Source organism: Coenobita brevimanus, chromosome 26, assembly GCF_032717465.1.
Source record: "Coenobita brevimanus isolate Jiangsu-jjx chromosome 26, ASM3271746v2, whole genome shotgun sequence".
Taxonomy (NCBI): Eukaryota; Metazoa; Arthropoda; class Malacostraca; order Decapoda; family Coenobitidae; genus Coenobita; species Coenobita brevimanus.
In genome coordinates, this window is record NC_136979.1 from 33,040,320 (window position 1) to 33,112,408 (window position 72,089).

At 41.9% G+C, this 72,089-nt stretch overlaps 1 protein-coding gene across 1 annotated transcript; it reads left to right on the plus strand.

The window, feature by feature from the left end:
• The first annotated feature begins 21,656 nt into the window (after positions 1 to 21,656).
• Positions 21,657 to 50,197, plus strand: LOC145393999 (PXMP2/4 family protein 4-like). The gene is made up of 5 exons (XM_080267971.1): positions 21,657 to 21,908; positions 23,286 to 23,417; positions 32,253 to 32,535; positions 48,988 to 49,000; positions 50,020 to 50,197. The coding sequence occupies exons 1-5, from the start codon at positions 21,657 to 21,659 to the stop codon at positions 50,195 to 50,197; spliced, it is 858 nt and encodes a 285-aa protein (XP_080124097.1).
• The last annotated feature ends 21,892 nt before the right edge of the window (positions 50,198 to 72,089 follow it).

Below are 72,089 nucleotides of genomic sequence, written 5' to 3' on the forward strand. Positions count from 1 at the left end.
AGGCGTTTGCACTCCCAGCTGGACACCGGGTAGCCTCGTAGAAGACACGAATAAGGTTGATGCCGGACACCCTCACCGGCACCATCCTCACATGCACACTGAACAAGGGAACACAGTCTTGCATTAACACCTTGACTATGATGACATCTATGTGGAGCTTCAGATGCTAAGTGATTATATTACAGTATTTAACTCTGGAAAGGCCCCTGGTAGTGAAGGGGTTACTGTAAGCAACATTCAACTCCTTCAGTTCAAACAGTCTGCACTAACCTGAATAAAATAAAACTGCATGTGTCCACTTACTGGGGCCCACTTGGCATAACACCACATAGCACATTCTCCCCTGGGGCAGTCCATGGTGGCGTAGAGCTGGTCGTCTTTGCAACGCTCCCGCCCCACCCTCTGGCCCAGGGTCGACACGCAATTCACCACCTGACGCATACGACAGCACCTCTCACCCTTTGCCTGGCACTGCAGTGGTAGGATGTACACCTCAGAATAATTACCCCTACTACATATAAGAATCTGATAGTGATGTATACTCACACATACAAACTGTGTTCACTGGGAAGATACAACAGTTTCAGCCATACCTGGACCATCTTTAAGCACAGCATGAGGCCAAAACTGCTGTATCTGCTCCATAACCATAATTTCCAAATGTAGGTCAAGATATCCTATTTGAACAATTCACAGCGTCATGGAAATCAAGACATCCCTGCAAGTTTAACCACCTTCACCCAATTTCACCTGCCTTAACCTACCCTTTCTTATACCTATCCCTCACCTTAACCTAACCTAGATGAAGCAACCAAACCCATCCTTTTTTAACTTAACCTGATCTAAGATAAACAGTTGACGCACAAAGTAAACTACAGGGAAAAATGAGTAACTATGCAGGATAAATGCAAGAAGTAAACTACAGGGGAGAACGAGTACCGTAACCACATTAACTTCATGACACAGGGATGGCCAATTAACTAACCATGTAACCTCCACTAGGGGGAAAAAAAATACGATGACAATAAAGGCGAGACAAAAACTCATAAGAAAATACAGCAACAAGGATGGCGAGAAAGAAACATACCCAGATGAGTAGACACATGACAAAGTCTGATAAAGATACTGTACAAACGTGAATGGATACACAGAAAGATAGGTACAGAGACAAAGACAAAAGGATAAACAGAAACTGAGACATACACAGATAATAGCAGATCAGTTAAAACTCCATCCATCCATCATCCAATCCTGTCACCCCACAGAGGGGGCGTGGGAACCCGGGGCTAAGCAAGTTGGTCCTGATGTTTAAGATGAGAGTGAACTACTATGATTTATCACTTAAAATATAATGATTACACTAATGACAACACTTCTCAACTGTGTACTGTACTTACGTAAAAGATCAACTGACTCATATGTTAACTACCATACTGCCTACTAATGAACTAATGAAGCAGTATGGTACTACATGTTTTCCCATAAGTGGATTAGATGATGGATGGATGGATGGCAACATGCTGGCAACATTCTATGCCCTGTGCAAGTGGGCAGACTCTCTCTCCCATCTATATGTTACCCTTATAATATCTGTGGCATTAGGGTGAAATGGCAGGAATGCTGTCATTTGTCGCAGAAATTGAAGAAATATGCTTTACAATGAAGACCTCCTGAGTTTTAAGCCAAGATCAGCCTTGGTTTAGTCTATTTATCCATCTATTGCCAGACACCTTAATCCCGTACCAGGTGGCCACAAACAAATCACCTCCACGTTGCCCTGTCCCACGCCATTTCACTGCCTTGCTCCCAGTTCACATCCCCCTCCCTCATATACCTCTCCACTCCATCCCTCCATCTCATCCTTGACCTCCCTCTCCCTCTCTCCCCCTCCACCTCACTCACATACACTCTCCTTGTCAGTTTAGTGCCCACACCATTTGGTTATAACCTTTTCCCACCCAAGGACAGAGTGAGGCACAGGAGAAAAAAAAAAAAACTGACTGAGGAAGACCAAATCAAAAGGATGCCCAATTATATGGGCCACACTCTCACTCACCATTCAAGCCCTCAGAATTTTAACTCCACCTCACAGGCTTAACTTTCCATACTTATGAGCTTTGCATAACATATTATCTTCCATAAATCTAACAACTATCATTGTCACTGGGTAAAAACAAACCCGTCATACACTCCTCTTTACAGAATTCATCCAATAAGCTTGATCCTCTGTCAATTCCATAGCTTCATCAGTCTCCATTTTTCACTTTCTACACACTCACCATGTATATCAACTTCCTTGGCCTACCATGCATCCATCCACCTTCCAACTCGCCCATACACTTCTAACACCCTATTTACACACATTCTTCCCAAACATCCGTATATAACCACACTTCTCCTAACCTTAGTACTGGTATCAAGACTTCCTTACTTCACACCTTTCACAAATCACATTCATCCTTATCCTATCCACTCTCTCCATTCCACACACATTCCTCAATAATCTCATTTTCACCGCTCTTACTCATGACTTTTCATTTTTATGCTACACCAAAGTCTCAAACCCATATGTTAATGTGGGCACTAACATTCCTTCATGCAATCCTCTTGCTGCCACAGATGTTAGTGTAATTACTTCAAACAGTTTACTCAACGAGGAGCGTAGGAGCCCGGGGCTAGGCAAGTTGGTCCTGACATTTAAGATGAGAGTGACCAGTCTCACTCATCCCTGAGTGGCATTACATGAGCAATAAACCCCAACCACCCCTTGGACAGAAACCTTCACCAGTACAATCCAATTGGTGCCATAATTTCCTTATATGGTTACCACCCAGCATAGTAAATGGTTTCCTGGTGTACAGGAAACCATTTGGCATGTCACTCAGTATAGAGTCACCCACAGGCAGAAGAAAGAGGAAAGAATGAAGGAAAGAAAGACAGAAGAAGGAGTGTAAAGTCACCCGTAGGCAGAGGGATGAGGAAAGACTGAAGGAAAGAATGACAGGAAAGGATGGAAGGAAAAAAGGATGGAGGAGAGGAAAAGGCTGACACCCGAGAGCAACACTACATTGAGTGAGTGGATGGTGAGCGCCCCTACCTTTGACAGAGTCCCTAGACAGGTGGTGAAGTGGGCAATGAGAAAGCTTGGCTTGGAGGAGTGGCTGGTTAGGGTGGTCATGGCTATGTATGTGGGTGCTCGCACCCAGGTAAGAGTGAATGGAGATTTGAGTGATGAGTTTTCCGTGAACGTTGGTGTGCATCAGGGGTCAGTTTTGAGTCCCATGTTGTTTATCATGGTACTTGAAGCCCTCTCACATGACTTCAGAAATGGACTCCCGTGGGAGATGTTATATGCTGATAATTTGGTGTTGCTTGCAGAGAATGAAAGGGAGGCAGAGGAAAGATTTAGGAAGTGGAGAGATGGTATGGGGCACAAGGGTTTAAGGGTAACTGCAGATAAAACAAAAGTGATGATATCTAGGGTTGGTGGCGGTACTGTCAAAGATGAGGGAAAGCAGCCATGTGCAGTTTGCCACAAGGGCGTGGGAAGTAATTCCATCTTGTGTGGTGTTTGTGATAAATGGGTGCACAAGAGATGTAGTGGTATCAGAGGTAGACTGCGAGATAATGCTGATTATATGTGTATGGCGTGTCAGGGAGAGCAGATGGAGATTGTCAGGCGTGAAAGTATTGAACTTGCTGGTGAATCTCTTGAGTGTGTGGAAGAGTTTTTTTATTTGGGAGACACGTTGTGTGCTGAAGGTGGGGCTGAAGCAGCTCTGTGGCTAGGGTGAGAAGTGGTTGGAAGAAGTTCAGGGAGCTCTTGCCTCTCCTGACATTGAGAGGACTCTCCCTACGTGCCAAGGGGTCTTTGTATGCAGCATGTGTTAGGAGTGTAATGCTGTAAGAAGTGAGAACTGGGCAGTAAAGGAGGAAGATATTCATAGGTTCAGACGTACAGTAATTACAATGATTAGGTGGGTGTGTAGTGTGTCCCTGCGTGCAAGGTCTGGGGGGGCTGGGTTTATGATGGAAGAGTTGAGAGGTAGGATGGGAATAGAGTGTATTGGTATTGTGATGAGGAGAGGTAGATTGAGATGGTTTGGGCATGTGGAGAGGATGGGGGATGATAACTGGGTGAGGACGGTGAGATGTGTTAATACTGGTGGTGGGGTTATGAGGGGTAGACCGAGAACGACATGGGACGAGGTCATTAAGTGCAACCTCAGGGTTAAGGGACTGAACAGGGAGGCTGCAACAGATCGTGCAGCATGGAAAGCCGCCATTAGGTGACCAACGCCGACGCATGCAAGCATGTTGGAGCCTTTAAAAATGAAACGAAACAAAACGATATAAATATATACAGAATATATATATATATATATATATAAATATATATATATATATATATATACAGCATATATAAATATATATATATATATATATACAGAATATATATATATATATATATATATATATATATATATATATATACACAGAATATATATATATATATATATATATATATATATACAGAATATATATATATATATATATATATATATATATATATATATATATATATATATATAGAATATATATATATATATATATATATATATATATATATATATATACATTATATATATATATATATATATATATATATAGTATATCTATCTATCTATCTATTGCCAGATGCCTCAATCCCGTTTGGGGTGACCACAAACAAATTGCCTCCACGTCATCCTGTCCCCTGCCATTTCACTGCCCTGCTCCCAACTCACACCCTCCTCTCTCATATACCTCTCCACCCCATCCCTCCATCTCATCCTCGGCCTCCCCCTCCCTCTTCCCCCCTCCACCTCACTCACATACACACTCTTCGTCAGTCTCTCACCCTCCATCCTCTCCACATGGCCAAACCACCTCAGTGTGTTCCTCATAACGCTTCCTATCACATCCACATCCACACCACAACGCTCCTTTATATCCTCATTCGTCAGCCTGTCTCTCCATGTGACTTCACAGGCTCCTCTTAAATAACTCATTTCCACTGCTCTCACTCTTGACTTGTGTCCTTCCAACAACGTCCAAGCTTCACTTCCATACGTTAGAGTTGGTATCACAATACTGTCATGTAGTAACTTTTTCACTTCCATGCTCACTTCCCTGTTTCTTATCATTGCTTTCAAAGAACCAGCAACCTTTCTTCCCTGCTGTACCCTTTCAAGCACTTCACCCTCCAAACCTCCATCCTTACTCATCACACTACCCAAGTACTTAAACGTACTTACATTTTCCAGTTCCTCACCATCCAACCTCGCTGTACATTCACTGACTTCACCTCTCTCAAAGACCATCACTTTACTTTTCCCTACATTCACCTTTAGATTCCGTTTCTTACACACTCTCCCAAACTCATCCACCAAACCTTGCAGCTCCCCTTCGTCTTCACTCAACAACACAGTATCATCTGCAAACAGTACAGGGAGTTTCCAAACACTATCCTCTCTCACCAGGGCCACTCCAACATCCACTACCCTACCTTATACCTCTTTTATTACCCCATCCATGTACAGATTGAACAACCATGGGGACATGACACATCTCTGTTTTAACCCAACCTTCAAAGAGAAAAATTCACTCAGTTCACCATCCACACGCACTGCAGCCTTAGCACCATCATACATACTCTTCACAGCATTCAACAACTTCCCATCTACTCTATATATTCTTAATACTTTCCACAATCCTTGTCTATCCACCCTGTCATATGCTTTCTCCAAATCCATGAAAGCCGCATACAACTTCTTTCCCTTCTCTAGAAACTTTTCCACTAAAGATCTAAGAATGAATATCTGATCTACACAACCTCTTCCCTTCCTAAAGCCTCCCTGTTCTTCTCCAACTAATTCCTCTGTTCCTTCTCTAACTCTGTCAATAAGTATCCTACCATACACTTTTCTTATTATACTAAGAAGACAAATGCCCCTATGATTACCACACACTTCTTTTTCCCCTTTTCCTTTGTACAAGGGAATAATTATACCTGACTTCCAATCCTCCAGGACTCTACCTTCCTCCCAGGCCAATCTGCACATCTTCCACATCCATTCTACTACTATCTCTCCCCCATGCTTCAGCATTTCACCACACACTCCATCAATTCCTGGGGCTTTCCCCAATCTAACTTTCTTCATTGCTTCCACAACTTCTATCCTACTGACTCTCCCAGGTATTCCCCAGCCATTTATACTTGCATTACTTCCATCCTCTATGTTCAACAATTCCTCAAAGTGTTCTCTCCATCTGCTCACTACTTCTCCCTTCTCCACTATAGTAGGACTCGCGTAAATTTGCGGCTGTGGTGTGGCCCGCACCTGTGTACAATGGTGCCACGTTTCCCCAACTTGCAATGTGAAACGGAAGCTATTTATGTACAAGGCATCACAAATACAATAAATTCAGATGAATAAAACTTACACTTGTATATATTGATGGATGAATCAACAGTAATCTTATTATGCATAAAATATTTATACAGTAACACAGAAACATGGCATACATATTGTACAGTGTTGCTAATGGAAATTGTAGTCACTTTTAATGGTTTTTAGCGTAGTTTTAGGGTGGGTAATAATATCACAGTTATGGATATAAGATTATGAGCCTGAAAAAAGAAGAAATATGCTAATATCCACAGTAAAAGAAATAATTCATATAATTCTTGTGAGTGGCAACACTGACACACTAAGGTAAAGTACGTACCCCTCCATAGACCCAAGCATAGCTTGTACAGGTGTTGCTAGGGAAAAATGCTCACATTTACTGGCTTTTACCGTAATTTTAAGGGCGAGGAATAATCACATTTATAATCATAAGCTAATATGTAGGACAAAATACTGTAGTAGGCATATGCCAATACCGAAGTAAAAAAAAAAAAAAAAAAAAAAAAAAAACATTCACTCGCGAGCGGCAACACTTCCACACCCAGTCAGTGGCCTTGACCTCAAGGGTGGTGTGGAAATGATGTCAAATTTACAATACTGTATATACAATATGATGTAAAAGAAAATATTCAAAATCTCTCTTGCAATGAGAGAGAGAGGCAGGCAGGAGAGGGGCAAGGTTAAATGAATTGTCATCATGACGGGGGGTGGTGGTGGTGGAGGCATTGTCAGGCTGAGAGAGAGAGATGGAGGAAGGGGAAAGAGAATGAATGAATGAAAATCAATCATGGTACTGCAATAACGGGTCATCTGTTGCCGTATACAAAAAATGATAAATATCACTAAATATAACAAAACCAAATTAACAAACGAAAGCACAATTATAAATAACTTATAAAAGAATCAAAAGTACTCAGGGTGGCTCACATCTCCCGCCAGGAGAGAGAGAGAGAGAGAGAGAGAGAGATTACGGTATAGAAAACGTGGCAACACTGTACACAGGTGCGGGCCACACCACAGGCGCAAATTTACGCGAGTCCTACTATAGTAATCTACCATTTTTATCTTTCCCTCCCCTGCTAACTTCACTTCCACCCTGTCTTATATATATATATATATATATATATATATATATATATATATATATATATATATGTAATATATATAATATATATATATATATATATATATATATATATATATATGTAATATATATAATATATATATATATATATATATATATATAATATATATATAATATATATATAATATATATAATATATATATATATATATATATCTATCTATCTATTGCCAGACGCCTCAATCCCGTTTGGGGTGGCCACAAACAAATCGCCTCCAAGTCGCCCTGTCCCCCGCCATTTCACTGCCCTGCTCCCAACTCACACCCCCCTCTCTCATATACCTCTCCACCCCATCCCTCCATCTCATCCTCGGCCTCCCCCTCCCTCTTCCCCCCTCCACCTCACTCATATACACTCTCTTCGTCAGTCTTTCACCCTCCATCCTCTCCACATGGCCAAACCACCTCAGTGTGTTCCTCATAACGCTTCCTATCACATCCACATCCACACCACAACGCTCCTTTATATCCTCATTCGTCAGAATGTCTCTCCATGTGACTCCACAGGCTCCTCTTAAATAACTCATTTCCACTGCTCTCACTCTTGACTTGTGTCCTTCCAACAATGTCCAAGCTTCACTTCCGTACGTTAGAGTTGGTATCACAATACTGTCATGTAGTAACTTTTTCACTTCCATGCTCACTTCCCTGTTTCTTATCAATGCTTTCAAAGAACCAGCAACCTTTCTTCCCTGCTGTACCCTTTCAAGCACTTCACCTTCCAAACCTCCATCCTTACTCATCACACTACCCAAGTACTGTACTTAAACGTACTCACATTTTCCAATTCCTCACCATCCAACCTCGCTGTACATTCACTGACTTCACCTCTCTCAAAGACCATCACTTTACTCTTCCCTACATTCACCTTTAGATTCCGTTTCTTACACACTCTCCCAAACTCATCCACCAAGCCTTGCAGCTCCCCTTCATCTTGACTCAACAACAAAGTATCATCTGCAAACAACAGCACAGAAAGTTTCCAAACACTATCCTCTCTCACCAGGGCAACTCCAACATCCACTACCCTACCTTGTACCTCTTTTATTCCCCATCCATGTAAAGATTGAACAACCACGGAGACATGACACATCCCTGTTTCAACCCAACTTTCAAAGAGAAAAATTCACTTAGTTCACCATCCACAAGCACTGCAGCCTTCGCACCATCGTACATACTCTTCACAGCATTCAACAACTTCCCATCTACTCCATATATTCTTAACACTTTCCACAATCCTTGTCTATCCACCCTGTCATATGCTTTCTCCAAATCCATGAAAGCCGCATACAACTTCTTTCCCTTCTCTATAAACTTTTCCACTAAAGATCTAAGAATGAATATCTGATCTACACAACCTCTTCCCTTCCTAAAGCCTCCCTCTTCTTCTCCAACTAATTTCTCTGTTCTTTCTCTAACTCTGTCAATAAGTATCCTACCGTACACTTTTCCTATTATACTAAGAAGACAAATGCCCCTATGATTACCACACACTTCTTTTTCTCCTTTTCCTTTGTACAAGGGAATAATTATACCTGACTTCCAATCCTCCGGGACTCTACCTTCCTCCCAGGCCAATCTGCACATCTTCCACATCCATTCTACTACTATCTCTCCCCCATGCTTCAGCATTTCACCACACACTCCATCAATTCCTGGGGCTTTCCCCAATTTAACTTTCTATTGCTTCCACAACTTCTATCCTACTGATTTCTTCCTGTTTTCTCACCTCCCTCCTTCTCCCAGCCATTCCCCAGCCACTTATACTCGCATTACTTCCATCCTCTATGTTCAACAATTCCTTAAAGTGTTCTATCCATCTGCTCACTTTTTCTCCCTTCTCCACTAGTAATCTACCATTTTTATCTTTCACTCCCCTGCTAACTTCACTTCCACCCTGTCTTACTCTTTTCACCTCTTTCCAGAACATTTTCTTACAGTCCCTCCACTTTACACTCAAATTCCTTCCAAATTCTTCATCCACTCTCTTCTTACTCTCTCTTACTAATCTTTTCACCTCTGGAATTGTCTGTATTTCCTACTTCCTATGATCTCCAGTCTTTCAAACGCAGTGTGTCCAGGCATCTCGAAATGAATGGATCTTGAATTTAGCTCTTTTGCATTTTTTTTTTTTTTCTTGGAAAGAATGCTTTGTGGGCTCAGCCTTTGGTTCCTTCTTCCTTGCATAAAGAAAAAAAAAAAAAAACTTTCCAGCACACCGTCCAATCCAGTAACACACATTTCTGTTTAAACTCAAGTTGGAGGTTAGATATTGCCATTTTTATTGCTTTCACCACAAGAGATATCCATTACGCTAAGGCCAATCCATTCTTCTGTTCTAACATACACTCAACCCTCAGCTATCACTCCCAATTGGTCCTGCTATGGCTGCGCTATAGCCGAAACCGTGATAGCCGAATTGAAGAACTTATGGAAATACTTCTAATTGGTGCCATGACCTCAATATTTACTCCTAAAAAGATACCCATTTTGTACCACATATTAACATATAATAGTCCAAAAATGAGCATGTTTTATGATGTGATCATCTATCTACTACTACCTACTGCCAGACGCTTCAATCCCGTTTGGGGTGGCCACAAACAAATCGCCTCCAAGTCGCCCTGTCCCCCGCCATTTCACTGCCCTGCTCCCAACTCACACCCCCCTCTCTCATATACCTCTCCACCCCATCCCTCCATCTCATCCTCGGCCTCCCCCTCCCTCTTCCCCCCTCCACCTCACTCACATACACTCTCTTTGTCAGTCTTTCACCCTCCATCCTCTCCACATGGCCAAACCACCTCAGTGTGTTCCTCATAATGCTTCCTATCACATCCACATCAACACCACAACGCTCCTTTATATCCTCATTCGTCAGACTGTCTCTCCATGTGACTCCACAGACTCCTCTTAAATAACTCATTTCCACTGCTCTCGCTCTTGACTTGTGTCCTTCCAACAACGTCCAAGCTTCACTTCTGTACATTAGAGTTGGTATCACAATACTGTCATGTAGTAACTTTTTCACTTCCATGCTCACTTCCCTGTTTCTTATCACTGCTTTCAAAGAACCAGCAACCTTTCTTCCCTGCTGTACCCTTTCAAGCACTTCACCCTCCAAACCTCCATCCTTACTCATCACACTACCCAAGTACTTAAACGTACTCACATTTTCCAATTCCTCACCATCCAACCTCGCTGTACATTCACTGACTTCACCTCTCTCAAAGACCATCACTTTACTTTTCCCTACATTCACCTTTAGATTCCATTTCTTACACACTCTCCCAAACTCATCCACCAAGCCTTGCAGCTCCCCTTTGTCCTCACTCAAAAACACAGTATCATCTGCAAACAACAGTACAGGGAGTTTCCAAACACTATCCTCTCTCACCAGGGCCACTCCAACATCCACTACCCTACCTTGTACCTCTTTTATTACCCCATCCATGTACAGATTGAACAACCATGGAGACATGACACATCCCTGTTTCAACCCAACTTTCAAAGAGAAAAATTCACTGCAGCCTTCGCACCATCGTACATACTCTTCACAGCATTCAACAACTTCCCATCTACTCCATATATTCTTAACACTTTCCACAATCCTTGTCTATCCACCCTGTCATATGCTTTCTCCAAATCCATGAAAGCCGCATACAACTTCTTTCCCTTCTCTAGAAACTTTTCCACTAAAGATCTAAGAATGAATATCTGATCTACACAACCTCTTCCCTTCCTAAAGCCTCCCTGTTCTTCTCCAACTAATTTCTCTGTTCTTTCTCTAACTCTGTCAATAAGTATCCAACCATACACTTTTCCTATTATACCAAGAAGACAAATGCCCCTATGATTACCACACACTTCTTTTTCCCCTTTTCCTTTGTACAAGAGAATAATTATACCTGACTTCCAATCCTCCGGGACTCTACCTTCCTCCCAGGCCAATCTGCACATCTTCCACATCCATTCTACTACTATCTCTCCCCCATGCTTCAGCATTTCACCACACACTCCATCAATTCCTGGGGCTTTCCCCGATTTAACTTTCTTCATTGCTTCCACAACTTCTATCCCACTGATTTCTTCCTGTCTCCTCACCTCCCTCCTTCTCCCAGCCATTCCCCAGCCACTTATACTCGCATTACTTCCATCCTCTACGTTCAACAAATCCTTAAAGTGTTCTCTCCATCTGCTCACTTTTTCTCCCTTCTCCACTAGTAATCTACCATTTTTATCTTTCACTCCCCTGCTAACTTCACTTCCACCCTGTCTTAATCTTTTCACCTCTTTCCAAATTTTATCCAACCAACATATAGTCAGCTGCCTAGGCTCATCATTGTCCTTACCAAAATATTTGACAAACCCATTACCTGCTTCCAAGAAAACTATTGGCCTATGAAGCCTCTTCTCAGCTACCTAGTCACAAACAGACACTTATCAAAAACCGCCTTAAACTCATACTCCTGACATGATCTAACCAGTAATACAACCATAATCTTTTTTTTTTTTCAATGTGTAGATGGGAAGTGGGAGATAAAAATCTGGAGATAATTGTGTTGGGGTATGTTCACCTTATTCAATCTGCTTCAGACAATTATGGAAGTTTGATTTTCCTTAATAGTAAAACAATGGCTGTAAATTTACTGGCGCTGCCAAGCCTAATAAGTACGTAAAATGAAGCAATAACCTATTATCAGGCTTTTACTCAACAAACTTTTGATATGTGTTAGATCTTACGAATATCAAAACTTAACCAGTCCATGATTCCAATTGTTTCCTACCATCAACAACATAACTTTCTGACCACATTACCGTACAAACATGATGGTCACAAATGTGTTGTCTCCAGCATTATTATTAAGCTTGCTACCACTACACCCTAATATCAATGAGTTCTGTCTACTTTCCCATACACTGTCACTGAGAGTACCTTGCTCCTAGGGTTCTCAACAAGCACCCCAAGTTTGTAAACTTAAAGCTTTCCTTATATAATGCCCTTCATCTTTCCAGTGGTTAACAGCTGCTTTATGTACCTAGTGCCTGTTGCCATTAAAGACGACAACGCTGTGACCTGGCTCATGTATTCCTCTACAAGAGTGGACACAACAGTCGCAGACTCTTGTGTCTCTGCAAACAACGGAAAAGTTCCCATCTGGAGGGAAGAACTACTGCTTAGATCGAAAATATCTGATTCTCCAATATCTGCCATCATTTGCCATGCTGCTTTGCATCACAGCTGACCGGGGTGTTAGTTTACATTCGTCAGTACGGCTCGAGTACTGTTTTTGCGGGGCCACTTTGGCTTAAGCCAAAAGGCGAAGCCGGGCTTGAGCCTCAGGCCTCACAAAAACGCGCCTTAACATCAGGGAGTGCCGTTAAAAAGGCTATACTCCCGAACATTACCTGAACCTGAACCTAAGGCAGACAGGAACAGGTTAGGGGAAGGGGAATCCGGCCCATACCTGCACCAACCATAGGACTGGGGCCTACACTGGCACTGACCTTACCACTGGGCACACAAATCCACAGTACTGTAGTACGGTGTTTGGCTGAGGGGTGACGATAACAGGGGTGCACACATCAACAAGCTGAAAAGACCGGGCTTTGAAGGGGTGGCGGCACTTGAACCATAACAAGCTTGCCTTTGACAAGAGACAGTCACCTTGCGTGTGCCTGGCGCTTTTTCGATGGCATAATCATTATACCGGGAAATTTATTGTAAATCGAATTTGGGGGTGGAACTTTTCTATTATCGTTGTGGCGCATTATCGTAAACCAAATCATCTTAAACGAGTAATGACTGTAAACTTCAGATTTATTCATTCAAGTAACAATAGCTGTTACTTTTTATTCTAGTTACATCTGGACGATTTTACTCACTTCAGCCCCTAAGCGATAGCTGATGTTTTACACATTTTGCTATGTTTTTACTCGTCACAGGAAAACTTCCCGTCATCCACTTCCCTCACTCAATTAGGGGATTAGACATAGTCTCCATTTGACTCTTTATTTTGGTAACAGTTTTTCATTTATAATCACGTTACAGAACAGCTTTCTCTACTGAAGTGTTAAATATTGATTAACAATAATTCTTCTTCTTCTTCTTTGGTTGAAGGTTAGAGAAGCAATGAAGCTTTAAGAACTACTGCTGTTGGAGCCTGTGGCAGTGTGGAACGGGATATATATATATATATATATATATATATATATATATATATATTCTCTCCCGCCCATTTTGTCCACGAGTGTCCGCGCGTGCGTATGCGTAGATGATGGGGAAAGGGTGCATTGGGACATCGTAACATGGTGTTTATTTTGACGGGAACATCTGTTCCCAGCTGACTTGACGGACTATCGTCAGTATTGGGGGACTTTAATACTGTAAGTAGACTTTAAGATGTGCTTATGTAACTGTCATTATGGTGAAAGTATTTATAGGACAGTTGAAATGAAATTTAGTTTAGCTTGCCGGAATGTTAGGATAGCCTCATCAGTAACCTCAAAAAGGGCAGTATGCTGCTTCTCAAAATACGGCAGAGAATAGCGTCTGGGACGCTCTGTTTGGTAAATGTAAGTTACGCTTAATTTAAGCATCAGACAAGCCTTACCAGTTCAGTTTTTAATCCTCCAGTTTGTTTTCTATATTTTTCTGACTCTTCAGGGTGGTAAATTACTTTTTCCTGCTGAAAAATTTTCCCCATCATTATTATCACATTCCTTAAGCTGTACCTACAGTTTTCAGTTGTAGTGGAAGAAACTTATATACTCAGTGTACTCAAAGGTTGATTTCATTTCTCAGGTTCTTAAGTGGAGGTTATATACTCAGTGTACTCAAAGGTTGATTTCATTTCTCAGGTTCTTAAGTGGAGGTTAGGTTAGGATAAATTGTTAGGTACAGTAGCTGCAGTTAAGCTAGGTTAGGTTAGTTAAACACTTAGGTTAGGACAGTTTTCTGCCCTTATGCAGACGAATGAAATGAGGTGTCACACTGGGACAGATGAAAGCAACGGGGAAAGAGATTTAACAAGAAATGTTTATTTAACACCCCAGATATAATCAGAAAAACATAACAGACTATCAGGAAGAAGAAGAACGATTTGGTAAGGTGCTTCTACTGCTTAAAGTAATGTGTATGCTTATCTCTCGTTCTACACCTGCTGTGTCTCTGCAGGCCGAAAGTGGTGTTCCTCCCCTTCCTCTCACCAGGATGAAACATATCAGCAGATGCTTCAGGGCCATTCAGCAGTCACCCCTTCACCACCTACTGCCAGCTTTCCATGCCACATGGGGGTTTGATCCTTTGAACCCAACTTGGTCAATCAAATGCAGATGGCCCTTATTAATCCAAGCTCTCCAAGCGTATCGTATACTGTCGCTTCAGCCTTCTCCCCATCAGTACACTGGCATCAGTATCTCCTTTCCCTCTTTGGTGGGACCTCTCAGCCATGGTCTCTTTTCAGCTCATGGAGTCCTTCAGTAAGTCCCGGGATGGACATCGTGCCCCACAAGTCATTCTGGAGCTGGCATCCACCACTTATGCAAACCATCTGGAAGTCTATACGGATGGCTGCAACTCCTTAGCCTCCACCACATCAGAAGGCAGCAGTATATATAGCTGATTTACCCATCTGTCAAACTTGGCATTTGGACCCTCGCCATGATATTGTAGGTGCAGAGCTCTTTGCTCTCCATAAGGCCCTGGAATACCTCAACACCCACTTCCAGCCTCAGAAGGCGATATTCTACAGTGACTGTTCAGCAGCTCTTCACCTCATCATTACTACACAAATGCAATCAGCAAGACATCTGATCCTTGACATCCAAGCCTTTCTTCAGTGCCTTCTCTGCAGGGGCTGGGAGGTCCATATTCATTGAATTCCCAACAATGTTGACGTCTGAGACAATGAGACTGCAGATGCCGCAGCTTGAATGGCCCTCCCTTCCTCCTCCACCGAACCTCTGCCTCTCTCGGAAGCAACACGTCATCATTTCCTGGTTGTCACCTGCAGAGCAACCTGGGATGCTAATGTGGAGGTTCATCTCCCTACCACAACATTGGGATCCCATTGCTTAAACACATCAGACCATCCTCAGGCCTGAACATCTTCCCATGTCCTGAATGCGACACACATTAGATTGTGCATCGGACACTGTGCCCTTCTTTCTCATCTCCACTGCCTCAGACTCATCTTAGACCCTTATTGCCAGTGGTGCAGATACCAAGAGGAGACCATGACTAACTTCACATTGCACTGTCCTTATTTCTGCTCCATCAGCACCATCTTAAGAGACCATCTAGTTGCCATAGGAGTCACTGACTTCTCCCTCCCAGTACTCCTAGTTGGGGTTGGCCTGAGCCATCTGCTGCAACATCAAGTCCTTTGCTGCATGTGTGTCTTCGTCAGAAGATCCAGACTACTGCACTGTCACTAGTCGGAAGTTCTCTTCATGAGCCTCTGGGAGGATTTCTCCTTGCTTCCAGCTGGTGATAGCCCTTCAGCCAACACCAACACCAAGACACTGATGCTGCCACCCATTTAGTGGTAGAATGAAGGACCTCTTGGCATTTCAGTCCCTGCTTTGTAATGACTCTTCTCATGACACTCCACCATCCTTAACATACTCTTGCATCTTAAAGGTCCCATACACAATCATGGTGATTGTGCAATCATTGCCTTTGGCAATACAGAAGTAACAGGATTATGCAGTCTTCAGGAAGAGAGAGGTGAAAAGATTAGTAAGAGAGAGTAAGAAGAGAGTGGATGAGGAATTTGGAAGGAATTTGAGTGTAAAGTGGAGGGACTGTAAGAAAATGTTCTGGAGAGAAGTGAAAAGAGTAAGACAGGGTGGAAGTGAAGTTAGCAGGGGAGTGAAAGATAAAAATGGTAGATTACTAGTGGAGAAGGGAGAAAAAGTGGCAGATGGAGAGAACACTTTAAGGAATTGTTGAATGTAGAGGATGGAAGTAATGCAAGTATAAGTGGCTGGGGAATGGCTGGGAGAAGGAGGGAGGTGAGAAGACAGGAAGAAATCAGTAGGATAGAAGTTGTGGAAGCAATGAAGAAAGTTAAATCGGGGAAAGCCCCAGGAATTGATGGAGTGTGTGGTGAAATGCTGAAGCATGGGGGAGAGATAGTAGTAGAATGGATGTGAAAGATGTGCAGATTGGCCTGGGAGGAAGGTAGAGTCCCGGAGGATTGGAAGTTAGGTATAATTATTCCCTTGTACAAAGGAAAAGGGGAAAAAGAAGTGTGTGGTAATCATAGGGGCATTTGTCTTCTTAGTATAATAGGAAAAGTGTATGGTAGGGTACTTTTAGACAGAGTTAGAGAAAGAACAGAGAAATTAGTCGGAGAAGAACAGGGAGGCTTTAGGAAGGGAAGAGGTTGTGTAGATCAGATATTCATTCTTAGATCTTTAGTGGAAAAGTTTCTAGAGAAGGGAAAGAAGTTGTATGCGGCTTTCATGGATTTGGAGAAAGCATATGACAGGGTGGATAGACAAGGATTGTGGAAAGTGTTAAGAATATATGGAGTAGATGGGAAGTTGTTGAATGCTGTGAAGAGTATGTATGATGGTGCGAAGGCTGCAGTGCGTGTGGATGGTGAACTAAGTGAATTTTTCTCTTTGAAAGTTGGTTTGAAACAGGAATGTGTCATGTCTCCATGGTTGTTCAATCTGTACATGGATGGGGTAATAAAAGAGGTACAAGGTAGGGTAGTGGATGTTGGAGTGGCCATGGTGAGAGAGGATAGTGTTTGGACACTCCCTGTACTGTTGTTTGCAGATGATACTGTGTTGTTGAGTGAAGACGAAGGGGAGCTGCAAGGCCTGGTGGATGAGTTTGAGAGAGTGTGTAAGAAACGGAACCTAAAGGTGAATGTAGGGAAGAATAAAATGATGGTCTTTGAGAGAGGTGAAGTTAGTGAATGTACAGCGAGGTTGGATGGTGAGGAATTGGAAAATGTGAGTACGTTTAAGTATTTGGGTAGTGTGATGAGTAAGGATGGAGGTTTGGAGGGTGAAGTGCTTGAAAGGGTACAGCAGGGAAGAAAGGTTGCTGGTTCCTTGAAAGCAGTGATAAGAAACAGGGAAGTGAGCATGGAAGTGAAAAAGTTACTACATGACAGTATTGTGATACCAACTCTAACGTACGGAAGTGAAGCTTGGACATTGTTGGAAGGACACAAGTCAAGAGTGAGAGCAGTGGAAATGAGTTATTTAAGAGGAGCCTGTGGAGTCACATGGAGAGACAGGCTGACAAATGAGGATATAAAGGAGCGTTGTGGTGTGGATGTGGATGTGATAGGAAGCGTTATGAGGAACACACTGAGGTGGTTTGGCCATGTGGAGAGGATGGAGGGTGAAAGACTGACAAAGAGAGTGTATGTGAGTGAGGTGGAGGGGGGAAGAGGGAGGGGGAGGCCGAGGATGAGATGGAGGGATGGGGTGGAGAGGTATATGAGAGAGGGGGGTGTGAGTTGGGAGCAGGGCAGTGAAATGGCGGGGGACAGGGTGACTTGGAGGCGATTTGTTTGTGGCCACCCCAAACGGGATTGAGGCGTCTGGCAATAGATAGATAGATAGTTACAGTGTGTGGCGCACCTCATGAAGATGAGTACTGAGGCTACATATCCCACAATCATCCAACATAATAGTGTTAAAGGCATGTCCTGGTAATGGCTTCATCTGGATAATGGACTTCTCCCATTGCCCCCATTTGCACATAACCTAACTTTGAAAGACAGTGTAAAAGGCCACTACAGTACATTGTACAACACTTGATCCTGTTGTTTTAACACTACTTTTTCTGGTCAAGCAGATCTATAAACCACAGCTAAGCAATTACCATGTCAAACAGACCCATCAGCCACAGACAAGCAGTTGCCACTGCAGGGCCATACACTGCAGTGATATGAAAACATGAAAAAACAGTTACACTAGAAAAATGCAGTGGGCACACAGAGCATAATAGTAAAATGAAATAAAATCGTGGTAAAATATAATAAAATCATGATACAGTACCGTAGACTAGAATAAAATCAACATCAACACTCACGATTTGACCATTCCGCATCAGCCTTACCCAGGATCTCCGCTTCTTAAGAGTCAACACTACCTTCTTCCTTTCTCCTGGTGAAGGGGCCATCACCACACACCCTAGGAAGAGGCATGCAAGGAACAGCAAGGCCTGAAGCAGGTAGGTAACAACCACAAAAACCACCGTGTGCACCGCCATAACAACAGTTTGAGAGAAGCTGATTACAACATTGTCGCTGGGTGGAAACTGGGAACGACTGAGAGAGTCTCTAGCAAACGCTGGGTGAACTACCCAGCCAGACAAGGCGGTGCCATGAGGCTATTCCTGTCTGGCCAGGTGCAAAAATGTTCGTGCAGCCATAATTCCCACCTGGATGCATGCATTTTGTCTAGATATTTTGAAAAATGTATGAATAATGGTTTCGAACAACCAGATCACAGTGTCGGGGTAATGGCTTGTCTGGGTAATGGCTGTCCGGATAATCGAGAGATTACCATATAGCAATAATTTTTGCTCTAGTGCAGTGGCATAGTCAGAGAGGTGGCCAAAATGGCACTGACCACCCCTGAAATATGCCTTGGCCACCCCAAATTTCCAGATATTCCTAGGCCACCCCAAATTTTCAAATATTCCTTGGCCACCCCAAATTTCCAGATATTCCTAGGCCACCCCAAATTTTCAAATATTCCTAGGCCACCCTAACTTTACAAATAGTCCTTGGCCACCCCATATTTCTGAGGGATATATCCCCAGTAGTGATGCAACACCAGTACACTACAGTATATACAGTAATACTTGTAATAACCGGATGCCCAATTCCCGAACACCCCAATTTCTGGACATTTTGGGCCTGGGCCTTCGGAACCCCAAACTGGCCAAAAAATGGGGGGGGGGGGAATTTTCCCACTGTAATTTGAAATTGATGTGTGGCGCCAAACAACTGTGTTTATGCATGGCCTCTTCACCCCGTCCTTCCTCCTCCCTCCCCAGTTACCGCCTAACCACCATCATGAGTAGATGCTCATTGCAGTGGATGCCACACGTGCTTGTTTTTGTGTATAAACAGTGAATAAACTGCAATACCCCGCCACTAGTCTGCATGGGAATTTACAGTGTTGTGCAGTGTTAGGAAGTTAGAATTTGGAGTGCAAAGGATTAAGTGTGGAGTGCAAACTGGCAGTTGAAACTGGTGTGGCACAATTAAGAACAGAATGTGCAGTGTCACAGGGTTTTTAAGATTATGTAATATTGAAGGATGATTTCCAATTATACTGAAGAGCAGGGACAATGAATTGTCTTGCTAAAATCAAGCAATGATTACTTTAAGCTGGCTTACTTCGCTCGATTCTCTAAAAACGAGAATTTATAAACTTTCTCAGCAGTACACATCAGAGACTAGTTCCTCACAATTGCTGTTTATTGGTACTGTTAGCCTCTGGAGAAAGTGACTTCACCCCTGACAATAAACAACTAATACTATGAATGATATCAGGTTCTTGCTGATGCGTTAACTCCTAGAAGGCACAACGGATTTTAAGCTTAACACAACAAGACTGGCCCAAGTACCAGTTATGAATAGCAATGCGTTTATGCAAGCTAGGAGCTATAACTAGAATAATCTTAATTATGGAGAAATGAAACACGAGTTTACATTACATTAAGCTCAAAGAAAAAGAACTGTTAAATTTATTGATTACAAAGGAATAAATTTAACGTTACATTTCAAAGTGAATTCAAATAAAGAGATCGCATTCATTCACTCACTCAAAAGCTAAATTCTTAAACCTAGGAAAACAACATGCGGCGCAGCCGGCCGGCATGTGAGGGAACAGCACACTTAACTAAACTCTTTAAGTCTAGGAAAACGAAAAGAAAATACTGGTCAAAGAGTGGACTAATCGGCGACTGGGTGTCGTTACTGAGGAAGAACACTGCACTTGCTGTCTCTTGCCAATCAGCTATGTGGACGGTGGGAACTAGGTGTCGTTGGGGAAGGACACTGCCACACACAACCTACTTCTGTGATGCTCAAATCTTGACTGACTAACTCGTGGGAAAGAAGGGAGCGCTATGGCCGCCTTTCTAATGGCTAGAATGAGTGAAACGCGCCCAAAACAAATCGCTCAGCGGGAGCGCTAATGTCTTGCACGAAGACGATCACTTATGACAGTGAAAAATTTATTTGAAAAGACTCCCGACCGAATGAGCGGTTAACTGAACGATAACTGGGATTCCACTAGAGTTCGTGGTTTCCCACAAAAGCCAATGTCACTAGCCGACTCGTGACATGCAGTGTTAAACAATTATAATTCACAGTGCAAAGAATTAAGTGCAGCACAACACTGGATTACTGTACGTGCTTCAAGAGCATGTTCACCACTGCCAGAGTCTTAGAGGGGCGGCCATAGACGTGCTGTAAATACCCAGTACACTGCTAAATAATCTCCATACTCACTTCTAATTCCTCATTCTCTGATTCTTTTTCATTTATTTCTTGCTTTATGTCCATTATTGGTGTGAATAGGGTCTTAAATAGGTGCTATGCATGTCCAGTAGGGAGTTATTTAGGTGGCTTTCAAAGTTAGGCTGGGTTAGGGTCCATAAATACCAGTTCAGGAGGCAGGGGCCCAATATCTGGACAAAACCAATTCCCGGACATGTCTTTGGCTCTATTACATCGGATATTGGAGAGATTACTTATATATATATATATATATATATATATATAAAATATATATATATACCAGTACTGTATGTACACTGTATGTTATTATGACTAGCTTGCATGATTTAAGGAAAAAAATTCATGCATGCAGTTATGCGTTATTTTATGTAAAAATCCATTTACAGAGTCTTTACTATACATTACAATTATTGTAACTTCTTTTGCAGAAAGGAAGTTGTTGTAAATCAGTAAATTTCACTGCTTATGGAATACAGTATGGCTACATCCTCCTTGTCCTGTAAAAAGTGACAGATTTCAGACAATCTCCTGAAAACAAGTGTCAGACAGCATGTTGAAAGCAGTACGCAGAGTTGGGGAACAATTCCCAGTCCTGCGAGGGATGGCTACATACTCTGTGTTGTGGCCCACGTCCAATCTGGTTCAGCAGTCTTTAGACAAGACACGTGACAAATATGATCTTCTGGAGTCCCTTAGATACTTGGTCCTGGGTACATTTGCCACTGCACCTACTGTTTACGTTTGGGTGCGGCTGGCTGGCAGGATCATTAAGGGAAACCAGCTCAAGCATGCAGTACTGAAGGTGAGTTAAAGTTTAAAACGTGGGTGACTGTGGAACTGGAAGAATATTTTTTCTCATAACTAATTCAGTTAAGTTTGACAAGCATACTTTATTTTTAGTATGGTAGAATTTTTTTTTTTTTTTTTTTTTTTTTTTTTTTTTTTAAATATAAATAAGAGAACATGAAAGTGTTACTTTCAAGTGAGTGTGGCTGATTGAACAGGGTCACATGAAAAAGGTGACGAAGGGATTCCATGCATCCTCATGATTCACCACACTTACTTTGGCATTACAGTAGTTATATTCCAGTGCATAATTGAACAAGTAAATACAGTAAACCTTCACTATTTTGATCTAACTGGGAGAAGCATGGTTAATACACAAGAAAGTTTGATAAATCTGAGGGTGTCCTCCCCCTTCCCCACAGATGGGAATTCAAACACGAGCTGGGCAATACATGACTACAGTATCATGTTCTAGTACTGTAAATGAAAACCATACCATATGTACACTAACTTGGCCCAGAGTTTCACCCTTTTGCAGCTTTTGTTCTATTCTTTATTATCCTTGTCTTAGTCTAGGAGTTTAATCACTTGTAGGAGCTGCCTTGCATGAACCATCTGTCCTACTGCTGTAATCCTCTCTTATTATCTTACCTATGCATCTTGCTCTCATTTTTAATAAATAAAATATTCTTAGTGTCTGTAGCTCCATCTGTGAATAATAAAATAATTCTGTAAACGTACACACAGACAGTGCCAGGATGACACCACCTGGCTACCTCTTAATTTGTGTTACATAACTTATGTAGCAAGTTGCATGCTTTTGGTTCTACTCATATCCACTGATGTACTGTATCTCATTCACCCTTTTAATAGCTAAACAAAATATTCATTGTACCTGTAGCTCCTTTTGTGGGAAAAGAATAAACTACAGTATTTACATAAACGTACATGCAGACATGTGGCCAGACTAATGGTGCCATGCTGTCTCCTTTGTGTTACATGTGTTTCCGGTTCTACTCATATCCATCGACACATCTCACTCTCACTTTTAACGGCTGCCATGCACAGATAATTTCTTGTTTCAGTCCTACTTCAGAAGTCTTGGTTTCTGCTTCCTTTGCCCTTACCTAGCTCCATTTTTTTTTTTTTTTTTTTTTTTTACCTCAACTTATGGTTGTATCATTAAAACTTTCTATCCTTGTCTATATTTTTCTTAGTTTATAGAACTTTTCTCCATGCTTACCACTCCTGTCTCTTGCTATTACAGTACTTCTCTTGTGGTGCACTGTACTTCAATTTGAAGTAATAAATTATTACACCAGTCAGTACTCCTGTAGAGTTTTATAGCACATCTAGATACTGTGCTCATAGTATTTAATAATACTCTCCACAGGCAGGACTAGAGCAGATCTTGTTTGCACCTGTTGGTCAAACCCAGTTCTACTTGGGCATCACACTCCTAGAAGGGAGACCTTGGGATCAGTGTGTGCAGGAGTGGAAAGACAAGCTTATCCCAACATGGAAGGTATTGACTCACTTGCTCTCTGATATTCATTAATTACTGATCTAAGAATTTTGTAATATCATACCATGTAAGACTATCTATCTCTCTATCTATTGCCAGACGCTTCAATCCCGTTCAGGGTGGCCACCACGTCGCCCTGTCCCCCGCCATTTCATTGCCCCACTCCCAACTCACACCCCCCTCTCTCATATACCTCTCCACCCCATCCCTCCATCTCATCCTCGGCCTCCCCCTTCCTCTCCCCCCCTCCACCTCACTCACATAGCCTACACTCTCTTCATCAGTCTTTCACCCTCCATCCTCTCCACATGGCCAAACCACCTCAGTGTATTCCTCCTAACACTTCCAATCACATCCACATGCACACCACAACACTCCTTTACATCCTCATTTGTCAGCCTGTCTCTCGATGTGACTCCACAGGCTCCTCTTAAATAACTCATTTCCACTGCTTTCACTCTTGACTTGTGTCCTTCCAACAACATCCAAGCTTTACTTCATGCGTTAGAGTTGTTATCACAATACTGTCATGTAGTAACTTTTTCACTTCCATGCTCACTTCCCTGTTTCTTATCACTGCTTTCAAGGAACTAGCAACCTTTCTTCCCTGCTGTACCCTTTCAAGCACTTCACCCTCCAAACCTCCATCCTTACTCATCACACTACCCAAGTACTTAAACGTACTCACATTTTCGAATTCCTCACCATCCAACCTCGCTGTACATTCACTGACTTCACCTCTCTCAAAGACCATCACTTTACTCTTCCCTACATTCATCTTTAGATTCCGTTTCTTACACACTCTTCCAAACTCATCCACCAAGCCTTGCAGCTCCCCTTCGTCTTCATTCAACAACACAATATCATCTGCAAACAACAGTACAGGGAGTTTCCAAACACTACCCTCTGTCACCAGGGCCACTCCAACATCCACTACCCTACCTTGTACCTCTTTCAGTACCCCATCCATGTACAGATTGAACAACCATGGAGACATGACACATCCCTGTTTCAACCCAACCTTCAAAGAGAAAAATTCACTCAGTTCACCATCCACACACATTGCAGCCTTAGTACCATCATACATACCCTTCACAGCATTCGACAACTTCCCATCTACTCCATATATTCTTAATACTTCCCACAATCCATGTCAATCGACCCTGTCGTATGCTTTCTCCAAATCCATGAAAGCCGCATACAACTTCTTTCCCTTCTCTAGAAACTTTTCCACTAAAGATCTGAGAATGAATATCTGATCTACACAACCTCTTCCCTTCCTAAAGCCTCCCTCTTCTTCTCCAGCTAATTCCTCTGTTCTTTCTCTAACTCTGTCAATAAGTGTCCTACCATACACTTTTCCTATTATACTAGGAAGACAAATGCCCCTATGATTACCACACACTTCTTTTTCCCCTTTTCCTTTGTACAAGGGAATAATTATACCTGACTTCCAATCCTCCGGGACTCTACCTTCCTCCCAGGCCAATCTGCACATCTTCCACATCCATTCTACTGCTATTTCTCCCCCATGCTTCAGCATTTCACCACACACTCCATGAATTCCTGGGGCTTTCCCCGATTTAACTTTCTTCATTGCTTCCACAACTTCTATCCCACTGATTTCTTCCTGTCTTCTCACCTCCCTCCTTCTCCCAGCCATTCCCCAGCCACTTATACTCGCATTACTTCCATCCTCTATGTTCAACAATTCCTTAAAGTGTTCTCTCCATCTGCTCACTTTTTCTCCCTTCTCCACTAGCAATCTACCATTTTTATCATTCACTCCCCTGCTAACTTCACTTCCACCCTGTCTTACTCTCTTCACCTCTTTCCAGAACATTTTCTTACAGTCCCTCCACTTTACACTCAGATTCCTTCCAAATTCCTCATCCACTCTCTTCTTACTCTCTCTTACTAATCTTTTCACCTCTCTCTTTCTTTCTACATATAACTCTCTCTTCTGCCTCTCAGCTTCTTCCACGCCCCTATTTCTCATCCATTCATTGTACGCTTTCTTCTTTTGTGCCACAGCCGGCCTTTTTCTCCTCTTGTAACATTTCCACTCTCCTTACAAATACTCTTTCTTCCCGTCCTTCCCTTCTTCTATTTCTACATCTTATTTGGATCTTGATTCTGGCCACCACCAAGTAATGGTCAGAAAGTCTACTCCCCATCCTCTATAAGCTCTTGCATTCATTACACATCTTCGCATCCTTTCATCCACACACACATAATCAGTCATTGCCTTCCTTTCATTTAGGTCACCACCCACACTTCTCATCACTTGCCATGTATACCTGTGGATCATTTTGTGCCTGAAGAGGGTATTGGCTATCACCAACCCCCTCCCAGCACAAATGTCCACTAACGCACTGCCATTCTCATCTATCTCAGCAGGCACACCCCACTTACCAACTATTCCATCCACCCTCAAATTCCCTACTTTACCATTCATATTACCGATCCAAAACACTCCCTCATGCCTTCCAAACTTTTCCATGCACACTTCCACATTTGTCCAGAACTCTTCTCTCACTCTGCTTGCACGATCTTGCATTGGCGCATACACACACACAGTCGCCCACATTTGTATTCCAACTTTCAGTCTTATCCACACAATCCTTGACCCAACTGATCCATACTCTTTCATGTTCTTCTTCCATCATTTACTCACAACTATACACACTCTTTCTTTTGCTCTCTCATTCTCACCTACTCCAGCACATATACCCCATCCATACTCCCATTCTCTCACACTCTCACCTCACCATTTAGTTTCGGTTACTCCACATACATCAACTTTCGCACCCTCAAACACCTAGACAATCTCTCTCTCTTTCACCTCATCATTCGCACCTCTTACATTCCATGTTGCGATTACCATGTCCTTTGTCCGGTCCTTGGTCATCATCTTTTGGTCAGTCCTTGTCCGAGGCTTCATGCTCGTCTTTTTGGTTAGTTGTTTTCCGGGGAGAGGCACTAACCCTCCGCCAACCCTTTTAGTCGCCTTGTACGACAAGCAGGGATACTGGGGGAGTATTCTTGAAAAACCTCTGTACCCCCAGGGTAGAGAGATGATAGGTTGAGAACCATTTTACACACTAGGTTCCCCCAAAGCACATATAAACTTAAGAGCAAAAATTTAGGCAGTGAGTGATCCATTGTATTCCTACCCTGTTGCCTTGCTTGAATCTCTCTCTCTCTCTCTCTCTCTCTCATGGATAAAATGATTTAGAGGTTGCTATAGAATAAGAATTATCAGGCTAAAAACAGTGATCTCAAGCAGGAAAGTGTATTTAAGTAACAAAGCGGCAGACAGTTTACCCATGTTATGGTGTGCATCTGCATGGATACCTTTCTGTCATAAAAACAAAGTTACAGAAATAGAGGGAGAAAGAGTTGCATCAAGGAACCAAGAAGTAGATAGGAGTGGTAGGGTACAAGGTCTAATAGAAGGAAACTGGACTTTTTAAATAGTGTACCAACTAGGTGATGTAACATGATTGCGACAGGAGCGCTGTGTAGTGGTGACTTTGAGCCTTAGTCAGACACAAGCCACACCATGCCATGTCACTGTCTTGAAGGTACACACACTTGAGTGAACGTGTATTTAGTGCACTCGGCGCAATTTCTTCTTTCTCTTCTATTGTCTGAAATTGGCAACCTCTTAGGGTGAATTTCTTCTTTGAGTAAAAAAAAAAAAAAAAAAAAAAAAAAAAAGTCCACAGGGGCCAAAATTAGGAGAGTAGGGTAGCTGGGGGATGACACTTTTTTTCCTGCTTTGCCAAAAAGTCATGGATAATGAAAGACATGTGAGCAGGGACATTATCATGGTGCAGCATCCAGATTTTGTTTATCCACACCTTTGGCCTATTATTTCGTTTTACCTCCCTGAGACGTGCAAGTAAAACTCTTTATTCCTGCTGTCAGCTGCTTGGGAACATTGGCGTGCTGCTTGGGATGGCCTTGCAGGGGTAGTGCAAAAACAGCTTATATTACCAAAAGGCAATTGTAGTCAAGTCACCTAATCCTTAGATTTTTTTTTATTTTTTTTTATATATATTTTTTTTACTGTGGGCAAAGGCTTCATGGCCTATTCCCAAATCCCAGTAGTCCTACTATATCTCCACATATCACCACTTCGTCACTAACACCCACCATCCATATTGAATACATGCCAAGGCTGTCTCATACTGGACTGATGTATTGGTATTAGGGGGGGTATTTTTACGACATATTGGAGGGTCATCTGGTAGATCAGAAAAGTCTGCTTTTTATGAAATTCAAATCCTTAAACTGTTCCCTGCCCTAACCGGGATTCAAACCTGGGTCCGTTAGGACTGCGGGCCTCCTCTCTACCAATTTTGTTACCACCACCTAGATGAAAATAGACGTCAGGATGATAATGATTATGATAAATGATATTAGAGTTTTTGAGGTGGAAGGATCGGATATAGCTTTAATTAGAGAGAATTAGTTGAAGTAGAACAGGGAGGTTTTAGAAAAGGAAGTAGTAGTAGTAGTTGTTCCTTAGGCAGTCTGACCGAACAGCCCCGAGTCCCTTAGGAAGGCCATGGCCGAGACCGGGCTATCCCACATAGCTCTCAAAGAGTGTATGTTGTGTTGTTGGCATAGGTGATTGTGTGCAATGTAGTCTTCCATAATGTGCTTAATAGTATGGAGTGCTGTGTTGCATCCTGGACAGGCATCAGCGACGGAGTCATCCAGCCTCTTCTGGTAGCTTAACCCCTACACCGCGGGCTTGTTTACCAATGGCTTGCGTGTCCCGCAGGGTTATTTGGGCTCCGACAGACTCTCAAAAAATATTTGCCAAAAATCAGTTATTAGTCCTAGAATAATAAAATTACATATGCTTATGGCACATACCTTCAGCTTTCTCCTGGAATGATTGTTGAGCCTTCGTCGGTTACCGTAGGACTTGTGGAGACCTCTGAAGTAGGGTAACGAAGTCTCCACTTTACACTTCCCGACAACCCGTAATATGATTACCACAGCCAGATACAAACACTATAAACACTATTCTACAATTTTCAAGTAGTTTGGGATCCATACTCAAAAAAAAAAACACTGTGAAAGCAATGGAAATTACGAGCGCGTCTGAGCGTCGCACTGGCACTAGTTCGCTCTTGGTACTCTGTCATTTATTATTCATAAAACCCCTCACACTTTATATTTCTATTACTATATAACACTTATATATATCTACAGTCTTTATCCATAAGTTTCCTTCAGTAGTATTAGTTTATTGTCACTGTAGGTTTCAATTTCTTTCAGTAAAATACGTAGCATTCACTTTCTCGTCCTGTATACAGTACTGGCATTGAGAGTGAATGTCATTTTCATCTTCACTGTCATAACTCATAGCATTCAGACATGCTAGAGTGAAACTTTCACTTTCATTACTCCTAGGGTATATACTTGTATTCTTATAATACTACTCATTTACATTTCTATTTACGTTCTCTATTTTATTTACGTTATTTACATTTCTATTTTATTTACACTGTGTTATGCACTGTCACTTGAAATAACTTATAAAACTATTTTCCATTGTTCACGTATATTTACATTCATTACTTTCACTTGCTGTTTACACATTATTTACACATTATTTACAATTCCACTTGCACTGTTTTACTCAATAGAAAGATCGTAGTCACTCTTTATCAATTGTCAGCCCTTTACCTCTTTCCACACGAGGTTTAGTAGGGGGTAAAGGTCACAGGGCCCTTTGCATGGGGGTGAAAAAAGGCCTTGAAGTCAGCAAGAAGAAACATACGTACCCTCGCTTCGGAAGATGAGAGCAAACTGATAACGGAGGGCCGGGGTGGAGGCTTGCTTAGGGGTTATTCAGAGTTACCAATATTAGCTCTTGAAACAGCTGTGTCTAGCACTGAAATGATTGGCAGGAAATCTAGACAATACATTATAAATTAGGTAGTTCCAGGTGAATGTAAATAACACTTAGGCTTCTCCCTTCCCTCCTTACATGTATATTTATTACGAAAATAGATTATATGGCATATTTCAAGGGGAAAAAAACAGCGAAAATTAGCAAACGAGTGCACGTGAGGTGTTGTCAGGTGATAATTAGCCAATTCCAGGTGTATGGCACTCTCACTTACCTTATTTCTTTCTTGTATGTATTATTTGGTATAAGAATAGGACATAGGGCTTATTTCAATGGATGAAATCAGTGAAAAATTCCAGAGAAGATTTACTTAGCGTAGCACGGCCGGGCAGGCGAGAGGATAGGGTAATGGAGGGGGGGTAGGGAGGGGAGTCAAGAACGGGGAGAAATGGCTAAATTGTCAACAATGGATGGGAGTACAGATGAGATTAGGAGTGCTGACTAGTGTTGGACATTGGCAGTACTGATAGATGATACAAGCCCCCACTTGGAAGCCCGGGTGAATTCAATATAACACAGAATCACAAAAGCGACGCCCCACGGTATGATCCCTTGCTCCCAAGCATCACGAAAGTGACGCCCCGCGGTTAAGGGGTTAAGAGGGCTGGATGGTGCCCACATCTCAGCCTGGCCAAGTGGACCCTGTCCTCACAAGGAAGATAGGATTCAGAAGGGTGGATGTCAGGAGGCCATGCATGCAGCTGTATGTTGTCTTTAAGCGACTGAATGGAGCGCCGAGTGATCTGAGTGTGGATATGCTTCTGGAAGCTGGTCTGAGGTGGGCGAGGGGGGAGAGATGACAGTATTTGTGTATGGTATTGTGTGCTGGGTGTTGTTTTGATGTCCCTTGGTGTGGGTGGATGTGCTGCCATGTACTGTAATGGATGTTGTGGGTTTGTGGAGGCTGCAGCAAGAAACTGGTTGCCTCTCATGTCTAGGTGATCCTTGACTTTGAGGACTTTGGTTTCTTGATGTAGGTGGTCTGTGGGTGTAGTAGCTGTGCAGCCTGTGATTATTTTAAGGGCCTTGTTCTGTATGGTCTGTAGTGTGTTGTAGTGTGTTTTGGTCAGGTTAAAAGCTGAGGCAGGGCTTGCATAATTCATCACTGAACGTATGTATTGTTTGTATACTGTGGTGGTGGTTTCTTTGTTGTGTCCGAATGTTGTATGGGCAAGTGACCTCAAAGCATTGAGTCTTGGTGTTATTTTATTTTCAATGTTTATGATGTGTTGTTTAAATGACATTGATGTATTGTACTGTATGTTGCACCAAGGATTTCGGGGGGGGGGGGGTAGATCAGATATTCATGCATAGATCTTTAGTGGAAAAGTTTCTTGAGAAGGGACAGAAGTTGTATGTGACCTTCATGGATTTAGAGAAAGCATATGACAGGGTGGAGAGACAAGGATTTTGGAAAATATTAAGAATATATAAAGTAAATGGGAAGTTGTTGAATGCCGTGAAGAGTATATACAAGGGTGTTATGGTTGCAGTGCGTGTGGATAGTGAACAGAGTGAATTTTTCTGTCTGAATGTTGGATTGAAACAGAGATGTGATGTCTCCATGGTTGTTCAGTCTGTTTATGGATTGGGTTATAAAAGAGGTACAAAGTAGGGCAGTGGATGTTGGAGCAGCCTTAATGAGAAAGGACAGCATATGAAAACTTCTTGTACTGCTGTTTGTAGATAATGCTTTATTGTTAAATGAAGGCGATGGTGAACTGCAGTGCTTGGTGAATGGTTTTGGGAGAGTGTGTAAGGAACGGAATCTAAAGGTGAATGTAGGGAAGAGTAAAGATGTGGTCTTCGAGAGAAATAAAGTCATTGAATGTACAGTGAGGTTAGAGGATGAGGAAATGGAAAATGTGAGTGCATTTAAATACTTGGGTAGTGTGATGAGTAAAGATGGAAGTTTGGAGGATGAAAGCTTGAAAGGATACAATAAGGAAGAAAGGTTCCTGGTTCTTTGAAAGCAGTGATAAATAGGAAAGTGAGCATGGAAGTAAAAAAGTCACTGCACGATAGTACTGTGGTACGAATCATAACACATGGAAGTGAAGCATGGATGTTGTTAGAAAGACACAAGTCAAGAGGAGAGCAGTGGAAATGAGCTATTTGAGAGGAGCATGTGAAGTTACATGGAAAGACAGACTGACAAATGAGGAAATGAAGGAGCATTGTGGTGTGGATGTGGATGTGATAGAAAGCATTAGGAAAAATACACTGAGGTGGTAGGAAAAATACACTGAGGTGGTTTGGCCATGTGGAGAGGATGAAGAACGAGAGACTAACGAGGAGAGTATGTGTAAGGTGGAGGGGAGGAGAGGGAGGGGGAGGCCGAGGATGACATAGAGAGATGTAGTTGAGAGGTATATGAGAGAGGGGTGTGTGAGCAGGGGGAAGGGCAGTGAAATTGCGGGGAACAGGGCGACACGGAGGCAATTTGTTTTTGGCCACCTCGTTTAAGGTGTCTGGAAATAGAGATATACTCTGCTAGGAACTCTCCAAAACTGAAAAATGTGCATTCTTCTGGCAGAAGCAGAAATTAACTGCAGAAAGATGTCGCCAGATTCAAGGGGCTAATAGTTCCTTAATATTGCATGCCACTAAACTGAAAAAAGTCTTAGGATAGACCTTCCAAACTGTAAGGATTAGATATAACCTTTAGTATCCTGAGCACTGCAAGACCTCACAAGTTCAATATAATTGTCTGGAGATTTAGATAAACTCTAAACCAGTGTAGAGATATAAAGGCACTGGTTTAGAGGTATAAATTCATGCTGCAAAGTGTGTGTGTCATAATGTTTGTAGGCTATTAGTTCTTAAAGAAAAAAAAAAAGTAGCCCTAATTCATCTTTGTACTGTACCTGTAATTTGCCTAAGTAATCTTAATTTCCCAGGTGGCTGTGTGCTTCTGGCCATTGGTGCAAACAGTCAACTTCGCCTATGTGGCAGAAAGGAACCGTGTGGTAGTTGTTTCCTTTGCCTCATTCCTGTGGACCATCTTCTTATCCTATATGCATCATCTGGACCAAACATCTCTCCCCTCATTCCTTCGCAAGACAGTCAAAGCAAGCAAGGGAGGAATGATTGTAGAAGAGAACTTGGAACAGGAGGAAGGAATAGTAAAAGCTGAGGAAACATCATCCAGTATTATTTTCAACAAGAAATGTGAGTGTAATGGTAATGAAGTTTTATGACAGTGGAAGTAGTAATGCATATTGAACATTGGTAGTAAATAATATATGCAGGTGGGATGAATATAGCTTCCAAACAGTTACAACACAAGGAGGTTACAGAAATAGGTTGTAGAAACTGCATAGTCTCACAGTCTTCTTAATATGATATTAGGAGATAATGAAGCTTATTTGTGCAAACTCAGTCCCTAAGAATGAAACAAGTTATGCAGCCGTTTCCTTAACATGAACTTGGTATTTACTATACAGGTACACCACTGATTTTATAGTACCCTTGGTTCCAGAGTGGTTCCACACAGTGTAGTGGTATTCTGTTTTTATGGTAGTTCTACATTGATTGGCAACCCAAATGATTTCCCGTAAACCAGGAAATCATTTATGGTGCTGGGTGGTAACTTTATAACTACCCAACCTGTGTTCCCTACGTGACAGGAAGTGGGTTGGCGAAGGGTTAGTGCCCCTTCCCGGGAAACAACTACAGTAACTAAAAATACGAATGAGAAGTCTCAGACCAGGACAGACCAACAAGTGACAACTACGGACCAAACAGAGGACATGGTACGGATTGCGACATGGAATGGAAGGAGTGCAAATTATGAGGTGTAAGAGAGAGAGATTGTCCAGATGTTTTAGGGTGCAAAAGTAGATGTACTGTATGTGGATTAACTGAAACTAAATGGAGAGGTGAGTGTAAGAGAATGGGAGTATGGATGGAGTATATGTGTGGGAGTGGGTAAGAATGAGAGGGCAAAAGAAGGAGTGTGTATTATTATGTGCAAGAGATGGAAGGAGAGTATAAGAGAGTATGGATCAGTTGGCCCGAGAATTGTGTGGGTGAGATTGAAAGTTGGACTACAAATGTGAGCAGTTGTGTGTTTGTGTATGTGCCAGTGCAAGATCATGTAAGCAGAGTGAAAGAAGAGTTCTGGACAAATGTGGAAGCATGCATAGAAAAGATTGAAAGGAATGAGAGAGTTGATTGGAAATATGAATGGAAAAGTAGGGAATGTGAAGGTGGATGGAGTAGTGGGTGAATGGTGTGTGCATGCAGAAGTGGATGAGAAAGGCAGTGCTATAGTGGACATTTGTGCCGGGAGGGGGTAACCCTTGCGTAGGTTGCAGCATAACTGTATATGCATACATACATACATAGACATATTATGTATATACATAGCTTTGATAGAAAAATGTTCACCATCTGACTGTTGGGCATTGTTTTGGAAGGAAGTGAGGCATTGCCTCATACACAGGGAGCTGATGCAAATGTTGCATCCCTGGTAAATTTTAATGTATATATGTGCTCCCCCCTAAGAACACTGATAGGTTAACAGTGTCCATAAGTCACCTGTGAGTGAAATTTGATGGAAGGGGTTGCTGCAACACTGGCATCTGTTCTTTTTATTGAAATATGTCATCATTCTCATTTATCTCCCCAATTGGTAGCATGAAAGACCTAACCTAGGAATAGATTATTGTCAGCCTTCATTTCCCATGACCATTAGGATTCATGGGCACTCACTAGAATAAAATTTGCAAAACTTGTGTAACCCACCACTAATCTAACCCCTATGGGTTTGCAGAGCCCCAGCAGAGCTGTAATTTAACGACAGTATTTGATGCCCCGCAAAGCACTTTGCAGTGCTCTACAAACACCATCAGATGCCAGCATCTACTCATTTAAAGCATACATTGGGATGGTTTAACAACAAAGGTACAGTATATTGTTCACATAAGCTATCTATCTATATATTGCCAGACGCCTTAATCCCATAAGGGATGGCCACAGACAAATCGCCTCCATGTTGCCCTGTCCCCTGCCATTTCACTGCCCGGCTCCACCCCCCTCTCTCATATACCTCTCCACTCAATCCCTCCATCTCATCCTTGGCCTCCACCTCACTCACATACACTCTTCTCGTCAATCTCTCACTCTCCATCCTCTCCACATGGCCAAACCACCTCATTATGTTTCTCCTAACGCTTTCTATCACATCCACATCCACACCACATCCTCATTTGTCAGTCTGTCTCTCCATGTGACTCCACATTCTCCTGTCAAATAACTCATTTCCACTGCTCTCATTCTTGACTTTTGTCCCTCCAACAAGGTCCAAGCTTCACTTCCATAAGTTGGAATTGGTATCACAGTACTGTCATGTAGTAACTTTTTAACTTCCATGCTCACTTCCCTGTTTCTTATCACTGCTTTCAGGGAGCCGGCAACCTTTCTTCCTTGTTGTACCCTTTCAAGCACCTCACTCTCCAAACTTCCATCCTTACTCATCACACTACCTAAATACTTAAATGCACTCACATTTGCCATTTTCTCCTCATCCAGCCTCACTGTACATTCACTGACTTTGCCTCTCTCGAAGACCATAACTTTACTCTTCCCAACATTCACCTTTAGATTCCATTTCTTACACACTGTCCCAAACTCGTCCACCAAGTCTTGCAGCTTCTCATCATCTTCAATTAACAACACAGTATCATCAGCAAACAACAGTACAGGGACTTTCCAAACACCACCCTCTCTCATTAGGGTCACTCCAACATCCACTGTCCTACACTTTTATACCCTCATCCATATACAGATTGAACAGCCATGGAGATACCATGACACATCCCTGTTTCAATCCAACCTTCAGGTAGAAAAATTCACTCAGTTCACTATCCACACGCACTGCAGCTTTAGCACCCTCATACATACTCATCACAGCATTCAGCAACTTCCCATCTACTCAATATATTCTTAATACTTTCCACAATCCTTGTCTATCCACTCTATCCTATGATTTCTCCAAATCCATGAAGGCTGCATACAACTTCTTTCCCTTCTCTAGAAACTTTTCCACTAAAGATCTGAGAATGATTATCTGGTCTACACACCCTCTTCCCATCTTAAAACCTCCCTGTTCTTCTCCAACTAATTCCTCTGTTATTTCCCTAACTCTGTCAATAAGTATCCTACTTAGTCATAAAATGTATAGCAGTTGTGTAAGTATTTCCCCCATTGTGGTGGGCCAGAACATCATTGGACATTAATTTATTTATTGATCATCAGTAAACAAAATCACATGTTGAGTAACAATCAGATAGTATACTTTTCATACTGATCATCAGTAGATATAATCATTTGATAGTAACTGACAAATGAATTGTATTTACCACATGTGACTTTAATTCATACTTCTCAGGGACAAGAAGGAAGCAGCAGATCAGTTGATGGATGCTTTCAGTGTGGCATTTTTGTCTCTTAATGAGTTCAGTCCAGTGAGTACAGCAAACTATATTCTAGCTTTCATTCAGCTATATCTTGGGTGTAATTCACTGATGCAGTTATTTTTAGTGCAGCATAACCACTCCAGTTGGATTGAGCCGGTGAAGGTTTATATCCAAGGGGTGGTTGGGGTTTATTGCTCACGTAATGCCACTCAGGGATGAGTGAGGCTGGTCTCTCTCATCTTAAATGTCAGGACCAACTTGCCTAGCCCTGGGCTCCTACACTCCTTATGGGGCAATGTAGGATTGGATGATGAATGATGAAAAACTTACATTCTTATGTGAATATTTGCCTGTCTCAAGAATATATATGCAGCTTTACTGCTATGATTATTATGGGTTGAAGGATGGTTGGCTCAGAATAGACAAAACTTGACTCCGACACCTTAAAAATATCATAATTAAACTTACGATGTATAACTACTGGTATATGTGCATGTGTGTGTAGTCCTCCTGTGGTTTTATTGAGAGTTTTGTCTCAAAAACAACTAAATGTACACTCTTGCCACATTGTGCCAACTTGTGTAGGTAATTGAACTTTCCTGTTATGTATGTTTAATCATATAATGTATTGTATTAGTATATTTATGTTAAATCATGAGCAGCATTCCTTATATTTACTGACTGTCATCTCTTATCATTTTTGTGTTTAGTATGGGTTTTAGAATAAAGACCCTTATTTCCTGGCAGAGGAGAGGTATAGTGCTCAATTAGCTAATAGGTCTATACCTAGTTTGTGGTAGGTGGGGGCGCTCATCATCCACTCTCTCAATGTTGTGCTGCTTTCGGGTGTCTGGCCTTTCCTGTCCTCCCTCCTTTCCTTCCATCCTCTTCTGTCTTTCTTTACTTCTTTCTTTCCTCATCCTTCTGCGTGTGGGTGACTTTACACTCCCTCTTTTGTCTTTCCTTCATTCTTTCCTGTTCCTTCTGCCCATGGGTGACTCTACACTGAGTGACAAGCCGAATGGTTTCCTGTACACCAGGAAACCGTTTACAATGCTGGGTGGTAACCAGATAACCAAATTATGGCGCCTGGTGGTTTAGTGGGTAATTGTGGCACTCCAATCAGATTGAGCCAGTGAAGGTTTATGTCCAAGTGGTCATTGGGGTTATTGCTCACTCATTGCCACTCAGGGATGAGTTAGGCTGGTCACTGTCATCTTAAATGTCAAGACCAACTTACCTAGCCCTGGGCTCCTATGCTCCTCATGGGGCAACGTAGGATTGGGTGATAGATAGATAGTCTGTACCTGGTCTGAAAGGTAGTTCCGGGATAGTATCTGACCAAGCAGAACAAACCTAGCAAAGCACTAAGGTGAAGAACCCAGTTTGGGGAGAGTGTCAGTAAGTGTAAAGGAGGGATTGGTAGGCGAGGAGGGCAGTAGGTAGCACTACACTCCTCCTTTGCCAGCAGATAAGGGGTTTTGTTCAAAAACCTGCCAATTCACTGGTCTCAGGTGTAGTGCTTAATAGCTAAGGATACCTGATTGCTGGAAGAAATTTTATAGCTTTTGTGAGGCAGAGAATATATGATCACTGAAGGTCCCTGGAAGGGGCATCCCCACCTTGGTGGAAGGGAAGGCAACTGTAAATCCTCATACTGCAAATATGGATATGAAGTTGGTTGGCAATAAAGCAGGTAACAACTGGATCCATGCTAAGAGGAGGCTTCAATAGAAATATGAGCAAACAGGAAGCTGTTGAAACAGGCAAGCAGAATAAGCCTGAACTTGTCAGGTGATGGCCAGACTGAAGAGTATTATCTGAAAGGTTGACCAAAACACTGTTAAATGTCATGTTAATATGTAATGCATACAAGTTAAATAGATAACATGAAGCTAGGGCATGTGAGTTGTTTACGTTCAAGTCAGGCCAAGCAGTGACTAGACTAAAAACAAAAAATGCATTACCTGGGCATAGAAATAAATGCTAGGAGTGAAGAGAACAGCCTGTAGCAAGACTGACAAGTACTGTAGTTGCCTGATTAAGTTAAAGAAGTAGTGGGGAAATTTAAATGAGCATTATGAAGCTTTGTTTTGTTTCGTTTTTGAAGGCTCTAGCATGTTTGCATGCTTCAGCCTTGATCGCCTAAATGGTGGCTCTCCATGTTGCTTAATCCCTGGCAGCCTCCCTATTCAGTCCCCTATCCCTGAGATCACACTCTATGGCCTCGCCCCAGGTCTTTTTCAGTCTTCCTCTTGCAACCCCACTCTCCATGTTCTCACTTCTCACTTTCTACACTTAATTGTCATCCCCATCCTATCCACATACCCAGGCCACCTCAGTCCACTCCTCTTCATCACAACACCAGCACACTTCAGTCCCATCCTTTCTTTCAACTCTCCCATTGCAAACCTAGCTCCCCCAGTCCTCACATTCAAGGATGCACTGCACATCCACCTAATAATTGTCGTTTCTGTACACTTGAGCCTACAAATATCCTCTTCCTTTATTGCCAAGGTCTCTACCATGCAGCATTACATTCCTAACACATGCCGCATTCAGAGATTCTTTAGCATGGAGGGAGAGCCCTCTGAATGTCAGGAGAAGCAACAGTAGGATTAAACCTTGTCCAAAGAAAAAGTGTTAAGCAGAGGCATAAATGCATGAAAACAGATCTGCCAAACTTATCCACAGATGTAGTGGTAGGCATACTGTAACATTGTGATGTATGACTGTTCTAAAACCTTACTGAAAAGTAACCTAAGCACTGGACCAAAATGAGGAGCATCGAAACACGTCGAAAACTAAATACAGAATCTGTGCTGATCTCTTTGCTTGCCCTCAGAGGCAGATGCTTTAGAATACAAGAATATTCTAGAGTGTAGTAAAACAGGTCTAAAAACCAATATAAAGCCATAGAAAACACATCCAGAGCCGAAAGTCCAGACCCACAAGGAGGCCAAGGGAAAGAGGAAAATGCTGGGAGATGCAAAAAACAGGCATCATCATATGGCAAGAAAAAACATGTGTACTATGTAGGTGAGTGCAGTATTAGTCACAGCTTACCGGCTAAGAATGATGGTGTTTACAGTGAAACAAAAGTGCATTGCCAGGAGTTGTACATCAACAAGGCCAGCTACAAATGCCAGTAAGGGGCTGGAGTATCAAACCCACTTTAGTGCTTAGCTGGCCATATTTCTTCCAACTTGGTTTGTTCTGCTTGGTCAAATGTTACCTTGGAACTACAGCATGCCTTCATGTTATTAACAAACCTTGATGGACTGGATATCGGATTTAACAGTCACTGCAGTGGCCACTGAACTTCTGTTGGCTATATCGAACAACATCCGTTAAATGGGGAGCAGTGGGTCATAATACATGTGCTTCCTATCTCTTTTACTTCACCCTGGCCTGAAATTGCCCTCTTCCTATTGTGATTGCTGAGTTTTAATAACAGACTATAGTAATACTGTACTTGTCATGAAGAAGTACCATGACAAGGATGTGAAATAAGCTGCAAAAGGGCAAAATTTTGGGCCAGGTTAGTGTAAAATGGGTATAGTTTTCATTTTTAGTACTAGAATATGCAGCTCTGGTCATTTATTTTCAAAAGAACTTGAAATCCCACCTCAGGAGGACCATCGGATATAGTATACTATCAGCTTTATCGGATCAGGCTTCCCCCCAGTTAGTTCATTATTGCGAGGATCCTTTGTAATTACATAACTGGATGAAGCTATTGATATCAAGCAGTTCTTTAAGTGGGTGATAGAGAAACCAAATGGATATCATACATATCTTTCCTTAAATTACCTTCCAGGTGTTCCATTATAATATAGATTTACTACAGTAATTGTATTTTTTAAATACACTAGCTTTTGTGGAATAAAAGACTTCAAATAGTGATTAATTACAATTCAGTCCTTTATTTCCATTGTAAAATGTACTAACCTCATGGTAAATAGGAATGTAGCCCATAGATTGGAGAAAGACTAAGTTTAATTAGTGCTTTTGAAATTTTTACAGAGGAAATTTGGGAAGCTGATAGTGATAACTGTTATTTATATGTGACATTAAAAAGAAAATTGTCCAAGCTACCTGTTGGTGGTACACCAGTGGTGCTGGAGCTGTATGGTTCCTAGTATCAGTGTTAGTTGCCATCAGCAGGTGAAAAGGCCTACACATATGTGCATGGTCAAGGCCCTCAGAAGTGTACATGTGTAGGTACAATATACCATGACTGTACAAGAAATTACAGCTGTAGAACCGTACAAATAGCATCAGTGTACTTATCAGTATGGGGTAAAATGGGGTAATTTCATCGTGAACATGGTTTTTGCTAAATGCAAACTGCCACATGGGGAGTATTTGTTGCATTATCTATACATTCAGCCCTTCGGCTAAAGATCCCTATAATCGTTTTTTGTATTAAAAAAAAAAAAAGGCCCACACCACAGATTTTATTTTAAAAGTGTCTTGCTGCAAAAGTACCCCACCTGACATGGTAAATTTCGCCGCAACCTATTTGTTATAATTGTTATAATGTTTATTGTTATTATTGTTATAATACCACACTACATATCATATGCAATTGGTTATAGCTAGGCTAAGGTAGCCTAGGATACCGTACAGTGGGGCCTATGCTTTGTATTGGGCGAACTCTACGTCGATGGCATCCATCATTGTTTCACCTATTGTTTCACAGTTGGCACAAGTGTATGTCAGGGTACTGTATTGTTCTTTGTGTGTGTGTGTGTGTGTGTGTGTGTGTGTGTGTGTGTGTGTGTGTGAACAATGCAAGCAGCTCTGAACTGCATTTAATGTGAAACATGTAAATAATGAGTAACTAGATTTTTTTTTTTTTTTTTTTTTTTTTTTTTTTTTTAATGCAATAAATGCAGAAAATTTTCAGCAAACAAATTAATTTCTCCAACGCCATTTTTTTTGCACAATGGATCAAAACTTCACATGACCTTGTTAGGTCGGCATTCCTCTAAAACAAAAGCCCAACAGAAGCCGAATCCATACAATAGTTTGAAATGGAATTACTGGCATTGCAGTGAAATTACCCCGTTTTACCCTACTGGAATTGCTAAAGTGAAAATCAACTGAAGAATTAGCTTTGTAATATACAGTACTCAGTGTGCTTTTCCAGTACCAGGTGTGTTTGTGTGTGTGTGTTTATGTGTGTGTAGTATATATATCAACATGATTGCATGAATCGGCCTTGGTCACCTAATGGCAGCTCTCCACGCGGCTTCATTTCTGGCAGCCCCCTTATTCAGTCCCCTGACCCCGAGTCACACTCTATAACCTCATCTCCGGTCTTTTTCGGTCTGCCTTTCGTAACCCCACCTGACTTCCATAACCCCATCCCTGACATTCACACTTCTCACCTTCTGCACCCAGTTGTCATCCTCCATCCTCTCAGCATGCTTAAACCATCTCAAGTTACTCCACTTCGTCACGACAGTAATACACTCTAGTCCCATCCTTCCTCTTAACTCATAATCCTGTCCCCCCTCCCCCCAAGGCCTCACATTCAAGGAAGCACTACCCATCTATCTAATCATTGTCATATCTGTATGTTTGAGCCTATGAATATCCTCTCGCTGTACTGCTTAGGTCTCATTGCCATACAGGATTACATTCCTAACACGTGCCACATACAATGATCCCTTAGCATGGAGGGAGAGCCCTCTCAGTGTTAGGAGAGGCAATAGCTCCCAGAACTTCCTCCAACCACTCCTTACCTTAGCCACAGAGCTAGCTCCAGCCCCACCTCCATCACACAACATGTCCCTCAGATAACAACTCCTCCACACACTCCACGAGACTCTTCAGTAGGATCAGTCCTTTCACACCAGACTTTCTGTACATGCTTACCCTGACACATCACACACATAAAATCAGCATCATCTCGCAGTCATCTCACCACATCTACAGTATTACAGGTCAACACTGATTTTATTCCCAGTGATACTAGAGCAATGTTAGGGTAACTTTGGGGCGCTGATTCCGAGTATGGCATTGGTTTTGCCAGGTTTGCTCTGATTTTTGAGATAATGGATGCCACCTCATTTAAGCATGTAGCTCGCTCAGCCCTAAGAGCCCTGTCATTTTCATTTATATATATTTGTTGCTGAATTGATTTTTAGGTATTTGGTCATCTAACTGATTTTAGATTTCATCCATCCATCCATCCATCATCCAGTCCTACATTGCCCCATGAGGAGCGTAGGAGCCTGGGGCCAGGCAGTTGGTCCTGACATTTAAGATGAGAGTGACCAGCCTTACTCATCCCTGAGTGGCATTACATGAGCAATAAACCCCAACCATCCCTTGGATATAAACCTTCACCGGCTCAATCCGACTGGAGTGCAATAATTACCCACTAAACCACCAGGTGCCAAAATTTGGTTATACAGTTACCACCCAGCGTAGTAAATGGTTTCCTGGTGTACAGGAAACCATTTGGCATGTCACTCACTGTAGTCACCCACAGACAGAAGGAAGAGGAAAGAATGAAGGAAGAAAGATGGAAGAGGGAGTGTAAAGTCACCTGCAGGCAGTAGGACGAGGAGAGACTGAAGGAAAAAAAGCCAGGAAAGGATGGAAGGAAAGAGGGGTGGAGGAGAGAATTTAAAGTAATTAATTTTACATTCATTTTTATCATAAAGTTTCAGAACCTTGTTGAAAAACATAAAAAATGCAAAAACTTAATGGTCAGGCGTAGTCTACCCTCAGATCACATGGAAACTGTCTCGAATCATACAAAAGTAGACACATGAAATACCCAATGGTGTTGTTTTAAGTACAGTAACATAAAGTAAGTTAATTTAGGTGATCACAATTAATGCATAGAAAAACATTGTCTGTATGATTTTCTTTTGTGTCGGCCATCAGGACAATCACGTTAGAGGTTGCAGCAGTAGTCTGTCTTCATGTGTCTGTTCCATCTGCCTTGATACCTTTCTTCCATCACCTATTTATCCTGATGGAATGTATCCCCGTGCTCCTTACTAAAATCACCAAGTTTCTGTGGAAATCTTTGCAAGTGGCTATGGAGAAAGTGCACCCAAATTTTTTAAGTTATTGAGCATCTTTTGAACTAATTCTTCATAGTTGTCTGCTTTGTGGTGGTTACCCAAGCAGCTCTTGACAATTGAGACTTAATTGCACCATGCCAAAGCTTCAGCATCATTCATAAATTTTGTGAAATTCGAATTTTTGAAGAGTTTATAAATCTGGGGACCATTAGATACATGCTGTTAATTTTTCAGTATTCAGTAGTTGATCTATATCGAGCTTAGTATGACCAGTATATGTATTGACCCCCCAATTTCTCTCTCTCTCACACACACACACACACACACACACACACACACACACACACACACCAATGCTTACACGGGTGTTTGAATGTCATCCTTGAGAAAGATGGTGTTTAGCTTGGTTGGCATCATGTTCCTGACGTAGGTAGTGAAACCTCTCTGTCTGATATAGGTGTGGCCGATACATGATCTCCTGAAGCTATCAACAATGAATTGGTCTGTCTATCTATCTCTCCATCTATAGCCCAACTCCCTAATCCCGCAAAGGGTGGCCGCAGACAAAACGCCTCCAAGTCGCTCTGTCACCCACCATTTGACTACCCTCCCCCCAACTCACCCCCCCCTCCCTCATATACCTCTCAACTCCATCCCTCCACCTCATCCTCGGTCTACCTCTCCCTCTCCCTCCCTCCACATCACCTACATACACCCTCTTAGTCAGTCTTTCATTCTCCATTCTCTTCACATGTCCAAACCACCGCAGTGTATTTCTCCTAATCTTCTCAACCACATCCACATCCACCCCACATCGTTCCTTCACTTCTTCATTCGTCAACCTGTCCCTCCACGTTACTCCACATGCTCCTCTCAAGTAACTCATTTCCACTGCTCTCACTCTTGACTTGTTCCCCTCTTGCAAGGTCCATGCCTCGCTTCCATACGTCAGGGTAGGGATCACAATACTATCATGCAGTGGCTTCTTAACTTCCATACTCACCTCCCTATTTCTCCTCACTGCTTTCAGTGTACCAACAACCTTCCTTCCCTGCTGTACCCTTTCACGCACTTCATCCCCCAAAGTTCCATCCTTACTCATCACACTACCCAAGTACCGGTACTTGAATGCACTCACATTCTCCATATCCTCACCATCCAACCTCACTGCACACTCTGTGACTTCATTCTTCTCAAACACCATAACTTTACTTTTGTTTACATTAACTTTCAGATTCCTCCTCCTACACACTGTCCCAAATTCATTCACCAAACCTTGCAACTTCCATTCATCTTCACTCAAAAGTACTGTATCATCCGCAAACAGCAACACCGGAAGCTTCCAAATCTCACCCTCATTCATTAGAGCCACCACCACATCCACTGCCCTACTCTGCACCTCCTTTACAACCCCATCCATGTATATATTAAACAACCATGGAGACATCACACAACCCTGTTTCAGTCCCACATTGAGATCAAAGAACTCACTCAGCTCACCATCCACTCGCACCGTAACCCTAGCTCCCTCGTACATACTCTTCACAGCACTCAACAATTTCCCCTCCACTCCATATATTCTTAATACCTTCCACATACCTTGCCTATCTATTCCGTCATAAGCTTTCTCCAAGTCCATGAAGGCAGCATACACTTTCCTTCCCTTCTCTAGATACTTCTCCACTAAACATCTTAGAACAAATATTTGATCTACACACCCTTTTTCCTTCCTAAATCCCCCTTGTTCTTCTCCAACTAGCTCCTCTGTCATATGCCTAACCCTATCAATGAGTATTCTACCATATATTTTACCAGTCACACTAAGTAGGCAAATACCCCTATGGTTACCACATACTTCTCTCTCTCCTTTTCCTTTGTATAAAGGAACAATTATACTTGATTTCCAGTCCTCTGGAACCCTTCCCTCTTCCCAAGCCAATCTACACAATTTCCATATCCACTTCACAACAATCTAACCCCCATACCTAAGCATTTCACCACACACTTCATCAATTCCTGGAGCCTTTCCCAACTTAATATTCTTCATCGCTTCCACTACTTCCGCCCTACTGATCTCTTCCTCCCTCCTCTCATCTCTTCTCCTCCCAGCTATTCCCCAACCACTTATACTCACACTGCTCTCACTCTCCACATTCAACAAATCCTCAGAGTGCTCCTTCCATCTCCTCAGTTTCTCTCTCTTCTCCACCAACAATCTGTTATTCCTATCTTTCACTCCCCTACTATTTCCCCTTTCACACTGCGTTACTTTCATTACCTTCTTCCAAAACAATTTCTTACTCTCCCTCCATTTCACACTCAGATTCCTCCCAAACTCCTCATCCACTTTCTTTTTACTCTCCTTCACCAGTCTCTTAACCTCCCTTCTCCTGCTCACATATACCTCTCTCTTCTCTCTCTCATCTTCTCCCCTACCTCTGCTCGCTAACCATTCACTATATGCCTTCTTCTTTTGTTCCACAGCTCGTTTCACCTCATCATTCCACCATGTTGTCCCTTGCACACCCTTGCATCTCCTCCTCACTCCACAAACCGCCTCACAGGCTGCGCCTATCTCTTCCGTGAATATCTTACATATGTCTTCCACCCCTTCCATCTGCTCTAGCTCATACCTTCCCAGTCTTTCTTCCACTATGCTCTTATACTCTGCCATTTTCTCACTGTCTTGCAATTTCTCCACTCTTCTCACAGGAGTTGCTTCCTCCTGTCTTCCCCTTCGTCTCCTCAACCACTTTCTTTGCAGCTCTACCTTGGCCATCACTAAGTGATGGTCCGAGACTCCATTCCCCCACCCTCTCCACACTCTTGCATCCAACACTTGTCTTCTCATTCTCTCATCCACACACACGTAGTCTATCATTGCCTTTCGTTCAACAAGTTCACCATCCATCCTCTTCATTACTCTTCATGTATACCGGTGGATCATCTTATGCCGAAAGTAGGTGTTGGCTATTGCCAACCCCTTACAAGCACAGATGTCCACCAAAGCACTTCCATTCCCATCTACGTCAGCTGGCACACCCCACTGACCAACCACTCCATCCACTCGTACATTCCCAACTTTGCCATTCATGTCTCCAATCAACAGCACTCTCTCGCTCCGCTCAAACTTGTCCATACACGCTTCTACACTCGCCCAAAACTCATCTTTCACTCTTGCCACTCGATCCTCTGTCGTGGCATACACACATACAATCGCCCACGCTTGTATACCTACTTTCATCCTCACCCATACAATCCTTGCACCCACTGTTCCATACTCTCTTATATTCTCCTTCCACTTCTTGCTTATCATCAGACATACTCCCTCTCTTGCCCTCTCATTCTCACTGACTCCCGCACATATACCTACACCGTATTCCCATTCTCTCATCCTTTCACCTTTCCATTTAGTTTCAGTCAATCCACATATATCCACTTTTGTATTGTCAAGCACCTGAACAATCTCTCTCTTTTTCACTTCATCATTCACTCCTCTCACATTCCACGTTCCCACCCTAAGAATGTCCTTCTTCCGTTCCTTAGTCGTCAACGTATGGTCCGTCCAGGTCCGAGGCGCTTTGTTCGCTTTTTTAGTTAGTTCTTTTTATGGGGTGGGGCACTAACCCATCACCAACCCTTTTAGTCACCTCGTACGACAAGCAGGGATACTGGGGGAGTATTCTTGAAACCCCCCTACCCCAGGGGGGTAATAACTCAGGGAGGTTAAAAGTTAAAGTTTTGTGTGTGTGTGTGTGTGTGTGTGTCCTTCTTTCCTTTTTCTTCTTTTAGTATTTATGTCTATTGTCAGATGCCTAAATCCCATAAATGGTAGCACTAAACAAATCGCCTCCATATTACACTATCTTCTGTTGACAGGCTACCCTCTTTCCAACTCAGACAACCCTCTCAGGAAACAGTTTGTGTATTCGTAACTAATAAAGATAGCTGTTTGAGTGCTTTAGATCATTACTTCAGTATAATTAGAGGAGGGGGTAACTTTACACTCCCTCCTCTGTCTCTCTTTCCTTCGTTTTTTTTTCTTCCAAAGATAGCTGTTTGGCTTTAGATCATTACTTCAGTATAATTAGAGGAGGGGGTAACTTTACACTCCCTCCTCTGTCTCTCTTTCCTTCGTTTTTTTTTCTTCCATCTGCCTGTGGGTGACTATGCTGAGTGACAAGCCAAATGGTACAGGAAACCATTTACCATGCTGGGTGGTAACCATTTAACCAAATTATGGCACCTGGTGCTTTAGTGGGCAATTAATGCAGTCCGGTGAGTTGGTGGTAGCCAGAAATGTGTAGCATGCCGTCCATTGCGTGTTTGGTTTCCTGGAGACAGACGATATCAATGCTGTTTTCTGGTACAAACTGTTGTAGTTCGATGTACCTGTACTTTATTCCATTGAAGTTTCATGTCAGTATCTTGAGCGAGATGTTTCTAGTCATTGTCATAATCTGTCCTCTGAGTTCAAAGTGCTGCATAAGTTAGGGCCTCGAGCTTTTTCATTGCTTCTATCGCCTTGATGTTTATTATGGCATATTCTGAGCCTTGTTGTTGTAAAGACTTCTTTACCATATTCTCACATCCTTGATTAATAAGTCTCTTGGCCGAGGGAGCCTCTTTGCTGGCCAGAAATGGTACAACTCACTACCTGTTGATAATTACCTATTGATATAGGTATACTGCATCCCAGGTGTGATTACAATAATGGTGCTGGAGGGGGACGCCATCAAGTGGTGGCACAGATATAGCCATGCGGCTCTACTGTTTGGTTATTCAGGCGTCCTTCAGCCACTTCCCTGTCCCCTGAGTGTTGGATAGTGGACTGCAGAAGAAGGATAGCTTAAGCTTTTAGTCCACTGGGTTAACTTTTCGGATGAACCTGTGGTGGCCATTACTATTACTACTACTGCTACTACTACTACTACTACCACCACCACTACTACTACTACCACTACCACCACTACTACTACTACTACTACTACTGCTACTGCAGCGATGGTTCATGTGTGATCAGGTTAATTACATACTAAAACAGTTACAGGAAACAGTTTGTGTATTCGTAACTAATAAAGATAGCTGTTTGAGTGCTTTAGATCATTACTTCAGTATAAATAGAGGAGGGGGTAACTTTACACTCCCTCCTCTGTCTCTCTTTCCTTCGTTTTTTTCTCTTCCATCTGCCTGTGGGTGACTATGCTGAGTGACAAGCCAAATGGTACAGGAAACCATTTACCACGCTGGGTGGCTGCCATATAACCAAATTATGGCACCTGGTGCTTTAGTGGGCAATTAATGCAGTTCGGTGTAGGTTTATATCCAAGGGGTGGTTGGGGTTTATTGCTTATGTAATGCCACTCAGGGATGAGTGAGGCTGGTCACTCTCATCTTAAATGTCAGGACCAACTTGCCTAGCCCCGAGCTTCTATACTCCTCATGGGGCGACATAGGACTGGATATGGATGGATGGAGTGTTGAGTTACTCACTTGTTATGCTCAGATGATTATATTCAGCATAGGAGACGTATGAAGTTTGGGGGTATAGGTGCTATATGTGAGTTTCAATAGGTGTAGATATTGGTCATGTAGAGATGATGGAGCATATGAGACTGACTAGGAGAATGTAAGTGACTGAGGTGGCGGGGAGAAGGAGGAGCGGGAGGCAGTGGATGAGGTAAAGGGATGGGGTGGAGCACGGCCACCGGGAGACACGGTGGCCGTGGGTGAAGACGTATCTGAGAGGGTTGTCTGAGTTGGAAAGAGGGTAGCCTGTCAACAGAAGAGAGTGTAATATGGAGGCGATTTGTTTAGTGCTACCATTTACGGGATTTAGGCGTCTGACAATAGACATAAATACTAAAAGAAGAAAAAGGAAACACACACACACACACACACACAAAACTTTAACTGCATACCAGGAAGCTTTAGCCAGTGGTATGACTTGATTATGAGAAGTATGCAAGGAAAAAGGTAAAGGCAGGGGTAGACGCAATGAGGCTCTTAGCCATGGTGCTCGTCTGCGTAACATAGACCTTTGAGCCTGTGGCGGGATTTCACCCAATATCCTAGGATACAAGGCCACTGCGTCATCCTGGTTGCCACAGTTACCTCCCTGAATTGTTACCCTTGATACTTATTTAACTTACTGACCCATGCAGAGCGGCTAGACATGTGAGTCGAGAGAGACCAGCTGCCCGCACCAGGATTTGAACCCTGGCACTAACGGACTGGGAGCTTCGGAGTTAGTGACGCTGACCACTCAGCCACTGCGGGAAAAGAATGCCAGTCTATATAATGTCTCTGATCAAATACTGTGTGAAATAATGCTTTCCAGAGCAATTGCATCATCGCACTCGCTCTTTCCACAAGCCAGTCGTTCTGATGAGTCATTGTTGATCACCGTATGTCGTGGCGAGCCCTCACAGTTTAACCTGCGTGTCCCTCTTGCCATGCCGTCTCCCTCGTCATGTTTTCATTATCTCTTCCACTCACTACTACCTTTTTCTACAGTTGCACATCCCACTCAACACTATTCCCTATCCCCACTCACACATTTCCTCTTCGCTATTATTTCTACAGATTCTTTGCCTTCCTAAAACTTGCTAAGAACATTGGAATAATGCATATTTGTATACAGTAGCCTACTATTATATTTGTTATGGCAGGCACTAGTAAATCGCAAAGCAAAAATTTATGACAGCTGTTGGCCAGTGTGATCAACATTTGATTTGAGCCCTTCTTCAGGTCAAGTTTATCCCTATCTTCGACCATGCCTCACCCCTTCCTCCTTTACTAATGTGTGTGTGTGAGAGAGAGAGATCTACCTCTGGAGCCATCACATGAACTTGGCCTTGGAAAATTCAAGAGATGAACTCACTGTCAGGGTGAGTTTTGGAGGCCTAAGTTGAGGTCAGAGTGAGTTTTGGAGGCCGATGTCTTGAAAATGTGGCCTCGAGGTTGTGGACAAAGCCAGGCCAAAGCCTCATGCCTGGCCGGGGGTGGTATGTTGTTAGGTGTAAGCGGGTGTAACTGACTGATTCATGGTCATCTTAACCCTAACGTATGAATATGCTCGTTTCTTTATACCAAGAGTAGCCTCTTTTTCGTTAATTTTTTACCCGAAGACTAATTTTCTTTGAATTCCATTCACTCCAGCTTTAGGATTTAAAGGTTATCTGTTATACTTTCAGATACTTACAGACATCCTTCTGGAAGAGGCACACTTTTGGCGATGTGGGCGTGACGTCATCTCTGCATGGCACATGGATTGTCCACGGCGACACTGTCCACCCTGCCCCAGCTGCTTCCGTCACCACCGCCGCCCCTCTCCTACAGCTGACACACCCTCCCTCTACTGGTTCTACATAATGTGCTCCTCCTCCACCCTCCTACCATTCTTATATCACATCAAACTGCTCCCTCCCCTTACCTCTTATCCCCTCTTCATCCCCACCCCCCGCAGCCTTTGGACAACGACAACAGTGTGACCAACTCTACTGTCTAATTTTGTATGTGTTATCTCATCTTAATCCGCCGTTTCCTCCTGCCTCATTGCCTGCACCAGTTAGTTTTTCAGATATTTATTCCATCTCTGTCCCTTTCCCTGTTCCTCACCTCCCTGTCCCTCCTCCTCCCCACTTGGCATAGAACCTGCACCTGTATCCTACAAGGCCTCTCTGTTTTTCCTCTCCCCCTCCCTTTGCTCTTCTACATCTCCGCTCCTGCATCACCTTCCTCCCTCTTCCACCCTTACTCTGCCTGTCTCTCGTAGCGAACACACACATAGGCCCCCTATCATCCTCTCTCCCACTTCCCCACCCACCCATTTCTCACCCCTTGCCTGACATTTCTCCTTGTTTCCATGTCATAATGGTCCTCCAACCCAGGCTCTATATGAAGGATTATCGTGGAACATAGGGAGCCTGCACGACCGCCTGTGTAATCTTTCTCACTAAGCATTGTTTGATTACCCTGCTGTCGTAATAGGCATACGAGGCAGGGAATCTGGAGAGGGAGGGGGCAATCCCTACTCAGGACTAGGAATATGTGTCTTTTTCAGGACAAAAGCTGATTTTCAGGGCAGATGTTTTTGATGATTTACCGGTATCTTAAAAAGAATTATGGTTAAAGGTATTTGAATTGTCACATTATTAACAAGATATTCACATTAACGTGTGGGGGAAAATTGATTTAATTGTTTTCTGTTCTGATACATGTTCATAACCCAGTACTGTATCAGTATTCATGTGAACACTAATCTGAACATGAAATTCGAAGCATATAGATTAATTACACGTGAATTACATATATACATACATAAATATATATATATATATATATATATATATATATATATATATATATATTTATATATATACAGTGCTCGTCAGAAGTATTCAGCGTTGTCCGCCGGGCGCGCAATACTTATGGCCAAAAAGAATCACCCATTTTTGGGGGTAAGAATTGAGCCACAAGTTTGAGCTCCGAGCATGACGTCACGGTAGCCTGGGGCCTTCTGACGCGCTGGTTGGTTCCCGCCTCAGTCGCCCACGGGCTGCCTGAGAGAGAGGAACTCCGCCGAGTGTCCCTCTCAAATTGCGCCATTTTTTACCGAGTGTCCCGCAGTGTTTTGGCCTTCAAAACTTTGTTATGGCACCTACCCGTGAACTATCGAGTGAAATCATATCCCAGATCATTGCTCTAAAGGAGGCAGGCCACCAGACAAAGGAAATTAGTGAATTGGTTGGTGTGGCACGATCGACAGTGCGTCGTTGGTGTGCGCGGTTTCGGGAGGAAAACAGTGGTGAAGTTCCCACAAAGAAACCGAGGTCTGGTAGGCCTAGGAAAACTTCCCCAAGGTCTGTTAATGTTTTAAAACGTGCAGTGGAGTTTAATCCTCGTGTGAGTGCAAGGAAAATTAAGGAGAGCAACCCAGAAGTGTTTGGTGAGGTGTCAGTGAGAACAGTGTCTCGTAGGGTGCATGAGCTTGGTTACACAAGTCACAGGCCTGTGAAAAAGCCTCTTCTCTCTAGCAGCCAGAGAATTTGTAGGCTTGCCTTTGCTAATAAATATCTAAATTGGGGTGAGGAGCAATGGTTGTCAGTGTTGTGGTCTGATGAGGCAACGTTTAGTGTTACCTGTAACAGAGGAGCATGCAAAGGTAGTGACCCACTTGACCCACGGTATGTAGAAAGCACAGTTAAACATCCTGATTCACTCATAGTATGGGGTTGTTTTTCAGGGAAGGGTTTGGGGAAGCTTGTTGTACTTCCCAAGAACCTCAGAGTGAATCAGGATGTTTACCTGGAGCTTCTGTGTGATCATTTACCAGACTCCTTCGAGCTAACAGGTGCACGAGTGTTTCAGCAGGACGGTGCACCTGCTCACAAGGCCAAATCGGTCACCAATTGGCTTCGTGACTGCGAGGTATCATTCATGACAGACTGGCCAGGAAATAGCCCAGACCTCAACCCGATTGAAAACCTCTGGTACCTCGTAAAGAAGAGTCTCCAAGGGAAGGACGTAAGCTCTCTGCCTAAGCTGGAAGCCGCCATTCGTGACTCCTGGGACAAAATACCGCTCCAGCACCTCAGGAGCCTCGCCCTTTCACTTCCAAGACGTCTCAGGTCCGTGAAGAAACGTAAAGGCTACCCTACGAAGCACTAAAGGTAAATAAAATGCATTATTTATATGTTTTTTCAATGTTGAAAGGTTTGTTTCTCAGGAGGGACGCAGGGCGCTCCATACTTCTGACGAGCACTGTATATTGAGAGCAGGGTGGCTCAGCGGTAGAGCGTCGGACTAGGGACCTGGGGGTCAGAGTTCGAGCCACGCTCGGTAGTTGCCATGGCGGAAGGGATAGCGCCCTCCTGTCACATAACAGGACTTTATTATCTAATAAGGTCTAGCTCGGGGGAACATTTCCTCTTTCCCCGTAAGCTATATACTCATGTCTATTTTCTCTTTCCCTGTGATGCATTTATATAGAGTAATCATGTCTCCTCTTTTCCTCTCTTGTAATGTTGGTAGGTTCAATTTTTCTAGTCTTTCTTCATAGCTTAGATCCCTTAACCTAGGTACCCCATCTTGTAGCTGACCTTTGTACCATTTCAATCTTATCTATGTGTTTTTTTGAGATGTGGATTCCAGATCACTGATGCATACTCCAGGGTTGGTCTGATGAATGATCCTATTATCTTTCCCAGCATGTCTTCATTTATATATGTGAATGCTGTTCTCATATTAGCAAGCAGTGTATACGTGTTCCATACCATCTCATTGATGTGGTCATCCAGAGATAGTCTGTTATTGATAATCACTCCTAAGTCATTCTTCCTATTTGATGTATGTAGGGTTGATCTTCCCAGCATATAATCCCAGTCTGGTCTTTTTCCACTTTTACCAAACTTAATTACATGGCATTTGACCATATTGAATTCCATTTGCCATCTGTTGCTCCATTCATGAAGCTTATTTAATTAATCTTTTAGCTGTCTGCAAGAGTCTGTTTGTAATTCTCCTTTGTATATTTGCATCATCAGCAAACATATTTAGATAGCTTCCATTTCCAGTGTTCTGTCAGTGTCATTTATAAATACTAAAAACATAAGTGGTGCCAGCACTGAGCCTTGTGGATCTTCGCTGGTTACTTCTCTTCATGATGAGTAATTTCCCCTTAGTACTGTTCTCATTTCTCTTTTTCTGAGAAAATTTTGCATCCAACAGTACAGATTACCTTGGATTCCTCCTTGATGGTAGTTTCCATGAAATTCTTTGGTGTGGTACTCTGTCATCTGCTTTCTTCAAATCTAAATAGATACTGGGTAGGCTACTCTTTATTCATCCTCCAGTTTTCTGTAGTGTTTCTGCAACTCTGTCATAGTAGGTAAATAGATTAGTAACACAAGCTTTTCCCTTTGTAAAACCGAACTCTCTTTCTGTTATCATATTGTATTTATCCAAATGGTTTACCCAAATTTTTCTATTCAGCATTTTTAGTATCTTGCAACTCTGGTCAGAGATACTGGTCGGAAGTTGAGTGGATTCTGTTAGTTTCCTTCCTTGGACAGGGGAACAATATTTACTTTCTTCCAAAAATCAGGTAGTTTACCTTGACTTCGTGTGTGTGTGTGTGTGTTTATATATATATATATATATATATATATATATATATATATATATATATATTCATTTTGTATGAACATTTAATGGTAATAGTTTGGAGATCAGGATAACTTCGAGCATTTTCAAGGCAAACTCCTTCTGCCCCGCCCCCCCTCCCAGTGATATGCCTTCTGAAATATCAGGAAGCTTTAACTCTCGTTGACACAGATCTCCACCTAGGCTTCGGAGATACCACTGGTATCATACTCCTGGCCAAGGCCTCGTTACGTACATTCATCATTCTATTCCTCTCTCTCGTTGCTACCTTACCTACCTCATCTGGTTCCTCTCTCTTTCACTTACTTCGTCACACTGTTAGTGATGTCCTTTGGTATGTATTGTTTAGCCCGGTCCAACTGGAGATAACCTCACCACTTTACCTACCCACCGCTCCTCACCTAGCTTCTGCCTGGGTGACTTTAATGTCCCTCATCCATCAATTAGTGGTTCCCGTGTTTCTCCAGTTGGTCATCGCCTTCATGACTTGTCACTAAGCATCACCTGTATCTTTTCCCCATTCCTTATCCCAGTCATGTTGATGGTGGCTGTCTCATTCTTGGTTGCAGTGAGGTACAACATGTCAATAAAAACCCAACCAAGCCACCATCAGCAAACCCACAAAGCCCACTAACTACTTCGGTGTCATCAACCTTCAGAGAGGAAGCCCAGCAGCAAAAAACATTAGTCATTAAGACAACAGCAGTGCAGACGGCATGCACACTATCTACTTTCACTGTATTTCATCCCTTCCCACCTTTACTTCTTTTCCCACCTTTCTTTCCCACTTCTTTTGTCTAGGGTTAACTTTAGCTTAGCTTTAGCTCCCATAGCTCGAGCTCCAGCTTCATGCTCTTCTTCTCTGTATCAACCTGTGCTGGTGACATCTACTTCCACTTCGTCCCCAGCGACAGTTCAGCATCTCTCGGTTAAGTCAGGCCAGGCTGCGTCTGCTTGTGATTCATCAACACTGCCAAAACCAAACTGTTCTAACTTTACTCCCTTTCCCTCTTGCAGACTTGCCTGCTTAATCGTCATCCATATGGTTTCTTATTTCGAGGCAATGCAGGACACTGTACACACACACTGGTGTAGTGGTAACGTTCTCGCTTGCCAACTGGTGGACGGGAGTTCACACCTCGCTCAGGATGCGAAAAGTTTCACTGACGAAGTGGGTGGTTACTGTCCCCCTTGAGCAAGGGGATTGGGGGGTTGAAGGTCACAGCCTTGCCCTTAGATTGGACTTATGAGCTCTCAGCTCCCTTCCGGGAGGGTAAAAGCTGACGATCACGACCATCATGTGATCCTGACTGACCCGGTGAATTACACACACACACACACATATATATATGTATATATATATATATTTTTTAAATGCGAGGAAGAAGGAACCAAAGGCCATGAGCCCGCAGTAACAGTTCCCTCCAAGAGAAAAACAAAATACAACAGAGAGCCAAATTCAATATCCGATCATTTTGAGATGCCTGGACACACTACGTTTGAAAGACTGGAGATCATAGGCAGCAGGAAATACAGACAGAGGGAGACAGTTCCAGAGCTGACCTGTTGCATAAATGAAAGACTGGGAGTAACGGTTAACTCTTACATTAGAGAGTTGGACAGAAAAGGGATGAGAGTTTGCTGCCAGACGGGTGCTACGTGCCCGTCGTAGAGGTGGAGGAATGCAAGCAGACAGTTCAGAGGAGCAGTGACCATTAAAGTAGCGATAGAAGAGAGATAAAGATGCAACAGTGCGGTGAAGAGACAGAGGTTGAAGGGAGTCAGTAAGAGGAGGAGAGTTAATGAGACGAAAAGCCTTTGACTCCACCCTATTGAGAAGAGCTGTATGTGGGGAGCCCCCCCACACATGAGAGTTGTACTCCACACAGGGGCGGATAAAACCCCTGTATAGAGTCAACAATTGTGCAGGGGTAAAGAAAGAGCGGAGTCGGCTTAGCACACCCAATCTCTTGGAAGCAGATTTTACAAGAGATGTAATATGATCTTTCCAAGATAAGTCCCGAGTAAATGAAACCCCAAGCATGTTCAAGGATGATGCAGGATTAAGCTGAATATTATTAAACATTAGTGGGTATACCTGTGGAAGATTTTGTCGGGTTGATAGGTGTAAGAACTGAGTCTTAGTTGCATTAAAGACAACCATATTATTTTTACCCCTGTCAGAGATATGAGCCAAGTCAGACATTAAGTGTGCCATAGCCTCATCCCTTGTTTCTTGAAGTAACTGTTGAGAAGGGCGTTGCGGGAACCGAATGGAAAGGTGAAGGGTGGAGTCATCAGCGTATGAGTGGATAGGGTTAGATGTACAGCTTAGATCATTGATGAATAAAAGGAAGAGAGTTGGTGATAGGACAGAGCCCTGAGGAACACCACTGTTGATAGATCTAGGAGAAGAACGATGGCCGTCTACAACAGCGGCTATAGAACGACCAGAAAGGAAGCTAGCGATGAAGGCACAGATAGAAGGATAGAAACCGTAGGAGGGCAGTTTGGAAATTAAAGATTATGTGTGTGTGTGTGTGTGTGTGTGTGTATCTATCTATCTAACTATCTATATATGTGTGTTATCTGTTATCTGTCTGTCTATCTATCTATCTTTCTATCTATCTATATGGGTGTGTGTGTGTGTGTATCTATCTATCTATATCTATATATGTGTGTATCTGTTATCTATCTATCTATCTATGTATATATATATATATATATATATATATATCAGCATCAGTCTCCTCCCTCTCTAACCCCTCCGAGTATGTCACCACCCTCGGGCAGAGATCTCACCAGCATTCCCGCTAATCTTGTCACACCCAGGGCCGATAGACTATTGGTCTTGGTCACATCCATCCCTGCTAACACTCATGCAGTTCATTCCCTTAAGTATGAGCTAAATTGAATGAAAATCGGAGTTAAGTTGATATTGCTAGGCGAACGTTTGACCTGTTCCTGTGGCTTTGGCCTTTGAAGTATTGTTGTCGGCATTAGATTTCCTCATTGCCTGAACCTTAACATTTTCTATCTGGTTAGGTTGAAGTCGGAAAATTGTTTATTACACACACACATACACTGAAACGGATAATTGTTTAACTCTCTCTCTCTCTCTCTCTCTCTCTCTCTCACACACACACACTAGGTGCGAGGGTTTAGAAATAGTTAATATGAAAGAGTGTAAGTGGGCGATGGTAAATTAAGTCCAGCTAAAAGATATCAGTAGGTCGCCTGACAGAGTGGATTTACAGTAGGCAAACGGATGTGAGCACTGAGCGTACTTGCGAACATGGTAATGGGCATGAGCGGCCGATGTGACAAGCATAATCGAACCTGAACGAACTTTTGTGGAATGTTTCTTTCAAGAGCCGATGGAGGAGAATTATTCCAGCACATGCAAATACTTTCTTCCTTTAGCATTATGGTACCGATATGTAAGCCTTCAGCTATTAGAGGTGCCAGAATGAGAACGAATGCTTACGGAAGCATTCGGTCATTTCATGAATTTTCACTCGGCATCGTTCGCTTTCTTTCGCTACGTATAAATCTACAAATACATTAATATACTCCATAAACAATTAGCTGAAAAGTTGAAACAAATTCCCGAATAAATACAGCAATATATCGTTATAGTTAAATAATAAACTCGTAATCTTCATTTGCTTCGTTCCCGGAAGGTCGCCATGTTGCTGGTAAGAATATGTGTCGTATTTGCTACTTTTATTTTCGTGTTTTTTGTACATTTAAACTGGCGTGAGTATTTATACTTATTACAGAAATTCTGGGGAATATATTGATGTGGTATGAAGTGATTTTTGAGGACTGGATGATAAATCCTTGGCTTATGATAGGTAAGGAAACTTCAGTCCAAAAGAGATTGTATTCATATTTTTGGTGCTGGAGAGGGACGCCTTCATGTGATAACACTGATATTACCGAAGATGGATTTGCCTGGTTATACAAACTTCCCACAGGACCAGGCCCCTCCTAGATCCCCTAAAAGCAGGGTGGTGAACTGTACATGGACAACTTTGGCTGGCAGGTCACCATAGCACTTGTATATGTGTACTTTAGTATTTTATCATTAAGCAGTTGTTACAGGTCAGCAGTCAAGAGCAAAATAATTACATCACTGGGGAGAAAAGGTTAAATCTCAGGGATGATTGGGATTTAATGCTTTTGGCCTTTGGTTCTTCCTTGCATTAAAAAGGGGAAAAGAGCTCTGTCTTGTAAATGGTTATTTTTTTTAATGACAGGATTAAGTAATCTGACCCCAAGCCTATGGCTGGTGGTAGTAATCAACATTTTTCCCTTCTTGTGAAGCTTCTGTGTGAAGAAGCCCATCTCAGTTTGGTACCGGTACCTTTTAACCCCAGCCACGCAGTGTCTTCCAAGAAGGAGACTACAGAAGGATTGGTATGCTTTGAAGGTGCTCTCTGGGAGAGAAATCGTGAGATTGGTATGCTGGAGGAGCACCAGTTTGCCATCATTTGCTTTATGTTTACTCTCTCGTGTTATATATTGCTAAAATTGTATCCCAAATCTTATAAACCACGTCCCTGAATCAGTCCAGATGTAGAAAACCGTTTTAATACTTGATACTTTAATACATGAGAGGGGGTCCAATGGTGGTTAGGATAATGGCAGCTAGAATTTAGCAGTTTTGTTTGGTGGTTCAGTTAGGTTAGAAATAGGTTAGATCAGGTCAGATTACCAATTGTACTCCTTTCCCCTTTTCATGACTTTTCAGAAAGGTAAGCATGTGGTTAAATTTAACCTCTTCACGCACCGTGACTCAATACGAGTCAAAACAGTTTTAGTCTGAAGAGGAACCTATGACACACTTGCAGTGGCGGTCTGAAGGGATGCCGATTAGGCAGTTCTGAACAAAAATATTCACCAAAACTTATGTTTTAGCATGAAATATGTCAGTATTTGGTGCATCATGGGGGAGGGTGTCTATTTCCAGGCTGACACTCTCAAATGGTTGGCATTCTCACGGTTTTTAGTTTGGGGGGAGGGGGTTTGCACACAATTTTTGGCGATTTGCTCGAAAATTGTTGGTCGTATCAGAATCCCACCAGTACCACATGAAAGCTCATGAAATTCTGCATCTATATTCTGAGCTCTTGCATCATGCGTACAAAGTTTTGTGCTACAGTGTAGGGCAGTTGCAATCATTGTTGAACAGTATTCTCACCTCATTTTGGTACTTTCACAGTACTTTTACTCATTAATTTTGTGTGTTTTTATTGGCCTATCGTATAGTATAAACATGAGGGAAGATGATGATATACAATTTATACCGTTATAGCCAATTTCTGGGGCAAATTAAATACGTGGGAATGCTTTCCTTTGTGCGTGAGTCCAGCCTGCACTCGTGGCATTTTTTCTGATTGTGTCACACACTTACAAAAAATTTACAATGCATGAGGGGGTTAAGGCTGTGATTAGGATTATGGCAGTTAGAATTTAGCTGCAACGACCATAATTCTAACCACAGTTAGAATTATGGCAGCTAGAATTTAGTGGTTTTCTTTGGTGGTTCAGTTAGGTTAGAAATAGGTTTGGTTAGGTTAGATCAGGTCAATTTAGGTTAGGTTAGGTTAACCTGTGGATTGCTTAATTGCCTCTTTTTTTTTTTTTTTTTTTTTTTTTTTTTTTTTACCCATGGTGTGCAAAAAATTATTTTTTAATTTATTATAAACTCGAAGGTAAATATCCAGGGCATCAATTGGTTATAAAAAAAAAAAATCTGTCTTTGCGTAGTGCCATACTTAAGTTTGTGAATTTTTTATTTTATTTTTATTTATTTTTTTTTTATGTGTTCGACTCTGGGCATAGGCTTCACAGCCAGCTTTCAAGACCCAGTAGTCCTCCTACATACTGCATACCTGTAGAAATGGAAGAGTGAAAAAATTATTATTCTTTTTTTTTAACCTTTTGTTTATTAAGAACATAACGATAAACATCCAGGGCATCATCTAGGGAAAAGTAAAAAACTCTTTTTCCATCTTTGCGTAGCACCAAGCGTAAGTATGTGTAGGGGTGGAGTAGTGAGCAGTGATGCACGGCCACTGGAAGGTTAGAACAGCCTGAGCTGTGGCTCGCAATGCAGCGCTTCCCAGCCTGAGCTGCGACTCGCAATCAACAGGTTAATACCACTACAATTCAGCTTAAATTGCTAGAATTTTGTGGTTATGTTTGGTTTTTCAGCTGTGTTAAAAATAATTTAGGTCATGGCCACTATTAAAAGGAAGTGGTTAGGATTACGGCAGCTAGAATTTAGTGGCGACACAGGTAATCCTAACCACGGCCTTAAATTATACTGTGTGCTTGCCTTTCTGAAGACAGTAATGAAAAGTAGAATTGTACAAGTCTGTTCGTTTAAGTACTTATGGAAATAAGCAGTGAAGTTGCCTAGATCACCACAGTATGAGACAGGTAACTTGGGAATGGCAGAAAGTGACATCTGTGTGCATGTAGCAGTTGTTTGATCATAAATGTGTAACACCAGTTTCCTAAAAACCCATAACTAAAGATAGTATCTCACACACACCCACACAAAATGATAACAAACATTTTTTAAAATTACAAATGCATTTCGTGAATGTTAAGGTAATAACTAGTTACTTGAATATGGTATCAGTGGAAAACCAGATACAAAGATATTGGCGAAGAGGCGGGTGATGGTCCTGCTTCATGTTCCAGTACTTATGTCCCGAGGCAGACCCCTTCGCGTGTTGGAAGATGAACCTCTTTGCTTTAAAACTATGGCTGGAGCAACGAAGAGGTTGTTAATACTACCAGCTTATGTATTACACCCCAGATGGGGCACTGAATGATTTATTAATGTATGGATGGATGAATGAAGTTATGTATCCACAGTGGAGTTCCTCCTAGAATATCACAACTTAAAATTCTACTTTGTTTTTGCAGATACAGTAAAAGTCCATTAATCCGAATGGCAGTGGACCAAGAATAATTCGGATTGTCAAATTTTTCAGATATTTGGGTTGGACCCCTAAGACACTTAATTTCATGTTTAAACTGAAATTTTACTGAATGGATCACTTTTCATTCATTCATAATACAGTATGGCACATATTAACCCCTACACGCCGTGGGTTTTCCGATGTTGCACGCTCCTCCCAACGGGGGATATCCGTGACAGAGAAAAATATGATTACTTTAAACCCTAATATCTGCCAAACTATAACAGCTAGAGAAGAAATTAAAGATACATAAGAATCATCAACTCTTCCTCTTTCAAATGAAAGTATCCCCACATTTCTAGGTGGTCCCATCAATGAGTAAGGATAAGTTAAAATTCAAAGGGTAATGGGAGGACCCCTGCGGCTATACACGTCAACCAGCATTGCTCCACGCCCAAAATTGTGACTGCGATACACGTCAGCTGGCGGTTAGGGGATAAGATTAGGTATTACACAAATTTTTTTTTTACTAAATAATGTATTACTGAAGACCTTAATAATGTTTTACTGAAGACACGAACTGTAATAGGTAAATTAAAGAGATGTTATAGGTTGTTTAACTCACCAGTAATGAGTAGTGTTGAAAACAGCAGTTGTAGGCAGGTAAATCCAATTAGAGAGAGTAAGTCCAGGGTTAATAATAATATGCACATATCGTAAAATCACAAAAACTTAATATGTATTACTGTGGAAAATTCCTTAAACCTACGGTACAGTATATATATTTCACTTTGTTGCTTTCACTCATCGTCCTCGAGCATCGGCTCAGGACTACCTGCTTCTTCTAGGGTTCCTTGAGGTGCCTTCTTTGGAGTGTGGGTAGCTGGTCTTGGGTCGTCATCAGCGGATTCACTTGCCTGGTAGCTCATGCACTTCAGCCAGTCACGGATATCAGCCTGACTGACAGCCTGCGCATGTTTCTTGTAGAACTCATTTCACAAGATACGGAAATTGATTGTCTCATCCCCACTGTAATGATTATTTTGTTCAGTGAAATGCACCAGTTCATCAAAGTATGCAGAAGCTTCCTTCCATGAAACTTGCATGACTGCACCGCTCGGCACTTTGGGGCATTTGGTGCCCAGTTTGAATTTTTTAAATTTGATTTTTACTTTTGGAGTTTTTGTCAGCCTTCTTCAAAAATTCGGATTATTGGGATTTTTGGAATATCAGTGTTCGGATTAATGGACTTTTACTGTATTTGTTTTATGATTTAATGGTTTTATTTGTTGCAACAGTACCGGGTAGCTATTCATTTCAGATTGTACCATGGTGGGGATGTGTGTGCTATGCCATTGAAAAGTGTGGTTACATTCACACATATGACAGCAACCAACAGCTGTATATTATGTATACTTCACTGTATATATATCGTAAGTGCATGGGACAGCCCTGCAGGGATGACTGCATGCTTGTGGTTGATGGGTCTTCAGCCAGACAGACTAGGGATTATCAGGATTAACAGCAACAGGTATTTAAAAATATTAATTTTTTAATGATTTTACCGGAATAAATGCAGTTTGTATTGGGTATGTGTTTTATGTCAGTGTGTGTTGTATTTGGTAAACACACTTTAAGCGTGGAAGCACCTTAACGAGTCAGTTCTTCTTTCTGAACATCTTTTATATTTTTCTGGTCATTTGTGGGGTGGCAAGTGAATGGTACACATTAAATTTCTTTATTGTTTTTAGCTGTGTTCTTTCTGCTGTATCAATTGTTTCTCAAGTGTAATGGCAGACACTTCCAGCATATATCTCAGTCACTTTTTAGTACCCCTTCGTAACCATACATTTCAATCTAACCTAACCTAGCCTAATTTAACCAAGATTTAGTAAGTTTTGGCAAGTACATCATTACATATGTCAGTAAGGCATATGGAACATGATAACAACAAGGAGAGGAAGGGGAAAGTCAGCAGAAAACAACTGTTTACCAGCATTTAAAAAGAAAAATACAACAAACGATCAGGAGTAATATCAGTTGACTTGGTACGAAGGGGTCATTCCATGGGAATCAACCACATTTCGAAAAATTTCTCAGGACGTTTGAAAAATAACTGAAAAAAATTCTTGTTTGTTCATACGTTTAAGTTATGCAAAGATCCCAGATTTTAGTTCTCCAACATCTGTCGTTTTTTAGAAATAGCCATTCAAAATTTACCCCTGTTTTTTTACACTTAGAAAAATTGGTCATGCAACCAAATTTGGACACCTGTAACATCATTGTTTATTAAGTTGGGAGCTAAGATTTCTCACAGAGGGTATATATTCGTTTTCGTTTTCGTTTTCGTTTTTAAAGGCTCCAACATGCTTGCATGTGTCGGCCTTGGTCACCTAATGGCGGCTCTCCACGCTGCACGATCCATTGCAGCCTCCCTGTTCAGTCCCTTAACCCTAAGGTCACACCTAATGACCTCGTCCCATGTCTTTCTCGGTCTACCCCTCATAACCCCATCCCCAATATTAACACTTCTCACCTTCCTCACCCAATTATCATCCCCCATCCTCTCCACATGTCCAAACCACCTCAATCTAACTCTCCTCATCACAACACCAATACACTCCAGTCCCATCCTACCTCTCAACTCTTCCATTGTAAACCCAGCCCCTCCAGGCCTTGGACGCAGGGATGCACTGCACATCCACCTAATCATTGTCATTTCTGTACGTCTGAGCCGGCGAATATCTTCCTCCTTCACTGCCCAGGTCTCACTGCCATACAGCATTACACTCCTAACACATGCTGCATACAAAGACCCCTTAGCACGTAGGGAGAGTCCTCTCAATGTCAGGAGAGGCAAGAGCTTCCTGAACTTCTTCCAGCCACTTCTCACCCTAGCCACAGAGCTAGCTCCAGTCCCACCTCCAGCACACAGCATGTCTCCCAAATAACAAAACTCTTCCACACACTCAAGAGATTCACCAGCAAGTTCAATCCATTCACGTCTGACAATCTCCACCTGCTCACCCCGGCACGCCGCACACATAAAATCAGCATTATCTCGCAGTCTACCTCTGATACCGCTACATTTCTTATGCACCCATTTATCACACATACCACACAAGATGGAATTACTTCCCACGCCCTTGTGGCAAACTGCACATGGCCACTCTCCCTCGTCTTTGACAGTACCGTCACCAACCCTAGATATCATCACTTTTGTTTTATCTGCATTTACCCTTAAACCCTTTTGCCCCATACCATCTCTCCACTTCCTAAACCTTTCCTCCGCCTCCCTTTCATTCTCTGCAATCAACACCAAATCATCAGCATACAACAACTCCCACGGGAGTCCGTTTCTAAAGTCATGTGAAAGGGCTTCAAGTACCATGATAAACAGCATGGGACTCAAGACTGACCCCCGATGCACACCAACATTCACGGAAAACTCATCACTCAAATCTCCATTCACTCTCACCTGGGTGTGAGCACCCACATACATGGCCATAACCACCCTAACCAGCCACTCCTCCAAGCCAAGCTTTCTCATTGCCCACTTCACCACCTCTCTAGGGACTCTGTCAAAGGCCTTTTCCAAATCAACAAAAACAAAATAAAGATCTCTTCTCCTACCAATATATTTTTCCTGAAGCTGTCGAACAATGAATATGGCATCAATGGTCCCCCTACCTGGCATGAACCCAAACTGCATCTCGTCAATATTCACTCTTTCTCTAATCATACCTTCTAAAACTCTCTCCATTACCTTCATTATCTGATCTAAAAGCTTTATACCTCTATAATTTCCTCTATCCAGGGCATCACCCTTCCCTTTATACACATTTACAATTACACTCTTCATCCAATCATCTGGGACAACACACTCATAAATAATCCTATTTATCAGGTCAGTGACTAAACTCACTCCTATATCGCCTGAGGCCTTCAACATTTCGGCAGTCAACCCCTACACACCTGCTGCCTTCCCCACCCTCATCCTGCCTGTTGCCTCACTCACAGTAGCAGTATCAATCAAAGGCCAAGGGCCAGACTCTGGATCTGCTGGCTCCAAACCTTCCCTGTCCCAGTCAAACTCCTCATTCAACAACTGGTTATAATGCTCTCTTCATGCATCTTTAATATCGTCACTGTTCACTACTACCCTTCCTTCATCATTCTTCACACACTGATCACCTATGATATCCCGATTATCCCTCTTCACCTGACCTGCCACCCTAAATATATTTTTCCTTTCCCCATGATTTAGGTTATCAAGTAATTGTCTCTGTGACTCAGACTTTGCCCTGTATACCTCTCTTCTAGCCCTACGCTTGGCAGCCAAATATTCCTCTTTGCTACCACCCTTCTTCCATTCCCGGAAAAGCCTTCTTTTCTCCTTAATTGCAGCTTCTGCACCCTCATCCCACCACCAAGTTACTTTATGTCTTGGTGGTCCTCTTGTCCAACCGCATGTTACATCAGTAACTCTCAAGAAATTGTTCTTGAGGGCTCTATACTGTTCATTAATGCCTCTGTCTACAGCTCCCTGTTCAGCCACCACTCTCCTCAACTCGCTATAGAAGGCATCCCGTACTACTTGGTTTTTCAGCTTCCATATTTTCCTCCTAGGTACATAAGTCCTCTTTTTCATCACTTGTTCTTTAAGCACCATATCGCAAATCAATAGTTTGTGCTGCTGCACACACTCCTCACTTCCTATAACTTTAACATCCCTAACTAACCTCCTATCGGCCCTCCTAACCAGAAAATAATCTATCTGACTGCTATTTCCCCCAGACTCATACGTAATTAACCTACTGTCTCTTTTCCTAAAGTATGTGTTGCACACAATCATGTCCGTTGCCTCCCCAAACTCAAGTATCCTTTCCCCTTCTGCATTCCTTAGACCATATGCACATCCCCCATGCACTCCTTCATAACCTTGTGCTGCTTCACCTACATGACCATTTAAGTCCCCTCCCAAAATCACTATCTCATCATCCCGCATACCACCCACTACACGTATTAAATCATCCCAAAATCAATCTTTCTCTGATTCATCCAATCCTGCCTGTGGAGCATATGCCGATATAATCGCAGCTATCTTTCTTCCCAGCAGAATTTTCACTACCAATATCCTATCGCTTACTCTCAAAACATTCATAACATATTCCACCCATTTCTCCGCAACCATCACACCAACACCTCCATATCCGTCTGGCCCCCCCTGCCAAAACAACTTATAGCAACAGTCCTTCCCAACAAACTTTCTGGCTGATCCACACCTGTACCGGACTTCCTGCAACCACATATTTCATAACTAGTGTCATTAGTGGTATGCCTCTCATACTTTTTCTTATACAAAGCTTCAAAAATCAATGGACTCCCAAATTTTCCTTTCCTTTTTTTTTTTTTTTTAATAGAAAACTGTTGGTTTCCAAGGATTGAACTTACCTATACTATTTCTTTTATACTGACACAAAAAAGACTTTCTAAAGTTTGCTAAGGGGATTACAGTCATTAACACTAAATGGTTAGAGTGGTGCTGAGAAGTACGATTGTTAAAAATGGCTCTTTTATAGGTTGGTGTTTCACTAAGATGACAGTAGAACAGCACTCATATATTTATCGTGCATTTATATGAAGCCTATATAAGCATTGTTTTATAAGACTCATTTTTGTGTTGATTCATTCCATTTTTAATATTTTGTTTAAAGATGTGGCAGTATTAATGTTCTAGGGCACCTCTGAGATTACTCTTAAGTCACTTTGCACCCCTTTTCAGTATATGTAAGAGATAAAGAGGCTAGGGAGTTAAAGTGCATTAGTATTTGTGTAATTTTAGACTGCATGAAGCATTATACAACTGCTCTTCATGCCTGTGCCCATAGAGTACTTTTGTAGGCACTAGTACAGTAAAAGTCCTCTCATTCGGCATCTACAGGACCAAGCAGGTGCTGAATGAGCAGAAACTGCCGAATGACTTGGAAGACCAGCCAAAAAGTTTCTGGCATTCATGGTCAGTCACCCAATGCAATCACAGTGTCTAGCACGTATTATTGGTCGACCCTAAGCACTAAATCGGCAGTCTGTTTCTTAAGGTTGTATATAGTGGAAGAGCTCACACCGAAATCTTCCACTATCTTCTTCCTCGGAACACCCGTCTCCAATTTTTTCAATTACAGTAAAACCTCAATATAACAGACTTCAATGGACCAGAATTTGCTTTTATCGGATTTGAGGAACTACCAGACTAATTTCCTATATGTCGGAAAAAGTCCGATAAAGCCAGAAGCAGTCCGGACTGTCTGACCACTTCTGTTATGTTCACCACAATAAGGTAAATGAAAGACATGTTTATCAGTGTACAGTACAGTATTATATAATACCATTTGATTAATGTAGTGAAGTTATAACACAGTACAGTACCACAATGGTAGGCAAAACAGTTTAGAAACATTCATGTGATGTGGACTAATGTCTGATGTATTGGAAAAAGTCCAGATGAACAGGGGGAAGTCCGGATGTCGCTTTTATCGGAATTTTGCATTTTTCGGAATGGTTTGGACTTCTTGGTGATAGTCAGCACCTTATGGTACAACACCTTTTGACTTTCCACTAGTAAAGGACATAGCGCAACAAGAGAATGAGAGAATGACCGTAAAATAGCACAACAAAGTTTCCAAACTATTGAAAGGTCCTGCTCACAAAGGCAGACACTCACGAGTCATGATGGCCGACCATGCATGCAGTGTTGGCAAGCAGAAATCTTCAAAAGCGCAAAGCTCAACTTTAAAACACACCAAGCTGTATGTGAACTGTTTAAACTTTCGCTCTAAATTGGACTTCAAAACTCGCTAGATATAGAAGAAAATCTAATATTATTGGCGCTAATTATTATGAAAAGCACAGATCCTGCACCAACAGTGCCAAATTAGCTGATCAGCTCAGCATATGTGCAGGAAGAGCTGAGAACTTTTGTAATGGGACTATTTATGAAAACCACCGAAAGACCGGATGTACCGTTAGACCAGATCCTGAATGAGAGGACTTTTACTGTGTATATCTCATATTACAATGTGCAGTATGTTGTGTCTGCTGGAAACATACAAAGCTTCTCACTAGAAATGTCAATCCACGTGATGTATATCCACAATCCTATTGTCCCAGACCATCAGGAATGTCTTAACACATGATGTATCTCAAACAATCTCTTAGTAGTCCAAACGATGCAAGAATTTCATGATAGGAGCAGGTTAACCCAACTGAGCCAGTTACCAGACGTCATGAAAACTAACCATAGAAGTCTACCAGACACTGCATCCCCACTGAGCTGTATATATTCTCAGGTTTCGGAAGGCACAGAGAGCCCGAGAGTACAATCAAAGGCAGAAGGCAGAATTTAGGGTCAGCTAGGAGGTTTGCCATCATACTACGTTACGCTGTCAATCATGTTTCAATATAACTGTGTACAATAAGCTCCGTAACCCATGAGTGCTCTGTAACTCTACCTCGCTTACGATGTACAGAAGGAGAAGATGAGAAAGCGAGAGACCTACCTATTCACTTTCCTCGACGATGCATCATTTTACTAGCAGCTGCCCACGTTACTCTCCATTGGCAATAGGGGGGAAGCCATTAATCTATGATGCACCTACAATCCCTCCATCTAATCAGACCTCTCAGCTATGTTTATTAATACTTTCAAGTGTAAAACAAAAATATCATGCATTATCTACAGAAAATTATCTACTTTAGTGGTGGAGGAGACAGCCAGTATAAAGATATAAAAAAATCTAACTAATCTTTGTCGCTGTCACAGGGACTTGAACCTGCTGGCTGAATGACATTTCCTTGCTACCAGTCATGGGAAAAGTTCATGTGATGGTATTGGGGGCACTGTTAAAAGGCTGGTAGCAAAAGCATACCTTCAGGCTACCACAGAAAACAACATCCCCTTACCCACATGATATGTTTAAGTGGGTAAAGGTAAATATTACATGAATTCTTTTTATATGATCAAGTATCCATTCAGGAACATGCTGTAAAATTTAAGCTGTCTGAACATTCTGAGAAGTACAAAAACGTTCCAGGTATAATTCACATCACAGTTTCATTCCTAGTTGTATCAGTAGACTGCAGATAAGGAGTCTCATGTGATGATATTTATACCTCTTGCAGCGGTATAGACACATGAAGAAACTGCTACAGTATTCAGAGTGACATGTACCAGAATTATCAGCCTGGTAAATACATTGCATTTATTATTCAGAATGGTATGTGGGCGTTATTAAGGACCACTCTGATGAACATTCAGATGTTTTATTTAATATCATGCAAAGGTCACATAAAAAAAATTTTCTCATGGCCACCATCTTCAAGAAAAGATGAATGGTGGGTATCCTTTTTGCTCATTTTATATGTAATTAATGCACCTTATGCACAGAGAAGAGGTGCCTGTCAGTAAACTTTTAATTCTTGTGATCTAAACAAAATCCTTATGCTTCTACTCAGATTTCTTAATAAATAATTGTCACTAATTTGTCAGTTAACAATTTGATGTAAGATATCACCATTTATTACAGTAAATTTTATTACCAGATTGATGTAATCTTCTTCAGATGAGACATTATTAAAATTTGTATTAGACAAACAAATATGCTGCATATATACTGCTGTTTAATAAAGGTATACTGTATGGATATATGTTATCAATATTATATTGTTTTGATATAAACATTATAAAACAAAATTTTGCTTGTTATCTTTGTTTTCCTGATATATGCAAGATTTTGAAAAATATTAAAAATAGAAAGAGTTAAGACAGCGAACTGAAACTTTGACAAAGTAATGGTTCAGTAGATATAAGTGCATGGTAAAAATATGAGAGTGCTGCTTAACTGTTATCTTAGTGAAACACCAACCTTTAGAAGAGCCATTTTTAACAGTTGTAATTTTAAACCATTTTAAATATTTAGTTTTAGTGGTTTTAATCACCATAACAAACTTTTGTAAGTTTTTTGTGTCAGTATATGATTTAAGAAACATTACAGGTAAGATCATCCCTTGGAAACCAATAGTTTTCTTTAAACTGAATTTTAAAGACAGCACCTGTCAAGGAAAATATGGTCTATTTTTGATTGTTGGATCTTTATACTGTATAAGAAAAAGTATAAGAGGCATACCTAGTACCACAAGTGACACAAGAAAACTGTGGCTGGTATTAACCCTTTCTGTGAAATCTTAGCACTCAGTCTTAAAAAATGTTATTACAGATGCCCAAAGTTGGTTGCAATGCCAGTTTTTCCCAACATGCAAAAATGGGGTATATTTTGAATGTATCTCAATAACTAAACATCTTAGCAAACAAAAATTTGGAATTTTTACTTTTGCATGTGTATTAACATCAATTTTTTCATGATTTTTTGAGGAGGTGACCTGGGGACCCCTAGTCGAATTGGCATGGAGTGCCCCTTGCTGCTTAAAGTAAAACATACATTTACCCAACATTTTATTTCCCCATCCAGGTGAAGACATAGATAGCCGAGATACCATGTGCTGTGTAGTACTTTGCACCACTCATGTTAGCTAAGCAGTATATGTACGTTTTTCTTTAAACAGCAGAAGGACCTTACTAATTCAGTGTCTCTTACACCAGTTTGTTTTCAGTATTTTTCTATTTTCATAGTAGTAAGCAGATGTTTTGAGTTAGTTTTTTTTCCTCTTGTTGTCATGTTCCCAATGCCTCCTTGGTGAACTTGCTAAACTTACTGGAATTATGGTTATGTTAGGTAAGGTTAAATTGCTAGGTTTGGTTTGGTTAGGTTAGGTTTGGTTATAAAACATACATTTATCCAGCATTTTATTTCCACATCCAGGTGAAGACATAGATAGCTGTGTTACCATGTCCTGTGTAGTTCTTTGCATCACTCATGTTAGCTAAGCAGTAAATGTACGTTTTTCCTTAAACAGCAGAAGGACCTTACTAATTCAGTGCCTCTTACACCAGTTTGTTTTCTGTATTTTTCTGTTTTCATAGTAGGAAACATGTTTTGAGTTCATTTTTTTTCCTTTTGTTATCATGTTCCCCATGCTTCATTGGTGGAACTTGCTAATCTTACTGGAATTATGGTTGTTAGGCTAGGTAAGGGTAAATTGCTAGGTTTGGTTTGGTTAGGTTAGGTTAAAATGTTGGGTTAAGAAAAGGCACCAAAAAGCAGTTGGGACGTAAGTTTGTGTAAGCATCTGCCATTATCAAGAAACAGTTGATGCAACAAAGAGCAAGCTAAACACAGTAAGGAAAGAAATTTAATGTCAAACGTTCATTGACGACCCCAAAAATAACCAGAAAAATATAAAAGACATCAGGAAGAAGAAGAAGAACTGATTTGGTAAGGTGCTTTTGCAGCTAAACATTTTATTTGTAACCTTGTGTATTGAGGTGAATGTTTTGGGTAGTGTTGCAAGAGGCGGACTGAGAAAAAATGGACAGGGTCACATAGTGTGACCTCACAGATAAAGGACTGATTAGAGAGACTGCTAGATATCAAGCAGCATGGAGAGCTTCCATTAGGTGATCAAGGCTGATGCATGTAAGCATGTTGAAGGCATTATAAATAAAACCAAACAAGAAGAACTGAATCATCATTCTGCAGTGCCTACATAGTTTTTATAAGTACAGTGATCCTTGGTTATGGGAATTTTTGTTATTATTGCAAGATGATAATCTGCACTCTTGGTGTTATTGTACACCTGAACCGGTTTCTGCCGACAATGATGGTGCAATGTCTGTGGTTTCTGATGGCATTGAGGGATTCGGTGATGAGGTCCTGCACTAGGAGTTAATCCCAAGTGGTGGGGACTACAAACACTCCACTCCCTGACCTCAGAACTTACCTCAGACCCATCTCAGATTGCTCTGTGGTATTATATTTCTTTATTGTGACCTTTTAATCACCTTTTAATCTAACCATACCTATGTATGTTTCTGATACTCTCCGTAGCAGTATGTCTGTATTTATCTGTCTGTGTATTTATCGATATTGTATTTGCTACAAGGGAGTGATTTTATTTTGTTGCGATCCCCAGATTATTTTAGTCTTAATGGTACTGTTTTTGCTACCACCACCACTACCACATAATTTTTTTCAACTTAAGAG

What these genes read in the sequence shown, in the direction of transcription:
- LOC145393999 (XM_080267971.1), top strand. Translation starts at nt 21,657, where the DNA reads ATGTTGAAAGCAGTACGCAGAGTTGGGGAACAATTCCCAGTCCTGCGA. An exon ending in TCAAGCATGCAGTACTGAAG is followed by an intron (nt 21,909 to 23,285) that starts GTGAGTTAAAGT and finishes TACTCTCCACAG; the next exon opens with GCAGGACTAGAGCAGATCTT. An exon ending in AGCTTATCCCAACATGGAAG is followed by an intron (nt 23,418 to 32,252) that starts GTATTGACTCAC and finishes TTAATTTCCCAG; the next exon opens with GTGGCTGTGTGCTTCTGGCC.